The sequence below is a fragment of the Chlorocebus sabaeus genome, chromosome 8 (assembly GCF_047675955.1).
Source record: "Chlorocebus sabaeus isolate Y175 chromosome 8, mChlSab1.0.hap1, whole genome shotgun sequence".
In the NCBI taxonomy this organism is placed as follows: Eukaryota; Metazoa; Chordata; class Mammalia; order Primates; family Cercopithecidae; genus Chlorocebus; species Chlorocebus sabaeus.
In genome coordinates, this window is record NC_132911.1 from 89,838,194 (window position 1) to 89,910,282 (window position 72,089).

The following is a 72,089-nucleotide window of genomic DNA, read 5'->3' on the forward strand; positions in this document are numbered from 1 at the left end:
AAAAGATTTAGATAGTAAAATATTCTTTAAAACCCAATAGAAAATAAAATAAATCTGGCTAATTAATGTTGCTCATAGTTAAAACTCTTAGTCTTGATGAAAGTGAATTGAGAAATATTATAAAGAAATACGCTGGCAGTTTGGCAATTATTTTTTAATACAGTTAAGCATGAAGCTACATTTAACATGGAGTCACATTTTACATACTTGCCACATTGCTTTGTTTCACACTGTGTCTGCTATTCTGCATAGATAGTAAGTACTAGCACTAATGCACTTAGTGGTCATGGGTCTAAAGTGATTTTCTTAATTGTACAAAATGTGTAGTGGTATTGGTAGACTTAAAGACATTACTTTGTGTATAAGGAACAGGATATCCATCATGGGGTTTTCTTGTTTGTTTTTTTCTTTGCTTTTTGGACTCTGGGTAACAACTGCAGTCTCCATAGTAAATTGAGTAGGAGAAAAAATTGGGGTTACTTTCCTGTTTGCTTTTGCTTTTAATTTTCATTTACTTGCTGTTTGTTCTCCTTGGGGTCTTACTTACATATACATATATAAAACTGTCAATGTTTTTTAGTTTCTAAATTAAGGTGTGTATTTGGTTCTGTGAATATTCATTTTGTTTCTTAGGCATTTCCAACAGTTCAGTAGTTGCTCTGTTTATCTAAAATCCTAAGGAAGCTTTGTCAAGCCTCCAAAAGAAAAAAGTTATCAAGCATACCAGCTATTTAAAACTGGATTGGTTTTGCTTACCTCTGATGATTTAGAGAACTATAAGAGCCTTAAGTTTCCTGGCGAAAAATTCAAATAAAAGACTTATTTTTAATGTTCAGAATAGAAATAGTATAATATTTATTTTGTTATTTGGTAAAGTAGGTGGGAGTAGAATTGTTTAAATTATGTTTCTTTCCATTGAAATGTAATTCAATCAATAATTTAAGTTGATTTCGAGTCTTTTCCTTTAGGTGATGAGAAGAAAATTGTGGTATGGGAACAAAGTTTTAATGTTCAGGAAATATAGGCTTTGTTCTTAGGAAAATCATATAAACTGGGATTTCTCTCAAATTACTTTAGTTGTGTTTACCATTATTAAAATTAAGTGACATGCACTTGAATTAAGTAGTAATAAAAAATGTGAGACTTTTCAGTGACTTTTGATCCCAAGACTTTATTACCATTAGGCCTTCAGATATATACTCAAAAACAAAATAAGTACAAGTGTTGCATTGGTTTGAAGATTCCAGTGGCAAAAGTTACCTAATAAGTTGTCAGTAGAAACCATTCTTGAAAATGTGTGATAGTACTCTTTTAAAAGAGCCGAAATGAAATTATTCTGTGCTTATTCTTACTAGGTCCCTGTTTGGTTGTTTAGTATTTAAGTGAAAATTGATTATTTATCCTCTGCTGAATTTCTAAAACTGATATTTGCATTTACCATTTTTTAAGTGATAAAGAGAAAAGTTAATTGTCTTACTTTGATAAGTTGTCATAGGAGCTGTCACTTTTTTTACACTTTTTTTCAGTTCTGTCACTAGGTTGCTAGCAGTTAGACACATGCAAGAAATAACCTCACCACTTTAGTACAGTGGTTTGAAGTGCTGTGGGCAGTAACTACTGGACACTAAGTCACAGTGTTTTAATTTGTGACATGTTAGAGAGAATGATAGGACTTTCCGCAGTATAAATGTCCTATTACCTAGTCCTTCTGTTGAAAAGTTACAAGGCTTTGACTCCAGGGTCTAAAAAAGGCACTTACTCCCTTACTCCTTCTAAATCTTGAACATTCACACCAAAGCCTTATCTTCAGACCCAGGAGAAAGTAACAATCAAAATGAACTGCTTTCACACAAAGCCAAAAATTAAAACTATTCAATCCCTCTAGGCCCAGGAATTATCATGGGAGACATGGGCATGTGAGATTGTAAGGGCAGATTTTGAGGGATGAAATTAATTCACAGTTTTTCTATAAATTAAACATTAATATCAAAAGTACACTGATGCAAGGCCAGTGCTTGTATAACAGGGTTTTCTTGAAGCATTGATCTGCTCTTTAAAAAAAAAAAAATTGTAAAAGGTTATAAAAGGTTTTTGGAAATCTTACCTTATGGTCAAACTGATTAAAATTAGATAGACTTGTTTATAAAGCTTTATTAAAATTAGCTTTAACAAATAATACACCATACCAATGTAAAATTTCATTTTCTCTTTTGAACAAAATTTTTGTGTAATATTAATAAGAGATTTTTGTTTAACTTTTGAGTAAACTGCAGGGAAATAAAATGGAGGGGGGAAGACAGATTTAGCTGGCCATATGCTGTCTGTATTAGGTCTTATTGTTTGGAAAACTAAGTTTCATCTTTATCAAAAAGTATATGTTTTTATCATTTTGGCCAAATGAATGACTATTTTATAGTGACCTGCAATTCTATTTTGTGATATCAAGTGTCTTAAGCCTTTGACATTTGACAAACTTTCCAAAAGCAAAATATCAACTTCTAAATTCATCATTTTGACCTTACTCTAACTTTTTTTGGATATTGGGTCTCCTAAAGTTCAAGAGAGACATATTAGGATTATTTGTTCTGTTAAAGTTATACAGGAAGCATCGTCAATGTGAGGTGGTATTTAACTTTCTTTGGGTTATATTTATATAGATGTGCTGTTAATGTGTTTCAGGATTTTATGAGATTCCTAAAATCCTGATATGTCTTAACATATGTTGTCAGTAAAAATTATGATTATTACATTAAATTTTTATATACCACAAAAATATAAATTTTGTATGCCAAATTTCTTTGTCAATTGTGTCTGTCCTGAAATTTTTGTCATCCACAATTGTTTTGCTTTGATTCTTTGCAAAAAGCAGTTTATAATCAGCTATAGTCCAGGGCTTGCTTCTTTGGGAGAGTTCATGAAAAGGACTCTTAAATGCATGTTTCTCGTAACTGGAGATTATACCACTGGACTAGAGAAAAATGTCCAAGACTCTAATTGAAAGGTGGATGTGTTGATAACATTTACAAATCCAATATGGAGCAGAGCAGAAGTTGATTGCATGGACTGAACTAATGGAGGCAGAAATACTTTATAATGGCTTTTTTTCTTTGAAACATTGCTGATTCTTTTGCTTTTCATAGTCTACAGAATTTTTTCTTTGAGCTATTTATAGCCTTTAGCAAATAAGTAGAGTATGCAGAATTTGAGTCATATTCCTCTTTCTGCCTAATTTCTCTAGAATTCATAAACTATTTGTGAATATTCTCAATTCATGACAATGTGGTTGTTTGCATAAGTTCAATAAAAATTTGTTTTCTTTCATAATGGGATACAGTTGGAAGAACTGGTTATTTTCCCAGGGCTTTGACTAAAATGGCCTTGTGAGAGGTTTAAGAAAAGTCAATTTAGAAGAGCCTTTATGGACAGTGATTCTTGTTGTACTTCATGTGGGTAATCAGGCCCAGTATAGTGGGACTGAAGATTATTTTGCAGGTAGGTTGGTCCTGCTGTGATTTGTCTTTGGTGAAAGTTGTGGACTGGAGAGAAAAAAAAATGTACTTCTGAAGAAAATCATGATATTAGATTAACCTTTGATTCCTGAGTGGTCACATGATCACCCATGGCATGGAACTACCCACAATGCCCTTCCTTAGCATGAAGCAGCCAGAAGGATGAATGATCAGATTCCACATGATTGAGGAACTGATAAATAGGGGAGACTGAAACTGGCCCAATTCTCCCATAGAAGTGACATTTATGGTTTATTTTGAATAAACATAGAAATTGATACTTCCAATCTTAAAACTTAAGAAATTTACATTATCTTATCTGAGTCCCTTTCTCAGGAAACCAACCATCAGCCCTCCCAGATAGTATCAAGAAACTGAAACTTACCAGATCACTGCATCTGAACAATAAGATGCCACATCTCTCACCTGTCATGATTGCCTATCTGACCGTCTGCTTCATGTTGGTTAATTAACTCCTCTTCCTTACTCACCCCCACCCAATTCCTGTTTACATACATGTAGTTATGTTCCTTCCCTGCTATATAAACCCCAATTTTAGTTGGTCAGGGAGATGGATTTGAGTCTGACCTCCCATCTCCTCTTCTGTAGCCTTGGATTAGAGCCTTCTTTCCTGGCAATACTCATTGTCTCGGTGATTGGCTTTCACTGTGGCAAGCAACTGGACCTAGGACAAACCTGTGGTGTTTTAGTAACATAATCTTTGCAAAGGTGGTTTCATTCCCCCATACCTTGCTCTATATACCTCTTCCATTTGCCTGTTCCTGAGTTGCATCCTTTATAGTAAAATAGGTAAAGATAGTGTTTCCCTGAGTTCTGTGAGCCATTCTAGCAAACGATCAAACCCAAGAAGGGGGTTATGAGACCCTCCAGTTTGTAAATGGTCCATCAGAAGTTGCGGGTAACCTGGAAACCCACTACTTGCAATTAGCATCTTACATGGAGGCAGTCATATGGGCCTGAGCCCTTCACCTGTGGGGGTGTGCATTAACTTATGTTAGTGTCAGAATTTAATTGAATTTGGAAACCAAAAAGTATCTGAGACAAGTCTCAATCAGATTAAAGTTTTAATTCACCAAGGTTAAGGACTGTGGCCCATAACATAGCCTCAGGAGGTCCTGAGAATATGTACCCAAGGTGGTTGGGTTATAGCTTGGTTTTATACATTTTTGAGAGACAGAAATTATAGGAAAAGACTTAATCAAGACATGTAAGGTATACATTGGTTTGAGCTGGCAAGGCAGGGTATCTCAAAGCAGGGGCTTCTAGGTCATATGTGGATTCAAATATTTAGCAATCGGTTGGAAAAGGTGAGCTCTGCCTGAAGAGCTGAATTCAGCAGAAAAAGTGCTTAAGTTTAGATAAATGAGGTGTGGAAGCCAAAGTTCTTGTCATGTACATGAAGTCTCTAGGTAGTAGGCTTCAGAGAAAATAGATGGTGAATATCTCTTATTTGACCCTAAAAGGTGTCAGACTTTGCTGAAAAGACCTAGCAAGGGAAATAGATTCTCATGTTAAATAAATAAATTTGAGGATAAAATTACTTTGATTCCCTTCAGGGCCTGTTTTCTGTCATGTGATGCAATACCAGAGTCAGAATTTGGTATCTCTTGCTACAGAGTGTGTTTTGTGAATTTTAAGATATCTGTTTTAATGTTAATGCTGGTCAGTTGTGTCTAAGCTCCAAAGGGATGAGGGTATAATGAAGCATATTCACCCCGTTTCACAACATGGCCTGAACTAGTTTTTCAGGTTTCTTTGGGGTACCATTGGGCAAGAGGGATTCCATTCAGCCTGCTGGGAAAGTTAGAATTTTATTTTTGGTTTACAAATTGTAGGACACCCAGTTGGTGTCTGCAAAGAACTGGAGAATTGTATGGTAAGGGAGAAATCCCCGTGTTTTGGTAACCAGAAGTGTTCTGAGAGTACAGAAAAGGAAAAGCATTCCCCCCCCAAACAATCTCCTTTAATCTTCACTAAAATGCTAAGAAACAGGTATAATTTCTATTATCCTTATTTTACTAATGGGTGAACCAAGACTAAAAGGAGTTAAGCAATTTTGAGCACAGAAGCAGAGTTGGGATTCTGACCTTATGTCAGACCCAGAGCCCCACACTCCACCCCTACCTGCTACGACCCTACCTCTAGGTCAGAAATGGCGGTGAGCATCTCGTCACAGGAGGGATGCTCATCTTTCCACATAAAGGGAGATCTGAATTATTATATGTCAAAGAGAGATAGATTATTAAAACAAGCAACGGAACTCAGTCTTTCAGGCAAATGCCAGAAAGACAAAAATGGTTTGAGAATGTGAATGCCACATTTGTAATTCAATAGAAATGCTGACTGCATAAGATGAGATCGTGATGGCCTTGACGTTCTGTGCTAACAATCATTCAGTATAATAATCACCTTCCAAAGAAATGCAGCCAGCAACACAGAGAAAAATGAAAAACATCATTTTTGCACAAATGTTTGCTTTTCAAAAACACTTTGTGTGCATTTCCTTGGAATATTTTTGTATTTCTACAACTAGAAAATGCAGATTTATAACAGCAGCATTATGCACTCCAGAGCTGATCGTCTGCACATGTGAGACTTTCTCAGGAATAGCCAGGCAGCACTATGAGATGTGACTCTGAGCAACCAGCAGTGATGGCCATGTAATGAACCTAAACAAACAAAATGTATGATCAATACTAGCTGTAGGCCTAGTAAGCTTCCAGAAGAGAACAGAAACATCTAAGACCAAAGATGATCTCAACATCTCTCCAGACTGAATGATTCTCTTCTCAGTAGACCTTGGACAAAGCACCAACCTCATGAATCTGTTTTCTAATCTCTGAATAACAAATAACAGTACCTCATATCTAACCTTATGTCTAAGAGTTCTGAGGATCAAATTGATGGGTTGATGGGTAAAAAGGAGTGAGGCAGTGTTTTGTACATAAACCTTGCTCAACTGGTGTTCCATAATTATTCTTGCTGTCATATAGGTTTTGCTTTTAATTGCATTTCAAATAATCAAGTTTATTCCTACAAAGTATAATCAAAATGAGGTATTCTTCAACAAATGCAAATACAAAACAAGGATGATGTAATGAAAATATTGTTGCTCAGTGACATCTTCTCTGAGAAGGTGAGGTCTTGAGAGGCCCAAATGTGAAGCCTGGGACTGAGAAAACTTCATGAGGTGGTAGAAACAGTGGGGCAAGGCAGGTCCCAACTAGATAGAGGCTACATGAGATGATTAATCAAGCAAGGGCTCTGGAGTCCAACATTCTAATAACCATACCTGCCCAGGAACCACAGAAAAGATACTGAGTGTCTCTCTGTATCCTCATTCATAATAAGTCTCGGGACTGCTCAGGTCATTTGCATATCTTATGTGGACACTGCTTTCCTGTCTATGTGCTTTTACAACTTCAGACATTGTAACTTGGTTCTGACTTCACCAAGATCCCAAAAGGTGCTCTTTTTGTTGGATTCCCTTTGTCATCTTTTTCCTGGAAAATAATGTTTTCTTCTTGATTGAACACACAAATGAACAAAAAAAGATGAACAGCCTGGGAGTAGTGGCTCACTCCTATAATCCAAGCACTTGGGAGGCCAAGGCAGGGGGATCACTTGAGCCCAGGTCTATGAGACAAGCCTAGGCAACTAGTGAGACCCTGTCTCTACAAAAAATAAAAAATTGGCCAGGCATGGTGGCACATACGTGTAATCCTAGCTACTCCGGGGGCTGAGGTGGGAGGATCACTTGAGCCCAAGAGGCCGAAGTTGCAGTGAGCTATGATTGTGCAACTGCACTCCAGCCCTGAGTGACAGAGTGAGACCCTGTCTCAAAAAATAAACATGCAAAAACAAAACAATAGAAACCTTCAACATCACATTTATCTACCTCATCTGTACCAGATTGCGTTCAAAACACCACTTACTTTATTTCCAGGTTGTTGCTTTGGTATTGCATTCTATATTGTTGCAAACAAGCCTGACATGAGCACACAACCATAACATAAACACAATATGTGTAAATACATGTAAATCAAGCAATTGCTTACCAAAAAAGCTGACCTTTCATTTGTGATTTATTTATCTACAGTCACATACCTGCAGTTAGGTATTTTATTAGTAAAGAGCTGTGAAGCAGAGAGTTTGACTTCCGTCTTCCATAATCTTGGGCAATCTAAACAACTTCCCCTTTCACGGTTTATTTAATTGGAACTAATATTTGATGGTTATAGGTAGTCATAGAGTTAATGAACATAAAACAAAGTTGTTTTATGGGCTTAATTGTGACCCCCTAAAAAGATATATTGAAGTCCTAACCTGCAGTATCTTTGAAAATAGGACCACTGGAGATACAATTAGTTAAGATAAGGTCATACTGGAAGAGGGTGGGCCACAAATCCAGTATGATGGTGTCTTATGGGAGGAAGAAAGACAGACATGCAGGGAGAAGGCTATATGACAATGGAGATTGAGATGGAATTGCTGGAGATACAAGCCAGGAACACCAAAGATTGACAGCAAACCACCAGAAGCTAGGAAGAGGCAAGGAAGAATTTTCTCCTGCAGGTTTCAGAGGGAGCATAGCCCTCACAACGCCTTAATTTCAGCCTGTTAGCCACGAAAACTATGAGACAATACATTTCTGTTGTGTTAAGCCATCTAGTCTGGGATACTTTGTTACAGCATTCTGGGAATCTCATAGGGGCAGCACAATAAAATCTTTGAGAGATTTCACCCTCTGAGTGAAAGGTCTAACAGGGCATTTACAAACATTGGGCAACATATCCACAAATAGAGCTCATGGGTCAGGCACCATGATATACACTTCACTTGAATCATTTCATTATATTATCACAAGAAATAAATGATGTTGGAGCTACTACCATTTGTATCTTGTAGCTAATGAAACCATGGCACAGACAGTTCACGTGACTCACTTGAGGTCAAATTATTGGTAATTATAGAATGTGGAGACATCATGATGTTTCTTGCCCTTAAGGACTTGAAAATCTAGTAGGTAAAAACTAAAACATATGCACATCGATTTAGTTATTAATTGGTTGTGCCTTTAATGTTTACTCCCTGAAATATTAACTAAAAGTATTCAACAGAAGGCTCAAGAAATGTTAAGAGAGAAAGAGGCCAGGCGCAGTGGCTCATTTCTATAATCCCATTATCTGGGGAGTCCAAGGCGGGAGGATCACCTGAGACCAGAAGTTCAATATAAGCCTAGGCAATGCGGTGAGACCAGGATAAAGAAAGCTGGGGTTACAGGTGTGAGCCACTACTCCTGACCTCTCTCTCTCTCTTTAAATCTCTCAGTCTCAGTCTCACTGTGTTGCTTAGGCTGGTCTTAAACTCCTGGGCTCAATAAATCCTCCTGCCTTGGCCTCCCAAAGTTCTAGCATTACAGGTGTAAGCCAACACTCCTGGACCCTAAAAACAATTTTTCAAAACATCAACCAGGTGTGGTGACATGGGCCTGTCGTCCCAGCTACTCAGGAGGCTGGGGAGGAGGACCGCTTGAGCCCTGCAAGTTGAGGCTCCAGTAAGCCAAGATCATGCCACTGCACTCCATCCTGGATGACAGAGCAAGACCTTGTCTCAAAAAAATAAAAAAGAGAGAGAGAGAACATGTAGTGGGGAGATCCAATCCTCAGCAGGCCTAAGAAATATAAGTACAAGCCTACCAAGTTCCTTATGTAATCATCGCATATGGGGATAATTCATTTTCATAATCCCCACAGTCATCTCAAAGTCCTGACTTGAGGCAATTTTCTAAGTTAACATAATTCTTGCTCTTGAAATTTTCCAATATTCTACCTGCAATTGTATATGCCTGGCTCCCGCTCACCCAGGGAGTATGTATTCTGCACATAATTGCTTCTCTACCTTCTCTGTGTTCAGCCCAGCAGTGAGTGGAGATGGGCTGTATGAAAAAGATTTTTCCTTTCATAATAAAATGTGAAGAGGTGCCCTTCACTCCTTTTACCAAAAAAATAGCTGGCATATTTTGTTTTCTTTTCTTTTCTTTGTTAGAAATTTAAGATGTCTAGGGCCTTTTTTCTGGAAGTTATCATTGTGCTTGGCTATGCTAAGCCAGCCTCTTAACTGATTCCTCCCCAGTCACTTTCCTTCTCCACTCCTTCAGGGAGAGGACAAGGAGAGACAGAGAGAAAGAGATAAAGAGCTGTTCTTACCAGCCATTTTTCTTAAAGCTCTTCTGCCATGGCCTTTCTTATCCACATTTTTCCTCTTGCCTAGCTACTACAACCTTTCTTTGAATTTTCTAAGCCATGTGGTATAAAAACTTATGCATGATCTTCCATTAATTTGTGTGTCTCGGCTCATTTTATTCTATCATTTTCATGATAGAATAACGACTGCTCCAAGGTATTACTTACTCCAAGAGTAACGACTGCACGTTACTCCAAGAGTAACGACTGCTCCAAGGTCACTCCAATTATTTTGCTTCACAGTAACTACAATGTAGTTTTCAAGTCTCTTAATTATTTTTTTAAAAAATAGTTAAGACAAAACTACCTGTACTCAGATTACCTTAATGATGTCAAGGTCTTGGAGTGACTGACATGCCAAGCAGTTGTTGTTCATCCATCATTGGAATTTCTGTGCAGATTCTGGGAAGGAATATTTAGTATAGCCCCAGAAAAAAAGTTTATTTCTGATGTCAGTGAAGTTCCAGTGAAGTAAGTCTCAGATTGAATGAGTACTGATTTAGGCTTTATGAGATAAGAGACTGGATTCTGATGTGTACTGAATGCATCTTGAATGTTGAGCTCTTGTTACCTAATATTTATTATTTCTATTTGTGGGAGACACTGAACTGAGTGTTTTGCAAGTATTATTTCAATTCTCATGCAAATCCGTGAAGTTAAGTAATACTATTTTCAGGCTGGGTGTGGTGCCTCATGACTGTAATCTCAGCATTTTGGGAGGCCAAGGCCAGTGGAGCACTTGAGTCCAGGAGTTCAAGACCAGTGTGAGCAACATGGCAAAATGCCATTTCTACACAAAATACAAAAATTAGCTAGGTGTGGTGGTGCATGCCTGTAATCCCAGCTACCTGGGAAGCTGAGGTGGGAGGGTTGCTTGACCCCAGGGGGCAGAGGTTGCAGTGAGCCGAGATCACGCCACTACACTCCAGTCTGGGTGACACAGTGGAACCCTGTCTCAAAAAAAAAAAAAAAAAAAAAAGAAAAAAAGAAAAAAAAATTCATATATATATATTTTTTTCTTTATTTCAAATTTTATTTTCGATTCTGAATTTCAAATTATATTTTAGATTCCAAATAAATGTGCAGGTTTGTTACATGGGTATATTGCATGGTAGTGAGGTTGGAGTACGACTAATCCTGTCACCCAGGTAGTGAGCATAGTACCCAACAGTTAGTTTTTCAACCCCGACCCCTCCCTGTCTCCCCCATCTAGTAGTGCCCTGTGTCTATTGTCATCAGTAATACTGTTTTCAAGTCCATTTCACAGATGAGGCTTTAAGGGGTTAAATCACTTAGTCAAGAGAGAGCCAATATTCAAACTCAGACAATCTAAAGCCAAACTTTTATGTTCTGAACTACTGTACTGTACTGCTACTTGTCTCTTCCCAGAACTCTGTTGAGGAAGCACAACATCGGTTACAGCATTTGAGACTCTTTTAATGGCCAGAGTAACAAATGCAGTCATATTTATGCCAAATAGTTCTCTTCCTTACTTTCTAGTGTGGAAACCTCAAAAGGGAAGATATATGCCAGCCGGAAAATATGTCATCTTCCAGTAGTTAATTGCCATGTTATTTTATAATGTAAACTGTTTTTCCACTGCCATCCCTGAAAGCATAGCATGAAAGGCTCTTCCCAGGCCAGGCACAGCCTCACCTCCCAGCCTCCCTTTTTATCACTGCCCACCACCTGCCCCTGCCCCATCACACTCAGTGTCTCTCTGATCTTCAGATATGCTGTGCTCCCAAACATCATCATGCCATATGCATACATTTCTTCTTCCTAGAATTCTCTTTCTCCTTTCTGCCAGGTGGTGAGCCCCTACTCATCTTTCAGGACCTAGTTTGTGTCACCTTCTCTCTATAGCTTTACTTGACTTTCCTAGGGAGAGTGAATTACTCTTGTCTGCACTATCGTGCATTTCCATGAATATCACAATTATTGCTCTTATTTGCTTTATTATCACTATCTTTTCAGTTATTTATTGTCCCAAAAGCTTGTCAGTAAATATTGGCAATATTGTAAGCCCTGCAACAGAAAACTGTGATTGCAATTTCTATTCCCTGCATTTCAATTTCCTTCTGTCAACATATGCTTCTCTATTTGCTATACTTGTGAAACGTAAAGTCTTATATACACAAAATAACAGATGCTTTCTTTCCCACCCCAGGTTCAACCAACCTATTACCTTTAAATTCCATTTAGTTTTCAGCTTCAAGTTCATCATCAACCTCCTATGACTGGGCATTCACTTACAAATTAATAATTAGAACTTACTCATTTCTTGGCTAATAAATAAACTGGTCTGGAGCTGTGTAGGTTTGAGTGGAGTCAAATATATATTTTCAAGTATTCCCCTAGTCCCAAAGAGCCATTTCTCCCTATAACCGTAGCTGTTAGTTAGCAGAACAATTTCTTAAAGGAGCAAGATTCATTAATGTCTTTACTTAATAAATATTTAGTGTGTCTTCCAGGTACCAAGCATTGTGTAAGATCCTGAGAAATAAGAGCTTCATAGACTTTACAGTCTCGAGGAAAAGATGAGCTCAATAAGCAATCATTCAAACAAGTATATAATTCCAATTGTACAAACGCAATAGTGAAATAGGTGCTCTGGACAAAACAAAACAAAATAAAACAAAAAAACAAAAACAGAGACTAAGGATTCCAATCAAGTCTCTCTCAGAAAACATTTAAATTGAGACATAAAAAGTGAGCAACAGTTAACCAGGAAAAAGAGGAGAAAATGTTCTGGAATAAGACAGCAATCAGCTGCTCAACTTTGTATGGTCCAGATGTATATTTAGCTTGGCATCTAGACATGTCTACTAAAATATAGAGTTGTTTCCAAAGACAGTGGACATAACTCACCTTTTAAAATGTCTATTTAAAGAAAATATTCACTACATTGAAACACTTCTTGATCAGTTGGCTATTAATTAAGATTAATTATAGTTATGCCTAAAAAACTGTGGGAAGGAATTATGGGAAAAGTGACGACAGAGAGCTAGGCTGAAAAGAATGAGTCCAATTGGGTCTTGCTTGGTTCTATGAAATCAGGAAGAATCCATCTGAATCTCAGTTTCTCAGAATGTATGTGGTCCATCTATGTATGGAACACTGGGGAGTCAAGTCAAGGAGCTAAAGAGGAGAAAGGAGTCCTGAGCAGAGAGAAAGCCAGGAGTAGGTGCACAGTGAAAAGTGTTCTATAAGTCAGAGAGGAGCAGTCAAAGTGGAAGATGCAAGCAAGGGAGCAGCGCCTCTTCAGCCTTTTAAAGACTCTTGGCATGCCTGCATGAAGAGACAGCAGACTCAATTCACCCATAGTTACGCTGGGTTTATTCGCCCTCTCTGCACTCCAGCCACCTCTGTAGAGAATCTCCTTTACATTCTAGGTCTTTTCCAGATCCAGGAGAGATTTAAATGAAGAGTCTGACACCTTTTAAGGTCCATCATATAAGAGATATTTACCATGTATTCTTTCTGAAGCCTGTTACCTGGAGGCTTCATCTGTATGACAAGAAACTTGGCTTCCACAACCCCCCTTATTTTATTAACTCAAGATTTTTATCTGCTGAATTCAACTCTTCAGGCAAAGCTTAACTCTTTCAACTAATTGGCAATCAGAAAATCACTGAATGCCCCTGTAGCCTGTAAGCTCCCACTTCAGGATGTCCTGACTTTTCACACCAAACCAATGTATATCTTACCATATCGATTTATGTGTTTGCCTGTAACTTCTGTCTCCCTAAAATGTATAAAACGAAGCTGTAACACAACCACCTTTGGCACATGTTCTTAGGACCTCCTGAGGCTTTATCCCAAGCCATGATCACTCATGTTTGGCTCAAAATAAACCTCTTTAAATATTACATGAAGTTTTGCTTTTTAAGTCAAAACAGGAGTAAAACTCTTAAAGAACAATTTCTGTTTAGCTTCATAGCTTTTGGAGACCACAATATGAAAGGATTAGAATGCTGGGAGATGAGAAGTGAGGGCAGGGCAGAGCGGGAGTGGGGGTGTGGGCTAGTGGCCCCTGTGCCCTGGGTGGGTAGCAGTAATGAAGAAAGTGTTGGAAACATCTGGAATACAACTTACATGAGCTCTTGTGGGGCTGGGAGCAGCAAGGATCATACTCCAGGAACTCACAAAAGGCACTGGCCAAACTGAGCAAGTCATGTCACTAGGGATGGGGGATAGACTTGTGGAGGGAGATTCCCTGAGGAGGCACAAAACCTGCCTTATCTGCCAAGCTGCATTCCTAGACAGGGTGGGAATTCTAGGGAGCTTTATCTGGAAGAAAAGAGCAAAGTTGTTGTTGGGACCATACCACTGCAGCAGACAATATTCCATTTGTGTAGGCAGGCTGGGGAGATGCCAGGCCCCACTACCCACCCAAGAACAGCCATCACTCACTTCACCTCCATCTAATTTATCTTTCTCAATGCTGGGTTTCTTTTTCAAATGGTAAAACTGGAATTCCAGTCCATATGGTGGACTGAGCTAGTGGGAAAAAACATCCCACTCTTTCAAAAGCACGAAAATTCTAGATAACATTTAAGAATGCAATGTTTTAAAAGTATGCTTTAGTACAAATGGGAAAAGCTTCTTAACTTAGGCATGTTTTAAACAAAGCCAGAACTGGGTACCAGAGTCACAAGCAAAAGCAAAACCAGAGAGGACATTGAGCTTTTGTGCTCATCTAGGGCCTCAGGGCTAGACATCAGCTTTGATCCCTTGACAGTGTGATGGTCCCCTGAGTATGGAGGAAGATGGGGCACTGAACGGAGGAATTTTCCGGTTTAAATCTGAGAGCCATTAAAAGGCTATTCAGTTTCTAGAACTAAGACAAGAAACTGAGCCACCCGTTCTTTGGGCTCAGGGACACAGTGTGAGAGGGTCTTGGGTGGAAGGAGATTCACCCCTTAGAAATCAGAACATCAAGTCCCCACCCTGTGTGAGTGTGGGATCTGAGGTGGCCCTGTCTACATGAGGCCTTACCCAAACTGAGAACTTATCACCAAAGCTGGTTCAGACACGCAGAGGCAAATGTGACCTCACCCTATAAGGACATCTTTGCAACCCATGGCACTGCAGGAGATCTGTGGAAAACACATTCACTTGGATAAGCTCACAGTCAAAAATTACAGACTTCTGGCTAGGTGTGGTGGCTCACGCCTGTAATCCCAGCACTTTGGGAGGCTGAGGTGGGTGGATCACCTGAGGTCAGGAGTTCAAGACCAGCCTGACCAACATGGCGAAACCCATCTCTACTAAAGATACAAAATATTAGCCGGGCATGGTGGTGGGCACTTGTAATCCCAGCTACTTGGGAGGCTGAGGCAGGAGAATTACTTGAACCTGGGAGATGGAGGTTGCAGTGAGCTGAGATCACACCGCTGCACTCCAGCCTGGGTGACAGAGCAAGTCTCTGTCTCAAAAAAAAAAAAAAAAAAAAAAAAAAAAATTACAAACTTCCAAATGCTCTATGAGTAGCCATAGAGAAAGCCAGAAGATGCAACAAATGCCAGAGGCTGCTTTTCAAGAACTTCTGATCATGGAGAAATCATAAAAGCAATGCATCCTAACAAAGTCAACATTTATTGAGCACCTACCTAATATAAAGTGCTATGCTGATTGCTTCACATTTGTGATTTCATCTGTTGCTCAGAGTGACCCCATGAGTAGGTTTTACGACCGTACTTTACAAGAGGAGACTGGGGCCCAAGGAGGTTAAGTAACCCACCCAAGATCACACAGTCAGGATGCAAACCAGGCAGTCTGACTCCAGAACCTCCACCTTTATTTAAACCTTGGCACTAAACTTCTTCTCCAATAGGATCCCTAAGACAAGATCTAACAAAAAAAAAAAAGACCTGACCAAATAAAATAGAAATAGAATTATAGAAATAAATGCTTAATGAAAAGATTAAATAACAGATTGAACAGAATTGAGAAAATCAGCAATTTTGGAAGATAGGTTTGGGGAAATTACTTAAAATAGGGCAGGGAGTGATTTAAAAAAAAAGGAAAATAAAACTTTTGGAAGATAAATGAAGGAGCTCCAACATTTATTTAATAGAAGTAGAAGAAAGGGTGAATATAGATAGCAGGGGGTCGATATCTGAAAAACAAATGAAGAAGCTTTTCAGATTTAAATGTTGAAATTCACATGTAGGCATCCATTTGATCTTTGACAATCTGACATTATTAGTCATCCTGGCATTTATTAACAATATGATCTTCTGCAAATTACTAACTTCTCGGAGACTGAGTTTCCTCTATCATAAAAAGAGAATCATGAATCATGATAATTATTTCAAAGGTTCCTTTCGAAAACTAAATGATATCTTATGTCATTTAAGCACTTAGCCCAGGTTACAATACTCAGGAGCATTTAATAATTGTTCATTCATTAAGTTAGAATTTATTTAAATAAGAAATATTTTTCTATTGTAATTCTATTTTGTACATGTTTTCGCTCCAGTATTATCTGTTCTTATGGCAAAGTTTTCTGAAAATAAAAAGACTCATTAGAATGCAACTGCTTCATTACTTGGAGTAATACTTTCTTGACTCATAACCTATACCATCTTGACATAGAAGACAGTGGCTGCTTAATAAAGATTGAACCTGAAAATATAAAAAAACACTGAACATTTTGCTGTATGGTAATATCTACATATAATTTTTAAACAAAAAATCCACTTTGTAATCATCTAAAATGTAGTTCTGTAATTTATTTAGTTTTTGAAGAATATATAAATATATGTGAAAGTAAAAAATGTTAGCTCTATACACGGTACCTTTTCCTTAATAAATTTTTAACTTCAAACATCTGTTTGAACTAGTAGTACTCCAGACCTACAAAGTGCTACATCTGAACGTCTTATGGCTCCATCTAGTGTCAAATGCTTATTAATACAATCTGCTTTACTAGGAATAAGTATCTAAATCTTAGATACATAGAGAATTCATCCATCATTTAGAAGGGACCACACTGGCAATACTAGGTCAGAAGTCCTTTGTCTCTGTTAACATCATGCTCTGTACACATTTAAAAACAATTACCTATTGGGTCCACGTGCTTTGTTCCCACACATGCCTATTTCCACTGTCCTAGACAGGTAGGAACCCAGTCTCTTTCATCTTTGTGGCCACCACGCTGTATGCAGTGCCTGGAACAAACCGAGTTCTAACAAAATCTGAATGGACAAGAGTAGAAATATCAACAATTTGGTAGAATTACACCGCCATTCAAAAGACAAAATTTTGATATCCAGAGTGATTGTCTTATATGACAGAAGTGTCCTTACAAAGAATATAAAAAATCTCTGGCAGTGAAGCTATACAAAGTCATTTTTATGTAACGTGGCCTTAGTTGAGGCTTTCAGCGATTTGATATCGATGGCCTGATAGTGTGGCTGTCAAGGATCCTTATTCAAAAAATGCCTCACATTAGTATGCACTTTAGAGAGAGGAATTGAGGTTAGAAATTTGTAATTATAGCATCTGCCTAACCCGAAGCACATGCAGGTCTCAGCTCTCTAGGTCTGTAGCCTTAAAGAAGAATAGTCAGTTTCAGTGAAGAATAATTCACTCTGCTTGCCTCCTTGCTTTCTTTGTTTTACTGGAGTGGAAATTGGTTTCTGAATTATAAATTGAACTGTCTCTAACATTTCAACAAAGTGGAGTTAAAAGTTGGTATTTTCATTCCTTGTGAGAAGTTGCCAGCTACTGGTGATAAGAGTTCTTACATTTTCTACTTATTTTGTAACCAAGAGCCTGTTAGTCACCAGCAACTTCCCCAAATGGAGTTAAGCCGCTTAACTGTATCCTCCCTGAAAGCATAACTGCAGAATTTTGGTGAGAACAGTTGCAGGCACTACAAAGACAAAACAAATGCAATTTCTTTTCTTTTATCAACATTTTATTTCACAGAAGTTTTGAGGCAAATAAGCCATCTATTCCTGCCCCTGCCTCAAACTGAAGGTCATAAACCATCACTGCTTATATTCTCTTGGGCCTGAGTTTAGGCAGGTCTCAATCTTGGCTATTGAGTGAGCCCTGAACCCTTCCCCAAGCTCTGATGTCAGCAGCAGAGAGAAGAACGTGGGACTGCCAAGAAAATCTCATTAAAATAAGCTATTGTATAAAATGTGTCAATAAATTATAGAACAAGGCATTTCAGGTTTGAATATTTTGTTTGTTTTATTTTTGATAGGCAAGTAAAGACATGACAGGGGTAGAGATGGCTTATCAAAGTAACATACACTATCCTTCCATACATATGTCCTGAGTTCTAGTCTCTACCCTCAAATTCATCTTTGGGCTCACTTGCCGCTGGACAGTAAAGAAATCCAAATTAAGCCAAGATATCATTTTTCATCCATTTGAGTAGATCAGATTATTTTTAAACTACCAGTACCCAATATCTTGGCAAGGGTGTGGGAAGTGTACATTTATGTAAACTTTTTAGAGGAGAAAAAATTCATTCTCTTTGATCTGCCAATTATATTCTGAGAATTTATCCCAATAACAAAACTGGAAAGAAAGACATTACAAGCATTTTCATTATACCATTTATTTACAATAGCAAAGTTTTGGAAATAAACTAAATGCTCAAAAGTAGGATAATGGCTAAATAAGTTATGATATATCCACAGATATATCCACATGCTAAAGCATCAGGTAGTCATTAAAAACGTTTCAAAGAATATTTAAAGAGAGAAAAATTCCACAATATGAAAGTGGAGACCAAACAGTGCATACATATTTATAAAGTATGGTAATGTGGGCAGTAGATATCTCTGAGTATTGTAATTATGGGTAATTTGACTTTCTCTTTGGGGTTTACATATTTGCACAATGAGCATGTACATCTGTTATAACCACCAAAAAAACCCAATAAAATTTATACACAAAAAATTAGTCATGAGTTGGATAAAGTCATGAGCCTGAATGAAGAAACAGAATATCCATTGTTCTTCCAAAAGAACCATGACTATCATTGCAACTCAGCAGACATAACAAGGGCCAGCCAAGTGTCATCACTGTTTAGAACCCAGGTGATGAGATCACATGAATCTACTTCAGATTTTATTTTCATGAGAACCTACACTAGCGTTGTCCTGCAGCAGGACCAGATTAGGCAATGATAATCTAGTCTAGATTACACTAATCTAGACTAATGACTAAGACAATTAGTGATTGTCTTACATGATAGAGGCGTCACCTTACAAAGAATAACAACAATCTCTAGAAGTGAAGCTATACAATCATTTTTATGTAACTTGGCCTTAATTGAGGCTTTATGCTGATAAACAGCAAAAATAGTAGGCACACGGCTGTGGCCAGACATTACAATTGGAGTCACTGAAAGAAAGTGCAGCACCCACAGAGTGTTTCAGTGACCTGAGGTCTGCAGTGTCACCACGACACATGGTGGGTAGGGCAGGCAGGACGAGGGCGAGGAGATGACTAGAAAGATGGCATAAGAAGACTGTAGTTGGAGTTTCGATGTATTCAGTGGATTATTGGGAGGCCTTTTCTTTCAAGGATTTTAAGAATGCTGATGCCACAATCAAGTTCTGTGTTTTAGAAGTGTGTGCGCGTGTGTGTGTTTGTGTGTGTGTAATGTGGAAAATGAATTAAAAAGAAAAGAAACTGAAAACAGAGCTACCAGTCTGAAAGCTACTGCAATAGTGCAGAATTTAGAAAAATACAAAGATCTAAAACAGGAATGGATAAAAGTAAATAAATGAGAGAGATATTGTGGAGAGGCATTGTGGAGGTAGAAGACTGGGTTTGGTGATGAAATTGAAGCAGAAAGGGACTGACGGGACATGTGTGAGGTGGCTGCTCGTGCTGTGATAATGCAGCTGGCACAAACCTTGGACGTTTTGATCATCACAGTTTATGTGAATGGAAAAAGTCCTACAGACCCTTTAACGAGTGACAACATGCCGCCTCCACTCATAGTTTATCGTGGCTACAAGGAGTTCCTTAGAACCCTAGAGGACATGCGTTCTTCCCAATAAGTCCAACTATCTCTGCACTAAGCACAAGGTCAGAAGAGCAGTGGCATGGTTAATCTGAAGAGTTATCTTTTAAATATTGGGTTTGGAATATTTAAACCTGTATGTTTTATAAAGAAGCGATTTTTGACCTGGCCAGAAAAATGAATAAAAATGAATTATATTTATAGGTTTTATTATTATTGTTGTTGCTGCTGCTGCTGTTTTGCTAAGTGACATGTGAAGCAGACAACCTTAGCTCTTCAGTTCTGCTAAAGTAAATAAAGAGCCTCAGGCCATCTTTTACTTGGGGGAGAGGGGAATGGGGGTGTTCAGCTGGGCTAGACAGACAGACAGAGGCTGATGGATGAGAGTGATGGTGGGTCATCACCCCACAGAGAAGCCACATGTGACCAGGAGTCCCAGGCCTGCCATACTGGCTCCTCCGAAAAGGGCAATCAATCATTTAGGCAAAGTGTCTATGGATTTTCTGATCATCGACTTGTGTAGGCTGCATCTCACATCTCATATTTCGCCCTTATGTCTACAATGGAAATGTTCATTGGCTTAAACAAATCTCAGAGTTGGCATTTCTTTTGAAAGCATAATATTTATCATTACTTGGAAATGCTACTAAAATCTATTGAAGATTTAAAATAGAACTGGTGGCTCTATTTTATGGTGGCTCGCACCTGTAATCCCAGTACTTTGGGAGGCCAAGGTCGTAGGATTGCTTGAGCCCAGGAGTTTGAGACAAGCCTGGGCAACATAGTGAGACCCCATTTCTACCAAAAATTTTTTTAATAAATTACCCAGGTATAATGATATGTGCCTGTAGTCCCAGCTATCAGAGAGGCTGAGGTGGGAGGATTGCTTGAGTCTGGGAGGTCAAGGCTACAGTAAGCTGTGATTGTGCCCTTAGGCACGATCCCAAGCCTAAGCAACAGAGCAAGACACTGTCTCAAAAATAAATAAATATATAATAAACAAAAATAAATTTAAAAATAGAACTGGGTAATCACATAGCTACAGTCAGGCACAGTGGTTCACACCTATAATCCCAGCACTTTGGGAGGCAAAGGTGGGTAGATTGCTTGAGCCCAGGAGTTTGAGACCAGCCCGGGGAACATGGTGATAACCCCAACTCTAAAAAAGAAAAAAAAAAAAAAAAGATTAGCTGGGCGTGGTGACACACACCTGTAGTCCCAGTTTCTAGGGAGACTGAGGTGGGAGAATCACGTAAGCCTGGGAAATCGAGGCTTTAGTGAGCCATGAGCACATCACTGTGCTGTAACCTGGGTGACAGAGCAAGACCCTGTCTCAATATACATGACTACAGCATTCTTCAGGATTGAAGTTGATTTTAGCAGAACATTACTTTGTGAAAGAAAGTTTTAAAATAGCCCTGCTTTCTATACATAGAAGGCTGAAAAAAAATGGATATGAATTGACTAACAATGTGATGCTCTGACCACAGAACTACTTAAAGACTGTTAGGAAGAGTGTTTGGGCTTCCCTCCATCCTGGCCTCTCTCTCTTTATAACATCTACAAGTATATCCCTTCTTTCTGAAACTATAGGTGGGCTTTCCTATCTTTAAAAAGGTAATCTGTTTCTTTCTCTAAGTTGTAAACTATTAGCTTATCAGACATTGCAAAAAAATGATTCAATTTTCCCATTTTTCTCTTCTTGATAAATATATAGGCTGGGATATAAACCACAATTATATTCTTAATCCTCTTACGAAAAAATCTGCTAGGAATAACAAAGTTATTCTATGGCTATTGTTGACCTTTCCTTTGCTTTTGATTCTGTGGACAAAATTCAGTTGAGGCTGCATTTCTGAGTCCAAAGTAAACCTCAGGATATTCAATAATATCAATTACTTTAATCTTTCTGAGCATGCAGATTATTAAAAATGTCTATTGATAGCTTTGATGAATGGTCTCCAAACTTTCTTATTTAGTCTTTATCAGTAAATATATTTACTTATTTTTGTTTACTATTAAATTATCTACGTATGCCATTATATGAACATATACCTCAGGAAAATTATGCAAAACTAGAAATTTCAAAAAGACAAGCTAAAAATAAAACAATTCTTTAAAAGTAATTTTAACTTGTCTTTATTAATGATAAAATATTTATTAACAATAGGATTTATTTTACTTTCATAAAAATTGTATTTAGTAAGACAAATATGATGAATTATGCTTCATTATTGTTGAAAACCTTGTTTACTACTTTGCAATGTCGTAATTAGATGTCTGTTTCTCAACAATTTCTCTCCTTGTTTTGAAAAGATGTCAGAATTGTAAAACAACAAAAAAAAAACCACTGCATTTTCAAAATTACAACACCCACGTTTCAATCCATCTGCCAATTTTGTAAAACCTTTTGATAAAAACTGTGCTCAGAGACTTTTTTCTTCCCTGAAGTCTGCATAGGTAGGAATGTTAAGAGCCCAGGACTGGACTGATTTTGCTGTATTTTTTCTGTTATTTTGTACCCAGCAGCCACAGGCTAGTCTCTACAAAGAGAGCCCTATATTCAGAATCATCCATACTTCAATATAGAAAACAGTTGTTTCGGTAATTCTGATCTTTCACGGACTACAGTTCCCACTGGGGCAACACACTGCTTTCCACTAAGAAGCCTGCTTTCTGTGCTGGCTTTTGTACACAGAGCACTTTGAAGTTGGCATTTGTGCACAGCCACATTTCCAAACTGCCTCCTTCTTCCCTGGCTTTCCTGCCAGAGAAAAATAAGCCTGGTCCCCTCAGCTGTTAGTGTCTCCCGCTTTGTCTGCGAGTGCCAATGGAGACTGGCCATGTCTTGGAAAGGTGCCAGTCCCAGTCCCGGGTCCTCTGCCTTGGTTGGAGCTGGGATTAGTGAAGCCCTCAGACCTAAGCTGTGATTCACAAATAACTCTGGGGTGGCTTCTCCACTCTGGAGGGGGGCTTTATTTCAGATGAACTCTGGCGGGGGAAGAAGAGTCCCTGGGTTGCTTTAAGGACATTGAAGTGTGGGCTAAGAAGTGGCCACATCCTTGATTCCTTTCCCTTTTGCTTTCTTTTTCCCTTCTAAGCACAAGTCTGCCCTAAAGGCCGTGAAAGGCTCTCTCCCGCACGATCCACCCGCTGCTCACTATTCTGCTTGTCTCTAACTCACACCTGTGGCTAGGGGAAAATGGCAGTGACTGCGGCCAGGAATGTCCTTAGCACTGAAGCAATGCTAATGCAAGGCGCCCAGCGCTGAGCTTCGCTAATCGCTTCAAAAGTGAAGCCAGCTCTGGCACAGAGTGAAACAGCGGGCTTCTGAAGTTGCTCTAAACTGTGGCCAGAGCCGCCACACCAAGCTGGTACCAGGAGAACTGCCTGGGGCATGAATCTAACTTTAGACATTTTGTGAGAACAAGGAGAACTCCGCTTCTAGATCCAAAAGAGAACTACCCAGCTGAACCCAGCCGGTTAATCCCCTGGACGGCTCCGTAAACACGCAGCAGCCTCTGCATCCTCCCGCTACAGACTCACTGCCCCACGTTTTAAATGCCGGAGGTGTTGATGTTAAAGGGGGTTAAGAGGTGTGGGTGGTCAAGGACTCAACAACATAAAAGTCCAAGATTTTCCTACTCGGCCCAAACCTTTGCAGCATCATGGGAAGCAAATGTAATTGACTTCTCCCTGGCTTTGCTGTGGTATAAGGTATCCAAGGAAAAGCTGTTTGCTCTTGCTTTTCTGCTCTTCTGCTGAGACAAGGATTTGCCTTCACCGGTGGGAGGAGATTCCATCTGTACTTAGATGACTAATTGTTATCAAGAAAATGTGTTAATAATTGATAAGGAATCCTATAAAAATAAAATCATAAGTAGCCAAAATATAGATGAAGAGGCTCTCTTATCAGAAACGAGGTATGCTTTAAATAGATAAATGACCCTCCTGTTGGATATCTGCTGGGAAGAAGAACTAGAGATCTATTTTTAAATCATAGTCATCATTTTTGTCAGAGGTTCCCCAACTTTTAACTAGCATAAAGATATTAATTCTACATAACACACTAATTTATTCAATTTCCCTAGAAACAGTTCTTTATGCCAGTTTATTTTAGAAGAAGGTACACCAAGAGGGGACACTAACAATAAAAGTCATGTGATATTTTGTTAAATTTATTTTACGTATCAGAAGTAAGTATTTTGCCACTGTCACTTTAAGGCTTTTTCAAATATTAAAATAATCCATGCCATTCACTCTGGAGTTTTGGTGGCCTTGGTTGCCCTTTCCTTTGTGCACTGCAGCAGGCTCCAGTTTCTGAAGAAAATTCTGGTGGCATCCAAGGATGTGCCCTCATCCCACCTCCATGTGGAGGGGAGCCAGCTTCTGACCAGCATGTGTGTGGCACAGGTTGTCAGCCCAGCCCACCAGCTGCCAGTTCAGCCACACGGCTATGCCCTGAGCTGGCACTGCGGGCAGCCACCTTGCAGGTACTGTCGTGTGTAGGACCTGGAATCACTGCTGTGCAATGCAAACTAAAGTCAGGGTGAGAAACAATATTTTCGGAATATTACTTGAAAAGTAAGTAAGCTATTCCTTCATTCGAATCTTCTAAAAATCCCTCTCTCCAGTAATCCAGACAAACACAGAGCTCCGTCCCTGGACCATGTTCTTTTCAGCTCCCTGGACTTGTTTTCATCAAATTACCCACTGGCCGACATTGAGGGACATTATGAACAAGAAACTGCGGAAACTGCTCACTGTGTTTACTAAGAGGATGTTGCTAATTGCATTGCACTTGTTAATTACATTGTACATCCTCCCTGGGAGATCCCACAAGAAATTTTCTTTTGAGTCTGGGTCAGGAATGTATGTGCTTCCCTCAAGCAACTAATTAAAATTATTTGTTTTAATTTTATAACCACATTGAACCATGTACCTGCTTTCTTCTTTGAATGGACTGCCAGAAAACAAAGTCAAATACAAAGTCACCTTCTGTAATTTATGGTTTTAAATTTTTTATATTTTTATTTCTAATTTTTATGTGAGAATATTATCTTAGTTTTTCCCATCCCTTCTACCTTCAGGTTTTTTTTTCCTGCATTCCTCTTCCACTCAAGTCAAATGGACTTTTATCTCATTTTTATCTATTTACATAAGATACCTTAAAACTTTTAAAATAGGAAAATGAATAAATAAACAGACAGTAATATCTGGTACTTTCAATTAACTATTTCTCAGAGGCAAATAAGATTCTCTTTTCCTGAATTTATATACCAAGAAATAGAATGTTATTATATAATCTTATGGAATTGGAACAATTATATAGAATATTGTTCTGAACAAATCCACTAATTAATCCTGAAAGCACCATTTCATAAAATATTGAAAGTAAGGCCACAAAGCCAAGGCCAGAGACAACAGAAAGACAAAGAAAGTGGTTTAGGATGCCAGTGCTCAGGGAAGATAGCACATATTTTCTTCAGAGCTGCACACCACAGGTCATGATTTCCCTGTGTAGTGGGTGGCATAATGACCCCTAAAAGATACGTCCAAGCAGAACCTCAGACTGTGACCTTACTTGGAATGAGTCTTTTCAAATGTAATTAAGGTAAGGATCTGGAGATGAAATCATCCTGAAATAGGATGGACCCCTAAATCTAATGATGAGAATCCTTATAGAAGACAGAAGAGGAAAAGACACAGGACACACAGAAGAGAAAGCCAGGTGAAGACTACAGCAGAAACAGGGGGCCAGTCACACACCATGGAGTGCGAAGGGCTGCCGGCCACCACCAGAAGCTGGGAGAGAGGGACGGAACAGATTCTCCCTCAGAGCCTCCTGAAGGAATCAAACCAGGAGATACCTGGATTTTGGACTTCTGGCCCCCAGAACTGTGAGGGAATGAATTTCTGTTGTTTTAAGCCACCTGGTTTGTGGTATTTTGTTACAGCAACCCTAGGAATCTAATGCATCGTCTTAGGTCTCAGGATTGAAATTCATATTAACTCATGTTTAAGGTTTTAGAACCTTCCTCTGTGAATTTAACTCTTGGTAAAAATGACTTTTTAAAGTAAAGCTTCTAATGGCCAGGTGTGGCGGCTCACATCTGTAATCCTAGGACCTTGGGAGGCCGAGGTGGGAGGATTGCTTGAGGCCAAAAGGTAAAGACCAACCTGCCATCATAGGAGGACCTCACCTCAAAAAATAAATAAGTAAAATTTAAAATAAATAAATAAAGCATCTGTAGTAAAAGTTAAAAAAAAATCCCAAGCACAAGTCAGTCATTATTTGTCATATTAAATGGAAAGTGTTTGTACATTAGCCTAAAGATTTTAACTTTCCAGAATTCTATACACTCTTCGTCATCACATATTTATATGTAGCTAATAGACAATGGTATAATATACAATAGTATGAAAAGGTGACTAACTACAACTCATGTGAGCATGATTTCTGTTATACAGGTTATGTCAAACATAGAACCCTTCAAAGCATAGTCATTAACATTCTGTGTATGTCATTGAAAGCAGATCTTTTAAACAAACATTTTTAAAATATGGCAGGCAAAGCTGTCTTCATCAGCACTGCCTATGGAGATGGCAGCCATCTTCTCTGCAGCATCATGGCGGTTCTTAGATCCCTCATGAAGCCCAAGATCGTCAAAAAGAGGACCAAGAAGTTCATCCAGCACCAGTCAGACCAACATGTCAAAATTAAGCATAACTGATGGGAAACCCAGAGGTATTGACAACGTGGTTCGTAGAAAGTTCAAGGCCAGATCTTGATGACCAACATTAGTTATGAGCACAAAAAAAAAAAAAAAAAAAACAAAAAACACATGCTGCCCATGGCTTCCGGAATTTCCCGGTCCACAACGTCAAGGAGCTGGAAGGGCTACTGATGTGCAGCAAATCTTACTGTGCTGAGATCACTCACAGTGTTTCCTTCCAGGATAGCAAAGTCACATGGAAAGGGCCACCCAGCTGGCCATCAGAGTCACCAACCACAATGCCAGGCTGTGCAGCAAAGAAAATGAAGAGACAGCTCATGTGCACTTTTTGTGTTTCAATAAAACCACCATAAAAACTGAAAAACAAAATATGGCAGGCAAAGATGACAATGAGCTATCACGTAGCTTCCAGGAAACAGAAAAAGGGTGAGAGAGAATATACTAAGGTAAGAGAGCTCAGAACAAATAATAATATAAGACGAAACCTAAATGAATATTACGTAGCAATGAAAGAAGTTTACATTATCATTCAGGAGACACTTGTTTTTTTCTATTAGGAACTAAGTAAAAGTGATTCCACAAAAGTAGTAAGAAAAATGAAACATGGCTGGGCAGGGCGGATCGTGCCTGAAATCCCAGCACGTTTGGAGGCCAAGACAAGCAGATCACTTAAGGCCAGGAGTTTGAGACTAGCCTGGGCAACATGGGGAAATTCTGTCTCTACTGAAAATACAAAAATTAGCCAGGCATAGCGACGCATATCTGTGGTTCCAGGTACTCAGGAGGATGAGGTGGAAGGATCACGTGAGCCCAGATGGTTGAGACTGCAGTGAGCTGAGATCATGCCACTGCATACCAGTCTGGGCAACAGCAGTAAGACCTTGTATCACACACACACACACACACACACACACACACACAAAAGAAAAGAAAGAAAAGAAAAGGTGAGGTTTAATGTGTTTATTATAAAATAATCTGAGTGCTCTTTTCACTCTACTGATATTAACTCTGGTCAAATAAAGAAAATAATATCCTCATATTTAGAAATTGATTTGCAATACCTAATTTCACCAGAGGATGGTAGAATAGGGTCAAAATATATGAAAAAGTGCTGGTTTATCTATTTTTCTCCGAGGAGTTCACAATAAAGCTAAATGATATGTCTAATTTGTAGGACTGTCAAAGTCTATTTATTCGAAAGTAGAATTTAGAAAGGTAAGATGATTGGTTGGTTGGTTGATTTGCTTGTTGGTCTGTTTCGTTTGCAGTAGGAAAAGGGAATGGGGAGAATTCCATTCTGGGGGATAAACTGACATAGAATTTCCTTGTCACACCAAATCAAGATAACAGGAAGCTAAGCCTCTGAGAGAACCATGAGCTTATTAGAGGAACAGTTAAAAAACAAACTGAGTTGATTTGTAAGAACTTTACAAAAGCTGGAGAGAAGAGAACTAATTACCCAACCGCAACCTTCCATTCAAAAGCCTTTAAGGTTGGGAAGATTCTTAGCGAGGGCCGGGGGGTACTCAGCAGGGGACAGAAGGGTTTCTTTTCTATGAATGAAAATTCCCACTGAACATCCTGCTAGGCATCTTGTCTCCCTCGTCATGCCTCTTCCTTTCCCATCTCATTCATCCTTCTAAACAGAGGCGGGTGATTTAGAAGATCTTCAAAGGGAACTCTGGCTGCTGAGCGGAGAAAAGGGGATACAGAGACCAGTCCACGGTTCATTTTCAAACACTAACTGAGCACCAGCTATATGTGGGCTACCAGATCCCAGGGTTTCAAAGATAAATAAGACCTTGTCCCTGCTCTTGAGAACTTAAAAACGTAGCAGTCAAGAGGCACTGCCTACCTCTCAATCCTCCCATCATGTAGGCTGTCTCACTAATGGTCCCCCAGTCACCATGTACACAAGAACTCTGACCTTGAGAAATTTTTGACTCACTGTTAAGCCCCTCTTCAAAGGCTCTGATACCTAATTGCTTCCCTCTACCTGGGTTCTTGAGCCTGGGTTACCCAGAGCATGTGTCTGAGATTCTTCTGGTCTCTTCTTCTCCAGACAGCCTTCCCAGATTACAAACTCCCTGCCTTTGCTGATCTCTGAGGCTTGACCATCTTCCTAGCCCAGCCCCACTTCTCCTAGACCTCACACCTTGCCCTGCATTTAATATCCTTTGTTGTCCCAGCAATAACCTCGTCCTGCCCTTGGACTTGAGGATGCCTGCTGGGCAGGCTCATTAGGGCTGGTGAGGGTAGAAAAGCACCTCAAGGCAACCTACACAGGCAAAGGTGAAAGTCAATTATCCATGGAAACTACAAATATTTACACCATAACTCAGCATAATATTGTATGGCATTGTTTCTTTGTGGCAGCATAGACAAAATCTAAGTCATCAGAACCTGCCTTTTGCATTCTCAATTCTTGGAAATGATCCAACAAAGAGATTAAGGGAGAAGTTCTGAGTTTCTGATTCTAAATCTGCTATTTATGTACTGATGACCTTGGATAAGTTACTTCGCAGCTGTGAGCCTCAGTTTCCTCAGATAGAAATGAAATTAAGAAATAGCTTATAGCTTTGTTGTGAGGAGCAAATGAAATAATGTATGTTAAAGTCTTAGCATGGTACTTGGCACAGAGTAAGTTTTCAATAAATGTTAGGATAAAATGACCATGGCAGCATGTGAAAGTGATTTTCTGATCACTTAAGAAATCTGAAAATATTAGCATTAGAAATTTTGATTGCTTTTTTGTATTCTAAAAACTTCAGGGGGCAAATATATGAAATATTCAATTAAAAAGAACCAGTTTTCACATCTCGTTAGTCAATCCGCAGTTCCTATGGGGGTGCTTATTCAAGCTTCTCCCTTTTAGATTGTTTCCCTTTTGCCACTTGCATTTTTAATTGCATTTTCTCTTTACTATAGACTTAAAAGAGATGCATCTTTTGTGTGTGTGCTTGAAACAGGGTCTCACTCTGTCACCCAGGCTGGAGTGCAGTGGCGTGATCTCTGTTTATGGCAACCTTGACATCCCGGGATCAAGTGATTCTCATGCCTCAGCTTCCTGAGTAGCTGGCATTACAGGTGTGCACAACCACGTCCGGCTAATTTTTGTATTTTTAGTAGAGACGAGGTCTTGCCATGTTGGCCAGGCTGGTCTCGAACTCTTGGCCTCAAGTGATCCACCCGCCTCAGCCTCCTAAAGTGCTGGTATTACAGGTGTGAACCATTGCAGTCAGCCGAAATTCATTAATTTTTTTAAAGTTAGGGTAGACATACATGTAAAATGAAAAGTAAACCTTTCCCTCCCACCCAGACTTATTCTTTTTTTCTCCAGAAATAATCACTATCTCCTTTATCGAATTCTTAGCAATCTTTCAAGCTTCTGAACACTTTTTTTTTCACACAAAGGAGACCATACTATAATACTTCTGTGCTTCTTGCTTTCTCATTTAACACAATAACATGTTATATAACAAAACTTATAGATCTACTGCATTATTTTTAATGGCTACATGGTAGACCTTTGCTTAAATGTAACATGCTTTAAGGCATTCCCTACTGATAGGCATTTATTTATGACTCTTGTTACTATAATAACAGTGTTTTATACCTTATGCACAATGTTTTATACATACCTTGGCAAGAATATGTGTAGGACAAATTTCTACAAATGATACAATTAGGTCAAAGATCAATGTATTTTTAATGTGAGTAGATATTACTACCAAACTGTCCCCCAATGCCATGGGGTGGTACCAAATTGCACTCCTCTCTCTCTGCAGGGCATGGGAGTATCTGCTTGCCTGCAACCTTCCACCATATGTATTATCCAAGTTTTAAATTGTTTTGATCTAACAGGTAAACAAATTATTTGCCTTTTAAGTTTTTGTTTTCTTTGTCATTTTAATTTTCATTTTGTAAATTACAAATGAAACTAAGCATTTGTAATGTACTTATTAGCCATCTATATGTTTACAAACCACCTGGTAAAATATTTGCCCATTTTTCTATTATTTAATAAATTTGTGTCTTTCTATATTAAAGGAATTAATCCAGGACTGTCATATATCATGTGATACAGCATTACAACTTAAAAATAAACTAGTTGCATCACTAATTACATATTCATATCTATATATCAGATATATAGCTGTTCCATCTATATAGCCTAAAAGAGAAAAATAAAATGAAAAAATTGAGACCGATTTTAAGGTTACAATAAATGTCGTTCTGGCATTTTATGATTTTACTTAATAAAATAAGCAATATCAATCAATCATTTATTTACTATGTTTACCCACACATATGAGTGACTCACAGATTTTTAATTAGATTAATTAATTATAATTAATAATATTTCAATCTTTATATCATTTTACAAAAATTTATTGTATAAGAGATCAGGCCATATGTGACTTGCCTAGAGAACTAAGTTCTGAAACTTACCTCTTTATTGCATTACCTATAATTATTTCATGGTGAGTGTTTAAAGTCATCAAGATATTTGATAAAATAATTCTAGAAGAAACCAGTACATACTAAAAAGGGTTGACAGTAGTGATAAGAAGCAAGATGATCATATATATTTTTGTTTCTAAACACTGGTGGTTGGTGAATGCTAATACTAGAAAAAAAATCACTATTTTATGATTCTTAAAAATCTCCACTTTTTCCCATGAGTAATGCCCCAATTAGACTAAAAGTTTCTGAGAGATTGAAATATCTTATAGTTCTTTATAGGCCCCATAGTTAATAATTTTTCATAAATATTTGCACACTAAATATGAAATTAACAGCCATTTATAACTACCTTGAGTGTTACCTAGTTAACACTGTATACTGGGGCTTAGGTAAAAATCAGTGATTTCAGGATAAAGACATATGTTCCCATATCTAACTATTCCTGCTATATCTCTGATTCACCATGCTCACATACAATCCCTTATTCCTATAGTATTATCTTTTATTTAATCCATTAAATACTTTAAAGTTTTTCTCATCTATTTATTGTTTCCAGTTATCTAAACATAACTAGTATTTACTAAACTATTAATCGTTTGCAGCAGTATATTTTGGGAAAATGTATATAGATATAGGAAAAATTATAGAACAAGAAAATGTCAAAAGTCAAGGTCAACAGTATCCAACAATACCACGGAGTCCCATGTCCTTGGAACTTGAGGGTTCCCTAATCATGATGAAATGGTACTAAAATAGGCCAAAATGGTTTTAGAGGTCATCTGCTTACAAAAGTGCAGACATACACAGTGGCAATTCTTCTATCCTTAAGTTTCTCTTGCTCCACATATGCCTGGATTTGTGAGAATAATGTGACTTAGAAGACTGTGCAGATCCAGGACTCTGAGAGTCGGGAGAGGCCCTCTGCATGAGGTTTCGGGAAATGGCCCTCTGGAGATTCTTCATGGAAGACTCTGCAGCCATATTGATCACCCAGGGATGGTCCAAGGCCTGGCCAGCTGACATGCGATGACCAGCCTCCAAAATCAGTAGTTTGTCTATAAAGTCCTTTGCCAAGTGGAAATGCTTGGCCAAGGCTGAGAACAAAAATAAATAAGTTAGAATAAAATCAACAAAATAGAAATATACACAAACACAAAGAACCCTATTCTTAATTACATAGATTAATGCCAATCAAATCCAAAAAAACTTTTTCAAATAAGCAATTTTAATACTGTGTCATTACATACATAGAGGAACTAAAGAACCACTTTTGAGGGAGGAAAAGAAAAAACTTTCACAGAAGAAAAAGACAAACACAAACACAGAAATTCTCTTCCAAACTCTGTCCAATGAGTGAGAAAATCTTCTCAGAAATCTGTCCATTGTGCTGTTGTTATCAATATGAGTTCCCATACTGCACTTACAGGAGTTGGACAAGGCAAAGCAGCTGTCTTTTATGAACTATGTCAACATCACGTCAATGTGTGCAACATTGTGGTCATCTCACAGAGTTCCTGTGACTTCAAGAATGAGAAGGAGTAGAAGGGGAAAGTGGAATGGATTGAGAAATCATCAGCTTTCCCCTCCCTTTGAAAGCTTGCTCTGAGCCAGGCACAGTGGCTCACGTCTGTAATCCCAGCACTTTGGGAGGCTGAGGAAGAAGGATCTTTTGAGTCCAGGAGCTTGAGACCAGCCTGGGCAACACAGCAAGACCCCATCTCTACAGAAAATGTAAAAATTAGCCAGGCACACTGGCACATGTTTGTAATCCCAACTACTCAGGAAGCTGAGGTGGGGCTGCAGTGAGCTATGATGGCACCACCACACTCCCGCCTGGAGGACAGAGTAAGACCTTGTCTCTCAAAAGAAAGAAAGAGGAGAAGGAGAGAGGGAGAGAGAGAGAGGAGAGAGAAGAGAAGAGAAGAGAAGAGAAGAGAAGAGAAGAGAAGAGAAGAGAAGAGAAGAGAAGAGAAGAGAAGAGAAGAGGGGAGGGGAGGGGAGAGGCAGAGAGAGGGAAAGAGAGAAAAGAAAGAAACGAAAGAAACGAAAGAAGAAGAAGAAAGAAAGAAAGAAAGAAAGAAAGAAAGAAAGAAAGAAAGAGAGAGAGAGAGAGAAAGAGAAAGAAAGAGAAAGAGAAAGAAAGAAAGAAAGAAAAGAAAGAAAGAAAGAAAGAAAGAAAGAAAGAAGAAAAGAAAGAAAGAAAGAAAGAAAGAAAGAAAGAAAGAAAGGAAGGAAGGAAGGAAGGAAGGAAGGAAGGAAGGAAGGAAGGAAGGAAAGAGGAAGTAAGGAAAAGAAAGAAAAAGAGAGGGAGGGAAGGAAGGAAGGAAGGAAGGAAGGAAGGAAGGAAGGAAGGAAGGAAGGAAGGAGGGAGGGAGGGAGGGAGGGAGGGAAGGAAGGAAGGAAGGAGGGAGGGAGGGAGGGAGGGAAGGAGAGAGGGGAGGGAAGGAAGGAAGGAAGGAAGGAAGGAAGGAAGGAAGAAGAAGGAAGGAAAGGAGGGAATGAAGTGAACTGCACTTCCTCAAACACACTGGGCCCTCACTGTTCCCAGTCAGCTGGGAACAAATAGATTCAACATGTAATAAATAGATTAAAATAGATTTGACTACAAATAGATTCGACATGTAACAGCAATGACACAGTACAATATGCACAGCTAAGTAGTTCCTATTTCAGGGATTTATTGTGGCCGTGTTTACAGCAATTGCACATACTTTAAGTACAATAGCAGCACTTCATTGTGGCATTTGTGAGCATGGGGATAAGAAGACTGTTGCTTTATACTCAAATTTGCTTTCTGCATTATCTGCTGAGAAAGAAAAGCAACATTTAATCTGAGGAATGCAAGCCCCTTTAAATTATCAGGCCAAGAAAGGCACTGAAATATAACAGCCTTCACTTCTCATTCTCCTCTTGAGCTAAATAATTACCTCTTGAAGCCACTTGCTATGTGGGCTCTACACTGACTAACACCAAGTAGCCATAAAGTGCCATAGGTTGGACACCATCACTCATACCCTGCAGTTCAACAACATAGCCAATCACTAATCAATGTTATTTCTGTAAACCAGCGTTAATTCCTCTCAAACAACTTTGTATCAGCCCAGACCTAACAGCACACGCCCCACAGAAGTTAGGACGTTTTCCAGAGCAGCTGTCCTCACTTTGGCCTGATCACACAAGCTCTTAAAAATTATATTTTGTGGCTCAGCCTTATCCTTTAGGTTGACACTACCAGCACATACCACATACCTGGAAAACACAGCAGTTTAGTATCCTTTGTCCTCTACAAAAAAAGAAACATTGAGAAAATTGCCCATACGTTTGCTGTATCTCAAATACACTTTCTAGTTGATGAGTGTTTTTAAAAGATGGTGTTTCCAAGGAAAGACAAGGGAATCCTTCCATGTATTGTCTTTGCCCTTGTGTAAGGATAAATCAGAGTCCATACATAGACACCACACTCTCCAATCTCTGCGCACCCTATTAACTCTAGGTTTTGTTTTTTGTTATTTTGTTTGTTTTTTTAGAGATGGGGTCTTGCTATATTGCCCAGGCTGGACTTGAACTCCTGGTCTCAAGCCATCCTCCTGCCTCAGTTTCCCAAGTAACTGTGACTACAGGCCCACTCCTACCCCCACCCACGCCAACTTAACTCAGAATTTGTTTGTTTGTTTGTTTTTGAGATGGTATCTCACTGTGTCGCCCAGGCTGGAGTGCAGCGGCACGATCTTGGCTCACTGCAACCTCCACCTCCCGGGTTCAGGCGATTCTCGTGCCTCACTCTTCCAAGTAGTTGGGATTACAGGCATGTGCCACCAAGCCCAGCTAATTTTTGTATTTTTGTGGAAACAGGGTTTCACCACGTCAGCCAGGCTGTTCTCAAACTCCTAACTTCAGATGATCCGCCCGCCTCGGCTGCCCAAAGTGTTAGGATTACAGGCATGAACCACTGCCCCCAACGTTAATCCAGAATTTGAATAAGAAACCAGTAAAAGAACTCTTCTTTTTTTTTCCTTCAGAGTATTTAGGTAAATGAGACATGAGAAATATTTATCCCAGAAATAAAAGTCATAAAAATAAATGAGCATATCTGATAAATACTCAAACACAGGAAAAATAAAATATAACCTCTGCAAGTCTAGAAAAAGCACATCAGTGGCTGACACTCACAATGCCACGCCCTCTGGTTCTGGCTAGACATCTATTTGGCCCTGAATCCAGACACATTTATCTGAGCTCAAGACTATTTAAATGAAGGTTAAATTAGATGGCTCCTCTGGAACATTTTAAGACAAGCAACAGAATCTTTCTGAAAGAATATAAAATATGTGCAGCAAGGTTTATGGAGAGCTTGTTAAGATGACCCCAAATGATTGTACATTAAAATGCAGTTGCAGAAAATAAAGTAACTGGAAAAAAAGTTCTTCAGCCAAAGCTTATTATTCAAACATGAGTTATAAATTGCAGAATTCCTGAGCCATAAAGAACAACTGGAGAGTATCTAGGAGTCAACTTCACATTTCATATTAGAAAAGGGCAGCTACGGAAAGAAAATGAACTATTTTATTTTTCTTTTATTAATCTAAAATTTATTTTTGTCTGTTTAGTAAAGTATAAAATAGACTAATATACATACATGTACACATCTATTAATGAATAAAAATGGAGTGTGAACGCCCCCAAATGTTTAACTAATAGTGCTATATAACCAAAAACAACTACGAAACCATAGCTTGAATCGAATATTCACCATGGACCAGCTGTCACCTGACAACATCATTTAGTCTTTTCACCAGCTTTCCCATTCGCTTGATGTCCAATAAGCTTTCCTTATAATTTCTCCTCCCAAATTTGGCCATCCCCACTCTTTGCTTCAAAATTCCCCTTTGTTTGGAGTTTCTCGACAGTCTCAGGTAGACACAGCCCCAAGCCCCACTGCTAACCCATCTTACTGTGGAAAAAGCATGAGGTCAGTGGATCTGGACTAGACAGGCTGTCTGACTACACACAGCTCTGCCACCTCAGGGTCTCAGTTTCCTTGTTAGAAAAATGGGGATCATCATATCTCCTTCACGAGATTGTCATTAGGACCAAATTAGACCAAGGATGTGAAAAATGATTTTCAACCTGTAAATATTGTTACTGTTGTTCTTGTTTGTATTAAATCCTTACACCTTAACTCCTTCCTCAGTTCTTTTGTGGACAGATTAACTAACTGAACTTAGAGAACTGGAATATGAAAATTATCCAATAATTCTCAAACCAGTTCCACTCGCGATAGCATGATAAATGTGCACCCTCAAAAAAAAGTTATGTGTTAAGAGGTGATGAACCATGTTACAAAGAAAAGGAGAACTTTATTTTATCCCAAGATCATTAAATTAATTTAGTTGCAAGTAAATTGTAACATTTGTGGACATTTCAGGCCTTTTTTTCCCCCTTTCTATTTTCTTCATCTGATTCTTTGCTTATTTTTCTGTCTTTTCCAATAGAGATTGGCTTCACCGTGTAAAACAACAGTAACCCAAAAAAGGCACAAAACTGAAACTTATACCAGCAACTGCACTACTTATTAGCTTTAAAGGATTCAAAGGAATTCAGAGGGATGGTATCTTACATGCTCTACATATCTTGACTCTCACCTTCAGAGAAGTAAAAAATGATTGTAGTTTACTGCTTTCCAGTTTTTTGATGAACAATTTTCCTCTGCTGCTTGCCCACATCCAGGCCCTTTCAAAGAATCTGGCTCTCGTCACACAACACAGCCTGACCTGCCCTGGCGAGGACCTTGCTGGACTCTTCTCCAGCACGATTTCTCTAACTTCCTCTCAGTGGTGACTCTCCAACCCATCTCCCCAACTTGCCACTCGCTGACTCTGTTCTCCAACTCCCTCCTATTCTGCCCTCTTCTTCCTTTCAGTTGCCTTCTGTGGTCCGGTAGTCAGACCCTTCCCTCTCCAGTTTTCTGCATCAGTTTCTAAATTAAATGTTCTGTTCAGGTTTCTCTTTATCTAGGGATCACCCATCACTTTGTATACTATAGTTCCCCTATCTCTCCTCCTCACCATAAGTCCCAGGAATCCCATGGAGATTGGTGGCTCCTCTTCAAGGAGACAAGAGTCATACATTCAAGATCAATATTTTCATTCTCTTCTTTTTTATGAACACAAATTAGTAGGGCTAATTTAATATCTTGTGCAAAAGATTGGTAAATATCCAAAAGCTAACCAGGTAACTGGTTTAAAAATGACTAACAGTCCTACAACTAGTCAACGCTTTAATATTTCTCAGTTCCTTTGCATAAATGCCCACAAAGAATCATTATTAAAAATACTTATTAGGACCAGGAGTGGTGGCTCGTGCCAGAAATCCCAGCATTTTGGAAGGCCGAGGCAGAAGGACCACTTGAGCCCAAGAGTTCAAGACCAACCTGGGTAACACACTGAGACACTGTCTCTACAATAAATACAAAAATTAGCTTAGCGTGGTGACGCGCACCTGTAGTCCCAGCTTCTCTGGAGGCTGAGGTGGCAGGGTCACTTAAGCCCAGGAGGTTGAGGCTGCAGTGAACTGTGATCATACCACAGTAACCAGCCTGGGTGACAGAGCAAGACCCTGTCTCAAAATACAAAGAAACAAAAATTATTAAAAAGCTAAACACTATACACACATACACAACACACAACATAGACCCAGTCCCTAAAATTCTAGATGCAAACCTTTGAATTTAAGATTGCAATTAATGTTGCGATTTGCTAAATATAGAGCTCTTGAAGTATAAGGTACTTATCAGTGGATTTCATTAAATAATTTTTTAAAAGCTACAAATATCTCTATTAAAAAAAAAAATAAGCTATCCTTCAATTCCTTGCACTAGAAGTACTCATTGTCACATTTATCTCCACAAAAATCCTAAATTTTATTAAAAATTTCTACTCGTGACAACTTTCTGATGAATTTTCCTTCCTTCTTTGAACATTAGTGTATGGTCTTTGTAGAATTTAACTCAAGGCTTTGCAAATAAATGTTATGTAAATATGCCCCAAACTGATTACTCTGCATGACTGTGTTCGTAGTAGACATGGCAAAAATTATTCTTCCACCTCTCAGGGAGCAGAAGATTCCATACATCATTTTTGTCATAGATATTTAATATTTTTATTTCTTTATTTCTCAATCTACAAAGCAGATTTTTAATGCTTTATCTTGCCAAAAATGAAACTGCAGAAAGAAAAAGCGTTGACTAATTATGTCAGAATGCTCTGTCTGCTGGGGCATTTGTAAACTCTGGGAAGAGTGAATACATACCCACAAGTCATAGGTGCCATTTAATTTTAAAATGGAAAGTAAATTAACCTTACACTAGGTTCATAAAGAGGATATTTTTGTGTGAAGGGGTTCTGCTTTGAGAGAAGGAATGCTTCCATTTCTTTACTCACAAGGAAAACACTAAATTTAAGTAAAATTGGGGACAGTTGAAGTTTTTTGAGCACCTACTATTTTTCAAAGCACCAGAAGTTAACAAGAGGGGTGTTCCATTTTCTCCAAAGAAAAAACAACACAAGAGTGGCCAAAATAATTTTTTTAAAAATTGGCCTTTGAATCTCAAATCAACAGATGACTCATTCTTCTAAGCATAATATACATTTATTATTCATAACTAGTGCTTGTAGTATAAACATATAAAATAATGTGTTTATTATTTATAACTAGTTCTTGCAGTATAAAACTAATAAAATATAATATAAACATAGTATTAATATTAAGTCAGTTTCTGGAAACTTTACTCAAATAGCTCCTTTCCTCTGAACTCTGTGAATTCCACTGATGATACCAAGGTCAAGATGCAACCTAATCAAGGAAGCAGACAGCATAGTTACGTTTATACTCTAATCACTAATGCAAGGTGAAATCTACACAGTCAAAACAAAATGCACCACCATCATTTCCCTTCCTAGAAACGTTATTGTCTGTGATTGAGTTTAAGAGATGAAGGTTTATATCCATTCAGTTTAAGGCAAGTCAGAGAAGAGATGAAGAAAGTGATAGAGCAGAAAATGAATTTATTTTTGTAAGATTTAAAACCACTAAAATTATTTTCTATAAAATAACTTTTAAAGTAAAAATATCATTAAAAACCGTTAAGCACCACATTTTTTGGTGAGCATAAGTACTTAGGAACTAAATCATAGGAATGGGAAACAAATTACAGGAATTAAGGCTTAGCAGACCTATCTGAAATATGGTACAGTATTCATTCCAAGAATTCTAGTCATGATGGAAAGAGAATGAAAATACTGAAGGTTCTGCTTTTGTTTCCTTTTTTCCTACTTAATAACCTGAATGGAGAACAAGAGAATAAGAGAAATTAGTGGAGAAAAGGAGACAGAACAAAATTGGGATCATGGCTGGTGAAAATGAGCTTAATCAATCAGACATGTTACTTCTAAAAGAGAATATCAGCAAAAGTTTTTCCTAACAGTGTGAGAATCATAGGTGAACCTAAGTAGATAGGGACAATTTTCTATCAATATCCATCTGGGATTTTAAAATATATATACATATATATGTTTTTAGGCCAGGTACTGTGGTTCACATCTGTAATCCCAGCAACTCAGGAGGTCAAGGCAGAAGGATCACTTGAGATCAAGAGTTCAGGACCAGCCTGGGCAATATAATGAGGCCCTATCTCTGCAAAACATTTTTTTTAAAAAAATGAGCTGTGCATGGCACATACCTGTAGTTCCAGCTACTCTGAAAGCAGAGGTGAGAAGATTGCTTGAGCCCAGGGAATGTGGGGTTGCAGTGAGCTATGATCACGCCACTGCACTCCAGCCTGCTGGGTGACAGAGTGAGACCTTGTCTCTCAAAAAAGAAAAAAATGTTTTTAATACCACTGTGTGTCCTTGTCAGCTGGCTAATATGGTTTTAAGACTCCATTTTAAAAAATCAGTGTATTGCTCACCAAAAAAACATGACTGTGATACAGTGGAATATAATTAGACAATAATATATGATTCACAACTCATTGATGAGAATTCTTGTAATTAATCATTAATATTAAAATTCTAACACCAACCTTTCTTCACTATTCCATGTACAAGATTTAAAAGGTGCACTTGATAAATTAAGTTTGTACTTTAGAAAAAAGCCATAAAACTAATCACTTACTTATGCAAAATTCAAACTTTCAGTCCCAGTCTCCCAAGTTAATAGTAACAATAACAAAAATAACGAACATATATATAGCACTAACTCTGTACATAGTAGCATATGAAAATAGTCTCAGCACCTAAATCTATTAGCTCAATTGATCTTCACAACAACCCTGTTAGGTAGGTGCCACCATGATTACCATTTCACAAATGCAGAAACTGAGATACAGAAAAATTTTTTTAATGTCCAAAGTTATAGAGTTAGTAAATTGCAGAGCTGGCAGCGGAATCCAGCCAGTCTTGCTCCAGATCATGGAATTTTTTTTGTTTGTTTGGTTTGTGTGTTGTTGTTGTTGTTTAGAGAGAAGGTCTCACTCTGTTATCCAGAAGACTAGAGTGCAGTGGTGTGATCATAGCTCGCTGCAGCCATGATCCTCTTGACTCAGCCTCTCAAGTGGCTAGGACTATAGGCACATGCCACCATGCCCACCTAATTTTAAAAAAATGGTTTTTGTGGAGATGGGGTCTTGTTATGTTGCCCAGGCTGGCCTTGAACTCTTGGGCTCAAGTAATCCTCTCACCTCAGCCTCCCAAAGCACTGGGATTATAAATATGAGCCACCATGCCTGGCCCAGATTGTGTTCTTTATTATATTACATAGTTTTTCAAAATACTTATATCAATATGCATGCATGTACAAACACACACACACACACACTCACATATGCATGCATCTGAGCTCTAAAGTTTTTTGTTTGTTTGTCTTTATTTTTGTTTTTGTGTTTTTGAGAAAGAGTCTCACTCTGTCACCGGGCTGGAGTGCAGTGTCTGGAGTGCAGTGGCACAATCTTGGCTTACTGCAACCTCCGCCTCCTGGGTTGGAGCAATTCTTCTGCCTCAGCTTCCTGAGTAGCTAGGATTACGGGCACACGCCATCACACCCAGCTAATTTTTGTATTTTTAGTAGAGACGAGGTTTCACCATGTTGGCCAGGATGGTCTCGATCTCTTGACCTCGTGATCTGCTCGCCTCGGCCTCCCAAAGTGCTGGGATTACAGGCATAAGCCACTGCTCCTGGCCTAAAGTTTTTACATTTTACTAGTCAGTGTATCCCCTTATATGCTTTTGCATATATTCTGTCTATTTGGAATCTCTTCCTTCCAGAAATTCCTACCCTTCCTCCAAGATAGCACAAATGTGGCCCTTTTCCTGGACCCTGACCCAATTTTCCTAAGAAATGATAGATTTTCTTCCATTGCCCCTGTGAACTTTGAGGCTTTGTTCCCACTTGTATTAAAGCACTTGTAGTAGAAGAGATACATAATCATACTTGATCTCTCAGCCAAGACCACCAGGCTCCTAAAAGCAGAGACACTGAGCAATTTTTATGGGGTTATTCCCAGAGCTGAACAACATTTCTGGCACGAGGAAGGCCTGACCAGAAGGAAGGGGTGAGGACCACATAAACATGTCTTCAGATGGTCTCCATGATGAGTCCTTTACTTAGTGTCTCAAGCACGAGCTCTGCCACCATCCAAGAGCCATTGTGATGGCACTGGCAATCAAGCAGATAAATGAAGGCCTTCCTTGCACACTGGGGAGGAAATCTTTGCTCTCTTCCATCCCTTCTCCACCATCTGCTGTACCTGTCTACCCTGGCTGCTCCCCCAGCATTGCAGAAAGCAACTAGAAAAGGGAAAGCCCACGCCTACCCTGCAAAACCCAGTGAATAGGGTAAATGTAGCCTTTCAGACCATCTACATGTTCCAGAATGGATCTAATACATTCAGCAATTAAAGATGTTAATTATCTAATAATCTACCTAACTATAAGTCAGAAATTCTAGGCTGTGTTCAAAACAGTTATATTTGAGATACATTTACTCATGCAGTTATAAATCAGAAACTTTTAATACTTTTCAAAAGCAATTTATTTGCAATTGAATGCATTCTCCATGCTTATTCCGTTTAGATGTCTTATGGCAGTATCTCAGCCTTTAAGGAGCTTATAATGTCTTAAAGCAACAACCTATAGCAACCAGATTAAATTAGAACAAATGAAATTAATTGTAATTCTAAATGGTATTCTGAAAAGGGAAAGAACGACAGAAGTGGAATGACCATTGAAGATTTCATGAAAAAGAATATATTTCAAAACAAAATCCAAAAAAGTTAAACATTAGTATTTTGGCTAATTTTTACTTATATATGGGTGGAGCTAGAGTATGGCTCTGTTAGATACTAGTATAATATTTAGTATTTATATTAAACACATCACTCCCCTTCACCATAAGAGGTGAAGAGGAAACCACATAAATCTCTGGAAGTTTTCATCCAATTTATTTTATTTCATTTATTTATTTATTTGAGACAGGGTTTCACTCTGTCACCCAGGCTGGAGTGCAGTGTTGCAATCTTAGCTTACTGCAACCTAGACCTCCCAGGCTCAAGCAATCTGCCCCTCTCAGTCTCCAGAATAGCTGGGACTACAGGCACACATCACTATGCCTGGCTAACTTTTTGTATTTTTTGTAGAGATAATGTTTTGCCGTGTTGCCCAGGCAGGTCTAGAACTCCTGAGCTCAAGCAATCCGCCTGCTTTGGCCTCCCAAAGTTTTGGGGTTACAGGTGTGCACCACAATGCCCAACCTATTTAATTTGATTTTTATACCTGAATTCTGGGAAAAATAAGTGATTTATACATGTGTCATATCTGGAATTTCAGTTATAGGCAAAAGAAAACCTTTTTTAAAAATGTGAATTATTACTTTACAGTTCTGCAAATCAGAAGTCTAAAATGGGTCTTATGGGCTAGCATCAAACTGTCACCAGAGCTGTGTTCCTTCCAGAGGCTCTAGGGGAAAATGCATTCCTTGCTTTTTCCAGCTCCTAGAGACTGTCCTTATTCCTTACCTCATGACCCCTCTCTCCACCTTCAAAGGCACATCACTTCAACCTGTTTCCATAGTCATATCTCTTCTCTCTAGCTTTGACCCACTTGTCTCTGTACTATAAAGAAACTTGTGACCATATTGGGCCTCCCAGATTATCCAGAATAATCTCCCAATCTCAAGAGTTTTAACTCAATCACATCTACAAATTCTCTTTTACCACATAAGATAACAATCACAGGTTCTGGGTATTAGGGCATGGACATCTTTGGTGGGCTATTATTCTGTCTACCACATCTATGCTTCCAGACTTGATTATATGGGAAACCAAAATATATCCACCAAAATATACTTCTTTGGCATATTTTGAGATGGCTTTTTAGAAGGGCTGCAGACACAGCAATGGCCGTCCTTTTGTGGAAAAGATTTGCATCTGTAGAGGAAATCTACATTAGCAAAGTAAACAGTGGATGTAAACAGGATTTCTCTGAGACCCCTTATCAGCCTTATCCTGAACTAGGAAAGATTCACTCATAGGATATATCTGACACTATTAAAGTTCCAACAGGGAAACTGTCACCACTGGATTCCATCTATTCTTTCTGAGAGCTGCTACCTGAGAGACATCATCTGCAAAACAAGACAGCCGTTGCTCACCATGCCTTTGCTCCCCTCTCCCTCCCATAACCTGTCTCCAAACTCCACTTCTCTATTCCTTTCTGTACAGTATAAAAACTTCACGCATTTGGCCCTTCTTTAAGTCTCATCTTTTGTGTGGCTCCTGTGCACAGAAATAAATTTGCATACATTTTCTCCTGTTAATCTGCCTATTGTCAGTAGGTCTTATAGATTCAAATTATATTCAGAAGAAGGGGAAGGAAAATTCTCTTTACCCTACAGTAGTCACCTGGTTTTAAATAAAATTAGTACAATTAACAATTACTAGATTGGCAATAGATGTTAAATATACAATAATACGATGACAAATGAAAACATGATGATATTTTCTGAGTCTACCAATATATGATTCCTTGGTATTATGGACTGAGTATTTTATTCTCTCAAAATTATCTGTTGAGCCCTAACCCCCAGTGTGGCTATATTTGGAGATGAGGCCTCCAAGTAATTAAGCCACCAAGCCTGTGGTATTTTATTATGGCAGCCTGCGCTGACTAAGACACCTTGTGATGTCAAAAGAAATGTTAATATGCTGGACATGAGTTCCTGACAGACATGGGGAAGAAAATGAAGATAATATAAATCCAGAACTTTATTACAAGCAGCCACACTCCTCTGTGGTGTATGCTGTCAGTACTCTGGGGCTATAGGCAGGCATTTCCTCAAGAAACAGAGGGTGCCTTGCAATTCCCACTATGGAGATGCTATCAGTGCTTCATCTAGACCCTGGGCCTGTCTTTCCTGTATGCATGCACACACCCCTCTTTTTAAGTGCTTTGCTTCTAAAACTCAGCCCCCTGCTCTTTTTCAGCAGTCTGTCCCGGGGCTCATGGAGTCACTTTGCCTTGACCTCAGAGGGCCTGAGAATTTACCACCATTACCAACCCCAGTGACCAACAGATAGGTGTGGTGTGAAAACCCTCCCATTAGCCTCTGGACAATGCTGAGAAGTATTAATATCTCCCCTGCTGAATAAGGCCTACCCTCTGTGGCTTTGGCCTCTTTGCCTTTCTTGTCCTGCTCCCCTCACTCCTCTATCTGTCTCCCCTAGAGTCTCTCCACAATAAATCACTTGCACGTGAATCCTCTTCTCAGAGTTGCTTCTGGGGATACTGACCTTAGGAACTCTCTGAATTAAACCTAATTAAACCTAATTAAAAATTAAACCTAATTAAAAGGACTTTGTAACAGAAAATATTGTATGTTGTTTATTATTCTTTCACATTAAAAAATAATTATAATATCTAGTCCAAATATGGCCTCCATGGACCATAACCCCAATATCACACTGTGTGTAGTTCCCCCCAACACTGAATCATGGCTGGCCTAGGACTCAGTAACCACAGAATGACACAGACATGGATCTGTGCTATTTTCAGGTTTAGCCTTGAAGAGGACTGGCAACTTCCATAGCTCCCTATTGGAATATCCCCTTCCCTCAGCTGTCATGTAAAAAATCTGGCTGCCCTGCTGCAGAAAGCACACGGAGAAACCCGTGGAGGAAAAGAGAGCCAAAGATGCATAGAGAGAATGAGAGACAAAGGCCTAGGAGTCCCAGTGATCTAGTTGAACTCAGATTCCAGCCATCCCCACCAAGATGCCAGACATTTGAGTGGGACCCTCATGGATATTCCATCCCAGTCAAGCCCCCAGATGACTGCAGTCCCACCCAACATCATGTGATACAGAAGAGTCACAAGCTGAACCTCATCAACCACAGGTTCATGGGTCATAAAAAGGTGATGATTGTTTTAAGCCACTAGGTTTGTGGATGGTTTGTTATGCAGTGGCAGATAAAACCAAAACAGAAATGTGTGTTCTTTGTAAACAAAACAAAAACAGAAATACAAAGATACTCAAGCTATAAAGAAAATAAAAATGATCCAAATCTCCATACCAGGAGAAAAGCCCTGTAAACATTCTATTGTATCTCCTCCTAGCCTTTTCCCATGCAAACATTTTCCCACATGAATGTGATCATAGTGTATACACAGTTTATATTCTGCTTTTATTCCACTTGGCAGTATATTGTGAAAATTTTCCAATGTCATTACAATTTTTAAATGTGCATAAATTGGGGACTTTCATACTCTATCATATGGATGTTCCATAATTTATTCAAACATTCTCTCAGGACTCTTTTTAATTTTTTACTTTTGTAAATACAGTTCGGGTTAGTACTCTTATAGTGAAACTTTTGCTACCTCTGGGATTACTTAGATTTTTGCAAGTTGAATTATCAGATCAAAATACGTAAGTTTTTTAAAGTTCTTAATATGGTTTGGCTCTGTGTCCCCACCCAAATCTCATTTCAAATTGTAATCTCTGTAGTCTCCATGTGTCAGGAGGGGAACCAAGTGGAGGTAATTGGATCATGGGGCAGTTTCCCCCATGTTATTCTCATGATAGTGAGTGAGTTCTCACGAGATCTGATGGTTTTATAAAGGGCTCTTTCCTCTTCTCTTGTCTCTCCTGTTGCCATGTGAGAAGGTCCAAGCTTGCTTCCCCTTTGCCTTCTGTCATGATTGTAAATTTCCTGAGGTCTCCCCAGCCATGCAGAACTGTGAGACAACTAAACCTTTTTTTAATGTAAATTACCCAGTCTTGGATATTTTTTTACAGTAGTGTGAAAACGGACTAATACAGTTCTAGATACATGTTTTCAAACTACTTTCCAAGAAACCTGTGACAATTTGTCCTCTACTAGTACTTAGTGAGAGAACTATTCTCTCAGTACCCTTCGCAGCCATGAGTAGAATTTAGTTGTTTTCTGTTTTATATTTATGAATTTGAAAGACAAAAAGACATTTTTGTGTTCATTTGCATTTCTTTGGTCATTAGTGAGGCTGGACATTTTTCAGACTTTTAATAATCAATGGTATTGCACTGTCTGTGAATTTTTCCCATCCTTTCCTACTTCCTTGTGTAAATTTTAGTTCTCATTTATCAATTTATATGAGTTTGCAAAAACCTATACATGTACCATAAGGCACTAAAGGTCTGTCAGAATGTAGAAAACATTCTATTTAAATTTGTTATTTAACTTTAATTTTGCTTAAAGATGTTGCTGTAGATATACATGCTACATTTTAAGTAGGTATAAGCAAATATCAATATTTTTCTTTATGAGAAATTAAAAGTCAAATAAATTTGCTCATCTGCTGCACATGAAATGAATTTCCTATTTTGTCAGGCTTCCCACACACAAGCATTGGCAACTTTCCTTCCCTACCCAAAACAACAAAAAGTTAACACGTTCATGAACACTGGGAGTTTCAAGTTTAATCAGTGGATAAATATTTTACACAAGCTGTGAGGTTAAACATTTCGCTGAGAAAACACTTCATCACAAAAAGGGCTTGGATCATCAAGATTTAAGGCAGAAAAATCTCTCGCCAAACACCCAAGCATCATGCTGAGCTTCTGTGAACACATTAGTCTAGTCAGCCAGCTCCGGCTCTGCACAGATTGGAGAAAAAATACTGCAGAGAAACTCATTTATCTACTTGATTGTCAGTGTCATGTGCTAACCACAGGCAGCTAGTAATGGAGGCCCTTGCTATCTTGAGTCAAATGGCTCTCAGTCAGGGGCGATTTTGGACATTTAACAATGTCTGGAGACATTTGGGGGATCCCACAACTGGGGGAGGTGCATTACTGGTATTTAGAGTAGAGGCCAGGGATGCTGCTAAACATCCTACAGCACACAGGACAACCCCAATAAAGAATCCAGTCTTAAATGTCAAAAGTGGCAAGGTGGAGAAACCCCACTCTAAACCAACACCACAGAAATAAAATAATGCTCTCTTACCTCTCCTGTATAATTATATTTGCCTTTCAGAATCTTCCTGTAAAGTCTTGTCTGACTTTCATCATCAAAAGGCAGGAATCCGCTAAGTAAAACATATGTGATCACACCAAGAGCCCACATGTCCACTGCACTGGTATAAGGCTTCCTTAGCAAAATCTCAGGAGCTATGTACTCTGGGGTCCCACAGAGTGTCTTCATTGTCCAGTCACCGCTTTTGTTCCCAGAGTGTGCCAAACCAAAATCTGTAATTAAAATTTTCGACTCTGCACCTGGATGATAGTATAAGAGGTTTTCGGGCTTTAGGTTCCTATGAGTTATTCGCAGCGCGTGCAAATACCTAATCCCATCAGCAACCATCCGGAGGATCCTGACAGCATCCCGCTCTGTAAAGGATCCCTGAGCAATGAGTCGATCAAAGAGCTCCCCTCCGGTAGCCAGCTCCATTACCATGTAAACTCGATCCTCAGCCTCAAAGATCTCCATGAGCTGGACAATGTAACGATGGCTAACCCGCTGCAGGACGCTCAGCTCAGACACACACGATTCTCTACCTTCTCTCTCTCTGGTTTCCATCACTTTTATTGCAAAAGGTTTCTTGGTGGTCTTCTGCTCTACCCTGACAACCCTGCTGAAATTACCTGTTCCAATAAGAGCTTTGATATCATATCTGTTGGGAAGAAAAAACAAACGTGTTATCCCCAGAAGTGATGATTCTCAAAATTACATAAGTCCATGCTTTATATCATCTTTTCTATCCTTCTATTCCTCCCATCAGATTTATTTGCTAATTATTACTTGTGCTTATTATTTTTGAAAGTTGCCCCAAATCCTGTTTCGAAATGGAAGAAAATGCTATAAAGGTAATTTGTTGGTAGAAAGACAATCTTAAATACAATAACTACCATTTATTATACAGTTAATATATGTCAACAATTTTTAAAAATCTTATCCATACTAAAAGGCTGCTGAGTAATATAATGATATCTCCCTTTTTCAAATAAGGAAATTCAGACTTAAAAAGAAGTTAAATGAGTTCTCAAGGCCACCCAGATTATGGTTGGAATGGATGGGATTCAAATCCAGCCCTTTCAAATGCATTTTACAAAAACTGTTTCAAGAATGTTAAGACCCCCTTCTACTAATTTCTTTCCTTCCTCTAGCCCTTGTTTTTATCATTCTTCAACAACAAACAAATCAAGTGGGTGAGAATACAGTAGAAGCTTACTCCTGTTTATAATTTCTCAAAAGACAGAGGATCCCATATCAGGAGACAGAGAATAAATAAACAGTGTGTTTCTTTGGGTTGCTTGGCTGTGAGCTCAGCCCCAGGCTCGTCTTGTACACAGTAGCTGTTACTAAGGAAGAAGTAAATGCAGCTGTGCTATTATAAGAGCAGGTTTCAGCAGTCTGGTGGGAGTAGTGCTATGGCCACCTTGCAGCCAGTAGTTTCTCACAGTCTCCCTCCATCCCCATTCCCGCGCTTGGAATCTCTAGGCAGTGAAGAGAATTTTAACATGGAATGTACGTCAATAATCTGTAAACCAATTATCCCACGAAAAGGCTCAGAACACACGTTTACCTATGTAACAAATCTGCACATCCTGCACATGTATCCCTGAACTTAAAATAAAAGTTGAAGGAAAAAAAGGCCTGGATATCAGCTCAGATTTCAAATGCTAGGGATCTTAAGCTTTAATTATCTGTGTAAACCTCTATTAAAATTTAAGAATCTGGCCAGGCACGATGACTCATTGTGCAATCCCAGCACTTTGGGAGGCCGAGATGGCAGGATTGCTTGAGCCTAGATGTTTGAGACCAACCTGAGCAACAAAGTGAGAACCCTTCTCTATAACAAATTTAAAAATTAGCCAATCATGATGCACAGCTGTAGCCCCAGCTACTCGGGGGACTGAGGCAGGAGGATCCCTTGAGCCCAGGAATTTGAGGTTGCAGTGGCCTGTGATCAGACCATTGCACTCCAGCCTGGGTGACAGAGTGATACCTCTGTCTCAAAAATTTTAAAAAAAAATTAAAAAGGAATCCTATCAAATTTAGCCCTGTACCTCATATTTAAGATGTGTCGAGGAAATGCTAGACTTAAAATCATTATTTTATAGCTGGAAAGAATATTAAAGTTGGGTATTTAACCCAACTTTTTGTTTTACCGATGAGGAAATTTAAAGAACACATTAGCCAATCGTTGTAGAGTCAGGATTAGAACACAGGTCTCCTTTCTTTTCTTTTTTCTTTTTCTTTTCTTTTCTTTTTTTTTTTTTTGAGATGGAGTCTTGCTCTGTCACCCAAGCTGGAGTACAGTAGCATGATCTTGGCTCACTGCAACCTCTGTCTCCTGGGTTCAAGTGATTCTCCTGTCTCAGCCTCCTGAGTAGCTGGGATTACAGGTGCATGCCACCTTGCCTGGCTAATTTTTGTATTTTTTTAAGATTAGAGACGGGGTTTCACCTTGTTGGCCAGGCTGGTCTCGAACTCCTGACCTGAAGTGATCTGCCCACCTCAGCCTCCCAAAGTGTTGGGACTGCAGATGTGAGCCACTGTGCCCAGACTTCATTTTAATAAAACCTCTCCTAGCTAAAGATGACAGAGAATGGAATGTACTCAGGGAGCACCCCGGGAGAAGGCACATTTTTATACCACGTATTCAATACTAAAGATTCAAATACAAATACTAAACTATCTTTAAATAATCTTACTTCTTTTATTGAGCTTATTTTTCCTGTAACTTTTTTTTTCTTTGCCTTCTTGTTTGTTCTTTATATTCCTGTGTGTATCGAATAAAAATGACATTTGGCTGTACCAGATTACAGAAAACAGCTTTGTTCTCCACAGAGCACTTAATTTTCTGGCCAATTACCTTATCAAAACAGATAGCAATTTAGTAATCTTAAATAGATTCTTTCCCCTTTTCCCTTTCCATCTCTGCTTTTTTATTCACATGCATTCCCAGTGTGATTTTGAAGATAATCACAGGCATTTCAAATTCTATTGCTTTGCAGACCAACCAAGTTTTATATTACCTCTATTGTGGATGAAAGCACTCTGCAAATGCTAATTTATCGCCATGCCCTCAAAGCTGCCACCAAACTCATTTGTTCACAGAATTAATCATATCAAACAAACTACCATTTCTGAGAACTACACTCTTTTGCTCAAATAAAAGAAGCTTTTTTCAATACTGTTAAGGGGGCTTCATATTTCCAATATTTGAAAAATTGCTAGTAATTTGGCATTGGAGGAAACAGTACACTTTAAGCCAAGATTTAGAGTGGTGGAAATAAATGCTTCAGATTGTTATTCAATTTGTCCCATAACAAATTCTTACAGCTGCAGCCTTGCTCATGAGTCCTCAACAGCCATGAATGGTGACCACCTTTATGATTTGTGTGGTTATACCTTGTAAAGTGCCTAGCACAGAGAAGTAGCAATAAACATTGAACAAAAGAATCATTCACGGAATACATATTATTCCTGAATCATCATATATATATTGAAAACATTAAGTAACGATCACATCAAGCAGGGAAGAATGCCTCTATAAGGTCTTTTCATTTCCTTCACTTTTACCCCTCCACTCTCTTAAAAGAGTAGCCTCAAAGTCAGTTTAGTAGGTGGGGCTATTTTGTATCATTCCAGAGACTACGTAAATTGGAAATATTACTTTAACCTCAGTTGCTATTATACAAACTGGGAATTTTTGAACATAAATATTTGAAACAAGAAAATAATAATAGTGTCACAATCTGCTTGAGAGAAACAATTGTAATAAACTCCCAACAAGAAAGTAAATATACTCATATTTAAATTCTATCATCTCTTTTCTGCAAAAGTTATAGATGGAATCACAACGGAGAAGAAAGATGACTGTGTTCTAGTCCCAATTCTACCATTAACTTGGACAAGTCATCACTTAACCTTTGGGAACTCAACTACTCATTGGTTAAAGATGAGCCTTGAGTTACAGTCTCTGAAACCCTTGTAATGCTGAGATCCTCTGCTTCTGTGATCCCTTTACACTCTATGGGGCTGGGTCTACCCGCGGATTGGGAATGAGGAGGGTGGATGAAGACTAGACCAGACTAGCATCAACTCTCTGACTACAAACGACCAGAGATGCCATTTAACCTAGTCAGTCTTGACAAGACCCTGTACCTACTCAGATTCAGTTCAGTCATATTAGCCAGTCTTATTCTTCTCTAAACTTAGCAGCCACTGGACTAATCCTCCAGGAGTGATTGTATTAAAAGTTCTCAAAGAGCCAGGAAATGGCTCTGCATAGATTCTGGACAGAGCACTGTGATGAAGTGAGCATGCAATTCTAGGACCAGAAGTGCCTTGGGAAGCCAGCTGAGCCACCCATTATTGTGTCCCCCCAAACACAGAGGAGAAGGGGATTCTGTGATTTACTTGGTCAAAATGTCCAACATGTCCAACATGGTACACTCTGAGGAGGCCAACCAACTTGCAATCTTCTACATAGCGAGGGCTTATTTGTACTTCATGAAGACAGTAATCAGCATTGCACTAATGTCTACAGGAGGACTGGCGCCATGCACTGTGCAGCATAATTTGCATGTATTACTTTAATTATGCTCACAACAGTCTTATGAGATAGATACTCCCATTTTACAGAGGCAGAAACTAAGGAAGGATAAAAGCCAAGGAATAGTTGAAATGGTACATTATAGAAGAGATGGAACTGGACCTCAAGCCTGGCTGACTCAAAGGTGCCTCTCTAGTTCACTCACTGTAATCCCAATTTTTAGAATTTAGTGGAAAATCCTTTACACACCAGGTCTGGTAGGACCCAGCCCCAGGATATTGGTGGCAAAGCTGTCTTCCGCCACAGATGCTGGAGGTTGGCAGGCAGTCCTCTCACACCACCACACCCCACCTCTGAAGACAGGAATTCTTTCCCATGTTTGCTGCTGCTCCTGCTCTCTTTTTTCCCATCCTCTGAACTCCCTGCTCAGAGATGTCAAAGATAAATTGTACTGGGCACTTACGGAACACAGCAAAGAAGGCTTATCCCAGACTATTGCAATAGGAGTCAAGGCTTCTGCAACAGAGGAAAGGAAATGGACGCCTTTGAAAGAAAAGGCAAGAAAGTTTTTAAGCGCTGGGGTGAGCTAGTGGAAAAGAATGGGGGAAGGTTAGGGAGAGGTGGTCAATGAGATCTGTGTTTGCTACCTGGCCCTTATGGAAGTTAGGCTCCTACCCTCCCACAGAGACTGGGAGACAGTGGCCCTAACTCTCTTGATGACTACATTTCAAAGGGATGTCTCCCAGGTGCTTGAAAAGGACACTCTTGGGTTGTAGAAGATTTACATCTCAAAAGGGCAGAGAAGGGTAGATCAGTGGTCTATCATCCGAAAGAACCCTGTCCAAAATTGAGTCAAGCTGAAGAAAACCTTGAGGCGGTCTTGGCCAGGGAATTTTCTTTGTCAGCCCAGTCCCAGGCCAGTTCCTCACGTGGCGCTTTACCTGGCAAGGACCCGGGGGTCGAACTTGGCTCGGAAGCGAGCCACCTGTATCCTCTGCGCCGCCTGGGCCGCCGCCTCGGGCCGTGGCCCCGCACCTCCGACGCCGGCTTGACTTTGACCTTCGTGCTTGGCCCAGGCCAGCGCTGGCGGCCCCGGGACCACCTTCCTGCTGGCGCCGCACCCCATACCCGCAACACGACCGGCGCTCGCAGGACCCGGGGACTCGGGAAGCAGCCAGCTCTGTTCCTCTGCCCTTTATCCCAGAGCAGCTGCGAGGGGCGGCACACTCGGAAAGAAACCCCACTGGGGGGTCGCGGTCAGGCGGACAGCCCTCAGGATACCCGCTGACGACCGAGATGCCTGGAGCATCGCTGGTCACCGTCTGTAATGTGTGTGTAATCTGACGTGATGAAAGCAAAGTCAACCAGCAGGCAGAGCCTGCGCCTAAGTCTCTGGGCTTCACTTTCTGCATCTCTAACCTGAGGAAGTGAACATATACAGTTATACGATTCTATAAAGGATATCATCCCTCTAAAGAACTTTTCGCTGAGCTCATATTTGGATGACATGAACAATTAAAATTCTAAGAGCTTACAGTATGTAAAGTATAACTTCACTGCCTTCTATTGCATTAAACGGTTGACAAAGGCCTGTGTCTGGCCCTCGTGACCATCTTCTGGGTAATTCATCTAAGACAGAAAAACTTAGGGCCACAATAGATGTTTAGAACCCAGACGAACACCCTAAGCAAATACAAGGAGAAAACCTGTATGTGTATATATATACACACACATCTATGTATACATATATATGTGTATATAAATATTATATATAGTAACTTTACATTTTCTATATATTTCATTCTCATATTATTTATATATATTATACATGTATGTGAATGTGTGTATATAAATTATACACACAGTATTATACTTATAAATATTTATCATTTTGATAAATGTATATTGATTATATCACTATATTGATTAGATTTCATTGACATTTGTCAATTATATTCATTCATATACACACACACAGACACACACACACACACAAATGATGTGTGGGAAATGAAATCCAGTCACGATCAAGCAAATTAAGATCACATGCCTCACAAGTTGTAGAACTGGAACTGGAGGCTGTTTCCTGATTTCCAGGCCAGTGCTACTTCAATTTGTGTAATTTCCTTTCTAATTTCATTTAATTTGTAGTTTGGTTTAACAAGGAATGTCTGTGATGAATAAATTAGTCATGAATTTTCCCAGAGCTATATTTTGATGGAAAATTTAAAATATGGCTTGCATATAGCTGAGGGAAAATTAGTTCATCCTGCAAAGAGAGCATAACTACCAAATAATGGACTTTTCTTCCTAAAGAACCCTCAGAATTTTCCAACTACTAAGAAACAAGGAAACAAGGTTTATTTTAAGCAGGTAAACAACTCGTTCTTACATGTCTCGAGCTTTTGAACTAATTTGCAGAATAGGCTATCTATTAGACTGGAGCAAAAGTAATTGTGTTTTTACCATTAAAAGTAAAGGCAAGGCCAGGCATAGTGGCTGACACCTGTAATCCCAGCACTTTGGGAGGCCGAGGCAGGTGGATCACCTGAGGTCAGGAGTTCTAGACCACCCTGACCAACATGGTGAAACTCCATCTCTACAAAAAACACAAACACTGGCTGGCCCTGGTGGTGTGTGCCTGTAGACCCAGCTACTTGAGAGGTTGAGGCAGGAGAACTGCTTGAACCTGGGAGGCAAAGGTTGCAGTGAGTTGAGATCCCACCACTGCATTCCAGCCTGGGTGACAGAGCGAGACTCCATGTCAAAAATAAATAAATAAATAAATAAAAGCAAAAGCTGCAATTACTTTTGCACCAACCTAATAGTATAAACAGAATGGAAGAGAGAAACAAAGGGAACAAACTGAAGTCAGATGTTAAGGTACTACTCAGGAAAAAAACCAAAATGCGTTCCTCAGAGAGCCTGTTGTAAGGATTGTTTGCATAAGGATCGCACAGTATATAGGAAGCATCTACTATAAAACCTAAACCTGGGCAGCAGTGAAGACACCAGATACAGTCCCTCTGCCTGTCTGCCTTCTTCCAGCAATGAGGGCCTTCATAGTAGGCTGCAGAAACCTCTTCTGTTCTGGATGCAGCTGGCCGCACAGCAGAGAAAGCTTCGTCACAAGCCTCCCACTAAGCCTAAACCGTGTTTCTTGAAATTGGAAAACACAGTCGCTGATTTTAAAGCCCTTTAAAAATGAAAACATTAATAGAACCACTGATTAGTTCTCTTTTGGAAAGCCCCAACTATTAACTAGAAGTGTTGTTGATGTAAATACTTTGCCTGGAGACAAAATTTAAGTACCTGTGCACTTGAAAGTTTTACTTTCAAGGACTTCCACTAAGCTCTGAAATGTTAAAATGGTCATAAGTATATCCTTTTAATATGACTAATCTCAGAAAGAATAATTCATAAAGTAACATATAGAAAAATATCCAAATACATAGACTTTCCTGCATGTATTTCTCTTTATTGTGTATAATTGCTTGATTATATGGAGACCACGCAAGCATTGTTTGGGACCATTTGCTATTCACCCATTAATTAACTCTTCATAGTTCTTTAAATTATATATTTAACTTAATTAAAGTAATAAAATGTTAAAATAGCTCTAGACTTAAGGCCAGCTTTAAATGAAGCTTTATTTTTGTATCAATGCGTTTAGTGCTTAGAAGTGGCTGCCTGTGACACTTAAAGCAACTTAGTAAATGGAAATAGTCCTGTGACATGGTATTTATTATAAAGAGTAATTAGATTGGACCTCCTTTTTAACAAAAAAAAAGTCATACTTCAACTGCCATTTATTTCTCAAAAGTCACAAATTCTTACTAGTCAACTGTAACATTCATAACAATGTGTAATACATAGCTCCCGTCACCTGATGCCAGATTCTACTCTACACAAAGTTTTTAAAAAGAAGAATTAGGAGGACACGAAGAATTAAATTCAGAATGTGTCCTGGACTATTGAGATTCTGAAACTATAGCAGCTTCCTAGAATAACTCTCTGACTTACATTTCATACAGCGATTTAATTAAGTGGCTTGGTTTATGAGAGATATCCTTCACAAAGTATAATCCAACCCCTAAAGAGTATTCCACTGCATGGATTTAAGGAACTATGCCAAGTCAAAAAATCATTGCAGATTTAGACTAACATTTAGACAAAACTCACCTCTTTCTTTCATGAACAGTATTGGTGGAAAATATGGAAAAGAATACAATCATGATATTCTGTCATCAGTTTTTAATCATACTCCAGTAACATGAAGAGTACACAACAAGTAACTAGGGATACCCTAAGGAAGTGATACACCGGGAAGCCCTACAATACTATACCCCCCTTTACCTTACAGCTAAAAAGATAGAACCTTCGTTTTTAACAGGTAAAATGAAGAACTTGCTTCATTTAGACATTAGTTCTGCTTGAAATAGCTTCAATGTTGTTGCTTTTCAAGTTTTAGGTCTCTTTAGATCCCCCCTACTGGGATTAATTTTCTCTAAAGTGATCTCCTGCCTTAAACATCAGTTTGAAGGCATACAGCTTATCAGCTGCCTTTTCCCCAAGGTGTAGGATCTGTGTTTATAATGACAACTGGCATGGGGCTCTTTTAAGGCAATTTCACATACACCATGACATGTGAAACCAACAATGCAAAGCTACTCTCACAGTTTTCTTCCTGTAAACAAATAACAACGAGCCTCTGAGTAGGATGGTTTTGTGTGAAACTCAGGGATGGTGAGCACTTTCCTGCCACCCTGCCGAACTATTTTGCACTATCACAACACCTTACAAAAACAGGACTTGAATAAGTCCGACAAGTCAGTCATAATTTTTGAATTACTGGGAGTATTTTTCTGTCACTACACTAATGAATAATTCATGTTAACTTGCATATCTTTATATTTAGCACCAAAGAAAGAATATTTAGCTTTTTCAAGTTTTATAAATTTTGTCTTAAAACTACAAAAAAAATTAGTAATAGTAATAAGTGATAGAAAAAAATCTCTACTGTCCAGTAAAAACACAAATTTCATTTTGTTATAGTAGTGACTCAAAGAAGTCTCCAGGCACGACAGGAAATTAAGTTTTCTTATTTTAGTGTATGAATTTAAAAAGATAAAGTGATAGAGTATTTTACTGTTTTGCTGATTTGCCTAAAGGATTTCTGCCTTTTCAAGTTGGCAATTCGCATCCGAAACCTTCAAAAATGATGGCTAGAAATATGTTTAGTTACATGATAAAACAGTTACAATACGTTGCAAGGTAAAAACAAACAAACAAACAAACAAAAAAACAAAAAAACTGCAGAGCATGATCTCATTTTAAAAAGTCACTGATAAAATAAGCTCCTATGATGAGGAATGGAGGTCTCCAGCTGGCAGAGAGCAAAGAACTGAGGCTTGCTGACAACTATGGGCGTGATCCTAGGAACTGATTCTCAACCTCAGCCAAGCCTTGAGACTACTGTAGCTCTGGCCGGCAGCCTAATGGCAACCTCCTGAGACAGCTCTGAGAAGAGACTTTCCAGGTTCAAGTCCTGGTATACCACTTACCAGTTCTGTGACCTTAGGAAAGATATTTAACCTCTCTGTCTTCTCAGTTTTCTTATCTGTGAAATTGAAATAATAGTAACACGAATGTCATAGGGTTGTTGGGAATCATTTAATTCTTTTACTCTGTATTTGTTATTTTTTACAGACTAGGTCTGTTTCTGTCACCCAGGCTGGAGTGCAATGATATGATCACAGCTCACCACAGCGTTGACTTCCAGGCTCAGGGTTCAAGCAATTTTCCTACCTCAGCCTCCTGAGTACCTGGAACTACAGGTGCACATCACTACACCTGGCTGATTTTTTTTTTTTTTTTTTGATACAAACAATGTCTTTTTTTTTTTGATATAGACAATGTCTCAAAAATAAATAAAGAAATGGCTTCAAGGTGTTGCATTAGTCATCTATTGCTGCATAACAAATTTCCCCAAAATTTTACAGTTTTAAAACAACAAGCATTTGTTTTCTCACATTTTCTGAAGATTGAGTATCTGAGAGGGTAGATCTGGCTCAGGATTTCAGGAGGAAGGTTGGAGCCAAGCTGTCTGATGAGGCTATAGTCATCACAAGGCTTGACAGGAACTGAATCCCCTTCCAAGTGCATGCACGTGACTGTCAGCAGGCCTCAGTTCCCAGCTGGCTGTTGGCAGAAGGCTTCCACTCCTCACCACGTGGGCTTCTCAATAGGCTGCTTGAGTGTCCTTGCAGCATGACAGCTGGCGTCCCCCACAGCCAGTGAGGAGTGTGAGTGTGCCTGAGCAAATGAGCAGGAGAACATGCAAACAGAAGCTTCGGTCTCTCCTAACTCAATCTCAGAAGTGGCATGCCATCACTTTTGCCACATGATATTGGTCACGCAGAGCAGCTCTTGTTAATATGGGAGGAAACTCCGCAGGGGTGTGGCTGCCAGGAGGTGAGGATTTGGAGAAGCCGTCATGGAGGCTGGCTTCTACTGTCATGGAACTGGGACTGAAGAGTGAAATTTCACTACAGAGATAAATTTTTTTTTTTTTGGAGAAAGGATCTCACTATATTGGTCAGGCTAGTCTCCAACTCCTGGGCTCAAGTGATCCTCCTGCCTCAGCCTCCCAAAGTGCTGGGATTATAGGCGTGAGCAACCACACCCAAAGAGGAATTTTGAAAGTCAAAGATAAATCTAGAGATGAACACTATGTTTAGGAAATTGCAGACTGTCTGTCACCGGAGCTGTTTAAGCAGCCTGGGCATCTCTTGGCCTTGCTGAGGAAAAGGATACTCAAGCACAAGGGTGATTGGACTTGAACCTTCAGATCCCTTCCAAGCCTGGGCTTCTATGACTTTTTCTTTCATGTGGTCAACTCTAATCATAACTAGGTAGTAAGCCTCTTGGAAACCTAAATCTTTGTGTCCACCCAAGTATTCCAAACAAAGAATGATCTCTATACATTTTTTTATTATACTTTAAGTTCTGGGGTACAAGAGCAGAACGTGCAGTTTTATTACATAGACATATACTTGCCATGGTGGTTTGCTGCACCCATCAACCCATCACCTACGTTAGATATTTCTCCTAATGTTATCCCTCCCCAGCCTCCCAATCCCTGACAGACCCCAGTTTGTGATGTTCCCCTCCGTGTGCCCATATGTTCTCATTGTTCAGCTCCCAATTATGAGTGAGAACATGTGCTGTTTTGTTTTCTATTCCTGTGTTAGTTTGCTGAAAGTGATGGCTTCCAGTTTCATCCATGTCCCTACAAAGTACATGAACTCATCCTTTTTCATGGCAGCATAGTATTCCATGGTGTATACGTGCCACATTTTCTTTATCCAGTCTACTATTGATGGACATTTGGGTTGGTTCCAAGTCTTTGCTATTGTGAATGGTGCCGCAGTAAACATATGTGTAAATGTGTCTTTATGTAAGCAGGATTTATAATCCTTTGGGTATATACCCAGTAATGGGATTGCTAGGTCAAATGGTATTTCTAGTTCTAGATCCTTGAGAAATCACCACACTTTCTTCTACAATGGTTGAACTAATTTACACTCCCACCAACAATGTAAAAGCATCCCTATTTCTCCACATCCTCTCCAGCATCTGTTGTTTCCTGACTTTTTAATGATTGCCCTTCTAACTGGTGTCAGATGGTATCTTACTGTGGTTTTGATTTGCATTTCTCTGATGACCTGTGATGATGACCATTTTTTCACATGTCTGTTGGCTGCATAAATGTCTTCTTTTGAGAAGTGTCTGTTCATATCCTTTGCCCACTTTTTGATGTGGTTGATTTTTTTCTTTAAATTTCTTTCAGTTCCTTGTAGATTCTGGATATTAGCCCTTTGTCCAATGGATAGATTACAAAACTTTTCTCCCATTCTGTAGGTTGCCTGTTCACTCTGAAGATAGTTTCTAAAGAGCAGAAGCTCTTTAGTTTAACTGGATTCCATTTGTTAATTTTGGTTTTTGTTGCCATTGCTTTTGGTGTTTTAGACATGAAGCCTTTGCCCATGCCTATGTCCTAAATGGTATTGCCCAGGTTTTCTTCTAGGACTTTTATGGTCCTAGGACTTACGTTTAAGTCTTTGATCCATCTTGAGTTGAATTTTGTATAAGGTGTAAGGAAGGGGTCCAGGTTCAGTTTTCTGCATACGGCTATTCAGTTTTCCCAACACCATTTATTAAATAGGCAATCTTTTCTTCATTGCTTGTTTGTGTCAGGTTTGTCAAAGATCAGATGGTTGGTGTTATTTCTGAGGCCTCTGTTGGGTTCCATTGGTCTATATATCCGTTTTGGTACCAGTACTATGCTGTTTTGGTTACTGTAGCCTTGTAGTACAGTTTGAAGGAAAATTTATAGCACTAAATGCCCACAAGAGAAAGAAAGAAAGATCTAAAATTGACACCTTAACATTAAAATTAAAAGAACTAGAGAAGCAACAGCAAACAAATTCAAAATCTAGCAAAAGACAAGAAATAACTAAGATCAGAGCAGAACTGAAAGAATTAGAGACATGAAAAAACCCTCAAAAAATCAATGAATCCAGGAGCTAGTTTTTTGAAAAGATCAACAAAGTAGATAGACTGCTAGCCAGACTAATAAAGAAGAAAAGAGGGAAGAATCAAATAGATGCAATAAAAAATGATATAGGGGAGATCACCACTGATCCCACAGAAATGCAAACTACCATCAGAGAATACTATAAACACCTCTACGCAAATAAACTAGAAAATCTAGAAGAAATTGATAAATTCCTGGACACATACACCCTCCCAAGTCTAAACCAGGAAGAAGTCGAATCACTGAATAAACCAATAACAAGTTCTGAAATTAAGGCAGCAATTAATAGCCTACCAACCAAAAAAAGTCCAGGACCAGACGGACTCACAGCTGAATTCTACCAGAAGTACAAAGAGGAGCTGGTACCATTCCTTCTGAAACTATTCCAAACAATAGAAAAAGAGGGAATCCTCCCAAACTCATTTTATGAGGCTGGCATCACCCTGATACCAAAACCTGGCAGAGACACAACAAAAAAAAAGAAAATTTCAGGCCAATATCCCTGATGAACATTGATGCGAAAATCCTCAATAAAATACTGGCAAACCAAATCCAGCAGCACATCAAAAAGCTTATCCACCATGATCAAGTGTGCTTCATCCCTGGGATGCAAGGCTGATTCAACATACACAAATCAATAAACATAATCCATCACATAAACAGAACCAGTGACAAAAACCACATGAGTATCTCAATAGATGCAGAAAAGGCCTTCGACAAAATTCAACACCCCTTCATGCTAAAAACTCTCAATAAACTAGGTATTGATGGAACTTATCTCAAAATAATAAGAGCTATTTATGACAAACCCACAGCCAATATCATACTGAATGGGCAAAAACTAGAAGCATTCCCTTTGAAAACTGGCAGAAGATAACCATGCCCTCTCTCACCACTCTTGTTTAACACAGTATTGGAAGTTCTGGCCAGGGCAATCAGGCAAGAGAGTATTCAGATAGGAAGAGAGGAAGTCAAATTGTCTCTGTTTGTAGATGACATGATTGTATATTTAGAAAATCCCGTCGTCTCAGCCAAAATCTCCTTAAGCTGATGAGCAATTTCAGCAAAGTCTCAGGATACAAAATCAGTGTACAAAAATCACAAGCATTCCTATACACCAATAACAGACAAACAGAGAGCCAAATCATGAGTGAACGCCCATTCACAATTGCTACAAAGAGAATAAAATGCCTAGGAATACGACTTACAAGGGATGTGAAGGACCTCTTCAAGGAGAACTGCAAACCACTGCTCAAGGAAATAAGAGAGAACACAAACAAATGGAAAAATATTCCATGCTCACGGATAGGAAGAATCAATATCCTGAAAATGGACATACTGCCCAAAGTAATTTATAGATTCAATGTTATCCGCATCAAGCTACCACTGACTTTCTTCACAGAATTGGAAAAACTACTGTAAACTTTATATGGAACCAAAAAAGAACCCACATTGCCAAGACAATCCTGGGCAAGAAGAACAAAGCTGGAGGCATCATGCTACCTGACTTCAATCTATAAATGTTTATTAATTGTCTGTAGCCCATATGATATATAGATATATTTAGACATCTATAGATAAAGATATCTAGATAGATAGATATTTTTTAATTGAGAGGGAGTATCACTCCGTCATCCAGGCTGTAATGCAGTGGTGCAATCTCAGATCACTGTAACCTCTGCCTCCCAGGGGATCCTCTCGCCTCAGCCTCCTGAGTAGCTGGGACTACAGGTACATGCCACCACACCTAGCTAATTTTTGTAATTTTGGTAGAGACAGGGTTTCACCATGTTGGCCAGGCTGGTCTTGAACTCCTGACCTCAAGTGATCCTCACACCTCAGCGTCCCAAAGTGCTCAGATTACAGGAGCTAGCTACCACACCCAGCCCTCATATGACATTAACACTATTATCAGACTTGCTGGGCACGGTGGCTGACACTTGTAATCCCAGCAATTTGGGAGGTTGAGGCAAGAGGATCGCTTGAGCCCAGGAGTTTGAGAACAGCTTGGGCAACATGGAAAGACCCCATCTCTAAAAATAAGTTAATAATATTTAAATTTTAAAAGTTTAAAAAACTATTATGAGGCTGTATCTGTATGCTTATTTATTTTTAAATATATTTATATCTATGCTTTTTTAATCAAGTTCTTTGACTTTGCCATAATAAGTTATTTGTATTTACTTCTGTTTCATTTACTTCTGTTTCATTTCTTCAGGGGATGTTCCCTCCATTTCATAAACTTTTTAAAGGTCTAAGATAACTATTAACTCATGCAATTTCAAGTAAAACATCTTGAAAGGAAAATGTGCAGTTACTAGGTGATAGAGAAATAAAAATGAAAAAGAGGACCAAATCATCCAAAATATTTAAGAGGATAATGGAAACAAAAAGAAACTAAATAAACACCTGTGGCATGTCAGCAGTTAGACATTTTCAAACTTTCCATCACTGCAATCTAGATTCCAGTTTCATAGTAGATTTTTTCTTTTACAAAAAAAAAAAAAAAAAAAAATGCATTTTTATTCCTGCACCTCAAATTCAACCACTGTAACCTCCAATAAGAATATAATTCTGAGGGAAGAAGCTACCAAAGAGATACTGTTATTCTAGATCTTCCAAGAAGCAGATGCCAAGACAGGACTAAATGGGCAAAGATTTTATTAGGTGTAGTATTCACGTAAAAAAAAAAATAGAGTGATGGGAAAGACTAGGAAAGCCATTGAAGAGGGTTGAGAGAAAGTGTCTCGGAGTGCTATGCAGGCCATCAGGGAGTCCCTGAGTCAAAGTCAACTGAGAAAGGAGTTCCCTGTCTGTCAGAAAAAGATCAGCTTTAGCATCTTAGACAGCTGATGAGGAGCTGCTCATGGGTGGTGTAGCTGTTGTGCAAACTCAAAGATGGATTTCAAAGCTCGGACCCTGGGGCCCCCGATCAACTGTGTTCCCCATAGCAGGAGGTTTGCAAGACACAATTCTCATGGATGCCATAGATATCAAGTGTTCAATGCAATTATTATTTTAAAAAATAACATTGAATATCTAGATAAACTATTTTCAAATGAACATTTTAACAAGTAAAAATCAGTTCTGCACTTTTATTTGAAGAATTTTTTCATAGTTTTCACAAACATTTCAAAACTGATTTCTAATTTAAATAGATCAACATTTCCTAACTATTTACTGAAACGTACTCTGGCTTTCCTTGCTGCAATGTTTAAGATAAACAAGGTTTTAAAAAGTTAACAGGGAAAAGAACCTTGGTTCTTGTTTGATTTGTAGATTCTATGCACTTTCACAACCTATTCGAGATACTTCTCATGTATCTACAATTTCCACACAATTCTTTCTCTCCAGGGAAATAGCTTTTTCTTCCTAGAACACCATTAATTGCACCTTTGACCATACTTTTCTCTTGACCATACTTTTCTCTCCAACTGTTAGTCTGTGACCAATTTTCTTTCTGCAACATTTTGGAAAATCCTGCTGTGGATTGAAATTGGAGGTCACAGTTTCCTTCCAAACATTAGTCTCGGAATGAGGGACACAGCCCTACTGCCCAAGAGAAGACTATGGTCAAGCTGAAGCCAATTGTGAAAGCTCTCAAGACCTAATTATCTTCATCCTATTATCAACTTGTTTAGTGTCCAAATTTGTCAGGGGTCATTTAGTTTCAGGAATACCACAGGACGTTTAGATCCAGAATTTGTTCCTCCATTATGTGAAGTATTCTTTCTGAAATGTTATCTCACGTTTTCTTTGTTTTGTTTAAGACATTGGCTCTTGGTTTATTTACTTCAATTTCTAAATACATGTTGGGTACCTTAATGAAGTAGTAAATTTCTGAGAGAAAAAGAGCTCTCAGGTTATTAAAATTCCATCATTGATTGTCTTTATGTGTTTGGGCCTTTTAAAATGTTGATTATATAATCACTTGCTAGGAAAATAGCTTAGATAAGGAGTCAAATAAAATTCAGAATTTAAAAGCACTCACAGGTTGGGGGCCATGGCTCACGCCTATAATCCCAACACGTTCGGAGGCCAAAGCAGGAGGATCACTTGTGTCCAGGAGTTTGAGAAAATTTAAAAATTAGCTGGGCTTGGTGGTGTATGCCTGTAGTCCCAGCTACTCAGGAGGTTGAGGTGGGAGGATTGTTTGAGCCCAGGAGGTCAAGGCTGCAGTGAGCCATGGTTGCACCACTGCACTCCAACCTGGGTGACTAAGCAAGACCGTGTCTCAAATAAATAAATAAATAAATAAATAAAATTTAAAAATAAAAGTATTCAGGGGCGGGAAACAGTGGCTTATGCCTGTAATCCCAGTATTTTGAGAGGCCGAAGCGGGAGGATCAGTTGAGCTCAGCACTTTGAGGCCAGTCTGGGCAACATGGCAAAACCTCATCTCTATAAAAAATACAAAATAAAATTAGCCAGGCATGGTGGCACGAGCCTGGAGTCCCAGCTACTCAGGAGGCTACAGTGGGAGGATCACTTGAGTCCAGGATGGGGAGGATGCAGTAAGCCAAGATTGTCCCACTGCACTCCAGCCTGGGTGACAGCGCCAAACCCTGTTTCAAAAAAAAAAAAGTATTCACCAGTTCAATATGTGTATTGTCAGTTTTGTCACCCTTGATCCTAGCCATTATCAACAGTTCTACAACTTTAATGTGCATAAATCAGGGTCTGGGCACATTGCTTCATGCCTGTAATCCCAGTTCTTTGGCAGGCTAAGGTGGGAGGATTGCTTGAGCCCAGAAGTTCAAGACCAGCCTGGGCAACATAGTGAGAACCCATTTCTAAAAATAATAATAATAATAATAATTCATTTTAATGTAAAAATAACCCAGGGAGCTAGTTAAAATTGGAAATTCTAAGCCTGGGCAACATAGGGAGACCTCATTTCTACAAAAAAAATGTAAATAAATAAATAAATAAATAGCCAGGCATAGTGGCGTGGACCTATGGCTCTAGTGACTAGAAAGGCTGAGAGGCAGGAGGATGGCTTGAGCCCAGTAGGTCGAGGCTGTAGTGATCTGTGACTGCACCACTGCACTCCAGCCTGGGCAACAGAGCAAGACCCTGTCTCAAAAAAAAAAAAAAAAAAAAAGACAAATTCGAGAACACTGTTCTCAAAATACCAGCCAGGGAAAGCCAAACATCTTCATTTTTCACAAGCACCCAATGAACTGAAAGTTCCACCCCTCTCATCACATGGTTGGTTCCCCTGGCAACAGCCCACATCCTGAGGCTCTTGAGGAATCTCCAAGATCTGCCTCATTAGAACAATAAAAAAGATCCTGTCACCCAAGAAATTTCAAAGGATTTAAGAGCTCTGTGTCAGAAACTGGGGTCAGAGACCGAATACTACTAGAACAAATATTAGAACAAAAAATACTTACAGCACCCCCGTCTGTGAGGGTTTTAGGAGCTCTACGCCAGGAACTGAGGGCAGGGACCAATATATCTATATCTATAAATACATCTATACAGATGCTCCTCAACTAGAGCTATATCTATCTATATCTGTACATATAGACAGATATAGATATAGACATATATAGTTGAGAAGCATATCTACATATCTGTCCCCAGTTCCTGGCAACAAATATATAGATACAGCTATTCATATCAATAGATATAGATAGATAGCAGCTATATATATAGATTGATATAGATAGATATAGATATAAATATAGATAGAGATAGCTAGATAAAATCTGTATCTATTGATATAGATATAGATAGCAAATACAGATATAGATAGATATAGAGAGGTAGCAGATATAGATAGATATACTATAGATATGCAGATAGATATTTCTTCTTATATCACTGTATCACACATGACTAATACAACTGTGCAAATGTGAAGCTTACCTACATATTATTAAATCCCACCGTAATTTCAATTATTTTGACCTTAGACCAACAAAAGTTTGGAGAGACAGTATTTTATTACTGACATTGTTTAGACTTGGTGGTGTATGGTGGTATTAAAAAGCAGACCCACTTTGTAGGCAGTTCGTTATTGTTTTTAAATTCTCTACAGGCATCGCTCTTCTTTCTTACCTGCACCCAGAGGTGACTGCTCCCACTGCCCCACCCTCTGTAAGCCCCTGGCTGGTTCCTCTTTGGGAATGACTCAGCTAAAGAAAATTGCCTCGCCCAAGGTCATGCCTAAGCTCATGTCTAAGGACCAATATACAGAAGGTACAAAGGCCCAGCTCTTTGTCTCCAGTTACTCTGAAGGTCATCACAACTCCAGAGCTCCTTGCAGGGTGGGATGAGGCCTTCTTTGAGTCTGTGTCAGAGCTCAAGTTCTCCCTCTGCCCAATCTTACTTCCACTCTTTCCACAGGTGTTAATTCCAGGACCCTCCCTAATAAACGTCCTACACGCTAAAATTAAAGTTAAAAATTAACTAAACATCCTGCTTCCTGAGGAACTCAACCGGTAATACCAATTTTTCAATTTTATGAAGAATTCAATAAAATCTGATAATTCGAATTTACATTTCTTTAATTATTAGAAAGTTTCAATTTTGCTCCTGACATTTTTCGGCCACTTATACTCCTGTTTGTGAATTGTCTCTTTTTTGTCAATTTTTCTTTTGGGTTACTCTCCCCTCCACCCTCACAATAAAACTATCTGCCCTTTGTCAATTTTTCTTTCCTTTATTAATGTGCTCTTTATAAATTAAAGATATTAACTCTTTGGTATATTCAGTCCTGCCCAAAGGAATACTCCCTTCTTAGCAGATGGTTCAGTCTCTGGGACTCAAAAATAAATGTTGTCAGTCTTGTATTTCAGTTTTGTTTATGGTAATTTTTAAACATATGGATATTTTAAATATTTATGTAGAAATTTTTCCATTTTTTCCCTTTATTGTTTCTGCCTTTTGCATATACCCAGAAAAACCTTCTATATTGGATACATGATGACACTGAAATGTGCTGTGTGATCAATCTCTGTTCTCTGGATTAAATTTTCTCATTTTCTACTCACCACACATGTGAGATCGCCAAAGCAAGTTACATCTTAGGGTTCAGGAGACATTAAACTAGATCTCATTGCTTTAGCAGCAGAGTGGAGTGGGAAAGTGACGACCTCATTCTCCCCAAGTAAATTCCACTCACCCAAATCTTATAACCTCCTATATTTGCTGACTTTGCAATTCACCACTCTTTTCACTGATACCTGTATCTAAGATCCTGTATTGTGTACTATTCAGTAGCCTGCCGTCTCATGGTAGAAATAGAGAGGTAGAAGTTTTTCCCCAGAAGAATAACCCCATTTCAGAATAGAGCTCTAAGGTAAATTGAATAGTTAACTCATATTTGGACAAAATTACGTATAGTGTATAAATCAATTTTAAAATAAAACATAAATGAATCATAAACCTGGAATTGTAATATCTTTGTTTTACCCCCAGTTCTGCCATTATTGATTTGTGATGTCTGGGTTTTTTTTTTTTTTTTTTTTTTAATTCTTACACCATTTTGGAAGTTAGCCTTAACCAAGAATTTATGACCAAGTCCTCAAAAGCAATTGCAACAAAAACAAAAGTTTACAAGTGGGGCCTAATTAAAGAGCTTCTGTACAACAAAAGAACCTATCAATAGAGTAAACAGACAACCTACAGAATGAGAGAAAATATTTACAAACTGTGCATCCAACAAAAGTCTAATATCTACAATCTGTAAGAAACTGAACAAATCAACAAGTGAAAAATAAGTAACCCCATTAAAAAGTGGGTAAAAGACACGAACAGATACTTCTCAAAAGAAGACGTATAAGCAGCCAACAAATATAAGAAAAGAATGCTCATGATCACTAACCATCAGATAAATGAAAATGAAAACCACAATGAGATACTACCTCACACCAGTCAGAATGGCTACTATTAAAAAAACAAACAAAAATAACAGATGTGAGTGAGGCTTCAGAGAAAAAAAATGCTTATACACTGTTGATGGAATGCAAATTAGTTCAGCCACTTTGGAAAACAATTTGGAGATTCCTCAAAGAACTTAAAACAGAACTACCATTCAACCCAGCAATCCCATTACTGGGTATATACCAGAAAGAAAATAAATTAGTTTACCAAAAAGACACATGGACTCACATGTTTATCACAGCACTAGTCACAAGAGCAAAGACACTGAATCAACCTAGGTGGGCATCAGCCCTGGGCAACATAGGTGCCCATCAAAGGTGGGTTAAATAAAGAAAATGTGGTACATATATACACCATAGAACACTATACAGCCATAAAAATAATGAAATCATGTCCTCTGCAACAATATGGATGCAGCTGGAGTTCATTATCCTAAGCAACTTAACACAGGAACAGAAAACCAAATACTGCATGTTCCATTTGTAAGAGGAAGCTAAACATGGAGTACACATGGACATAAAGATGGGAACAATAGACACTGGAGACTGCTAGAGCAGAAAGAGAGGGAGGAGGGCATGGGCTGAAAAACCACCTATCAGGTATTATGCTCACTGCTTGAGTGACAGGATCATCTGTACCCCAAACCTCAGCATCATGCAATATACCTATGTACTAAACCTGCACGCGCACCCCCGAATCTAAAATAAAAGTTGAAATTATTTTTTAAAAAGATTTGAGAAAGAAAATAAAGAGAAAGGAATATTATTTGGCAATAAAAAGGAGTAAAGTACTTGTATATGCTACAACATGGATGAATCTTGAAATGTTGCTAAGCAAAAGAAACCAAACACAAAAGAACACAAATCATATTGTTCCATTTATATGAAATGCCCAGAATAGGTAAATCTATAAAGACAGTAGATTAGCGACTGTGTGGGGTGGGGGGAAGTAGGAGAGAGACAATGGGAAATGAGCAGTAATGGGCATGAGATTTCTCTTTTCAGTGATAAAAATGTTCTAAACTTAAATTTTGAGAATGATTGCACAATTCTGAATATAAGAAACCACTGAATTGCACACTTTAAATGGTTGGCTTTTATGGCATTGAATCATATTTCAATAAAGATGTTTACAATTTTTTAATTTAATTTAACATTTTAAAAAATTTCCTTAATCTTCCAGAAGTTGAGTTTCTCTTTCTTTAAGGTAAGAAGGCTGTTTTTGTTGTCCTAAGTTCTCTGTTATTGCCAATATGTTCTATTATTCTATTCCATGTGATCTTTGGAGAACTCTTACATCAAGAAATTTATTTTCCAGAAAATAAAAAGGTCATTTCAAAAAAAGAAAACCTATACATTGCAGAAATAGAACCAATAGATTACTTTCATGGGAACACGTTTTGCTTTGCTAGTAAACAGATATTTCTACTACTTGAAGATATCTGAAAATTTAATGATCAGCCTCAAACAGTCATGAGTTCTTCCCGATTTCTGCAGGTGATATGACATTATATCAAATGACACTGAGGCCTCTTCATACACTAAGATTACAAGGTTTGTTAGTATAAAACCTTTTTCTGATTACTAATCTTTCTTCTGTGACATTTTTGTGGCCTTATAATAATTTAAAATAATGACTTTTCTGCCTATTATTCACTTTTCTTAGTTCATTATTTCTCATGAAAATAGTATTCTCAACATAATAATGCCATTTACAATTCCAGCTGGTGAATTTTCCATCATTAGTTTGTGTAATTACCATACGAGTTATTGCTGTAGTAAGACAGCTCCTGGGATCATTGCCATCAAAATACAAAAAATAAAAATTAAAATTAAAAATAGGAAATATTTGGACGAGAGAAGAAAATACTGTCAAGCTTTAAAAATACATATTTTAAAATACAAATTTTAAATTCATGTGAATTCAAAAGATATAATTTATTCAAGTTAAAAATGAAGTGGATATTTATAGAATAGTGTGACATATGAGTTTTGTAACACTTTTAAAATAGTTAATGTTATAAATCAGAATTTCCCAGATAATGTTCAAAAGAATATCACTTCTTCAGGTTGCTATAGGTATTAAATAGTCATAAGGTTTGGCTTTGTGTCCCCACCCAAATCTCATGTTGAATTGTAATCCCCAGTGTGAAAGGTGGGGCCTGGTAGGAGGTGATTGGATCTTGGGGGTGGTTTCTAACAGTTTAGCACCATTCTTGTAGCACTGTCTCCTGATAGAGTTCTCACAAGATCTGGTTGTTTTAAAGTGTATGTGTGTGGCATCTTCCCTCTCTCTCTCTTGCTCCTTCTCTGGCCATGTAAGACGTTTCTCCTTCCTCTATACCTTCTGCCATGATTGTAAGTTTCCTGAGGCCTCCCCAGCCATGCTTCCTGCATAACCTGTGGAACCATGAGCCAATTAAACCTCTTCTTTATAAATTACTCAGTCTCAGCACTTGGGAGGCCAAGGCAAGAGGATCACTTGAATCCAGGAGTTTGAGACCAGCCTATGCAGCATAGGGAGACCCTTTCTCTTAGTAAAATATAATATAATATAATATAATATAATATAATATAATATAATATAATATAGTATAATACAAAACAAAATACAATACCCAGGCTCAGGTAGTTATTCATAGCAGTGTGAAAAAGGACTAATACAATTATGTAAACAAAGGAAGCCATTGTCCAATAAATTGTTTGGAAAGTGCTGGGTTAAAGTTAGACACCCTTAATTATGAAGGGCTTCTCAGAGACTTTACTATGTTAATACGCATGCTGACTCTCCAAGATGACACGTTGATTATCTACTGCATTTCCCAAACCTGTTTGTTCACAGAGCTCTCTTTTTTAACAGAGCATCTCTCAGGGATTCTTAAAATGAAATAAGTCACTGTGAATATACAGAGGAAATGAAAACATACATAGAGTGTGAAATAACAGCCAAAGAGGTAAAAAGTTACTTGCTGTTTAGGAAAGAGAAGAAGGGCTTGACATTTGTGATGAAGACCAACAGTGGTTTGAGGAGTGAGTAAGAGCTAGGGAATAGCAGAACTCCTTGACACTTAGTGGGATGTCTAAAGAATCTCTTAACATAAACAACCTGAAGCCACTTGTTAAAACTTTGACATGACACATTTCAAATTAAAAATTTGCAGATGGGAGGAACCAAATGTAGACACTTGCTATAATGTTATGGTGACCCTCTTGTGGTTCAAAATCAAAATGACCTTTGAAAATTAATTCTGCCACCCCAAGCAAATATTTCGGTGCTTCAATAAGCAATTTTAGTGGTTCCCCAAATTGTTATCAGAGGTTCTCTTTAAGAGTGGTATTAGGTAGCTTTAATCTCATATATTTTTCTAATGGTTCAATTTTTTAAAAAGTATGCATTGCTCTGGTAAGCAGAAAAGAAAATAAGGACAATAAAATACAATAAAATATAGAAAAAAATTATCATCTTTCCCAGGTAATTATTCATTTCACTGCAATCAGAATATAGAATTTGGATTAAAGAACTA

The 72,089-nt window shown here is 38.6% G+C and overlaps 1 protein-coding gene across 1 annotated transcript; it reads right to left on the reverse strand.

Annotated features, from left to right (window-relative positions):
- Window positions 1-30,491: 30,491 nt before the first annotated feature.
- PSKH2 (protein serine kinase H2) lies at window positions 30,492-53,501 on the reverse strand. The gene is given in 4 exon segments (XM_008001011.3): window positions 30,492-32,061; window positions 32,064-32,076; window positions 47,517-48,183; window positions 53,016-53,501. Coding segments are annotated over 4 exon segments (1,161 nt in total). The 5' UTR covers window positions 53,201-53,501; the 3' UTR covers window positions 30,492-31,765.
- Between the last annotated feature and the right edge of the window lie 18,588 nt (window positions 53,502-72,089).